General features: G+C 40.0%; 1 protein-coding gene across 1 annotated transcript; it reads right to left on the reverse strand.

Annotated features, from left to right (window-relative positions):
* Nucleotides 1-37,213: 37,213 nt before the first annotated feature.
* On the reverse strand, nucleotides 37,214-44,836 carry HAS1 (hyaluronan synthase 1). Its single transcript, XM_072425820.1, has 5 exons — nucleotides 44,784-44,836; nucleotides 42,563-43,501; nucleotides 40,806-41,031; nucleotides 39,358-39,490; nucleotides 37,214-38,762 (listed from the first exon to the last, which is right to left on the reverse strand). Exons 2-5 carry the CDS (start codon nucleotides 43,451-43,453, stop codon nucleotides 38,090-38,092), a joined length of 1,923 nt encoding a protein of 640 aa, XP_072281921.1. The 5' UTR covers nucleotides 43,454-43,501; nucleotides 44,784-44,836; the 3' UTR covers nucleotides 37,214-38,089.
* Between the last annotated feature and the right edge of the window lie 27,253 nt (nucleotides 44,837-72,089).

The following is a 72,089-nucleotide window of genomic DNA, read 5'->3' on the forward strand; positions in this document are numbered from 1 at the left end:
CACATCATTATGTATGGCATGAACACTTTCTATAAGTGGAACTAAACCTAACTAGTAAAAAACTGCAAGCAGGTAGGTTGTTTATTGCAACAAGGATATCCAATGCAAATGTCAACTTCTTCCCAAAATCAAGATTTGCATGGTGCAAAGCATGGTTCCTATCACCATGTGACAGCATTCAGGCATGGTGATTGGCTGACACATTAAGCCTTGAATTGTGGAAGAGTGTAAATGCTTCCAATGGCCAAAGACATCTGCTTGATTTCATTCTTGCACTTACCCTGGGTATAAGTGCACAATGTTGGGTGACTCCAATATGTTGGCATATAGCTGCTTAATAGGAGCTTTCCCAGATGGTTTCTTGTGCCCACATGTTTGCCTTACACATTTTTAAGTGCAAAAAAAAATAATACCCATTTCTCCTGCCTGAAATCTTGCATTCCAATAATTCCTGTGCTCTCAGCCTGTGCTGCACTCTTCCCAGTTTTTTCTGTGGTCTATGGAATACATCCCTCATGTTATAGAATATAGGAGAGAAGGGGAAGATATTGGTAGCCTGGTAGGCCATGGTAAAATGGGTGCCTATGGCCCGTGGAGAAGGCACCAACCTCCAAATTGCATAAATACAAATGGAGTAAAATGTCTAATCATGTTCGCATTTCAAAAATAAAGAATGCTGAAGGCAAAATGTGGGTGCTAGCTTTGTAACGGAAGCCAATAGTCCACCCAAAAAATAATGGAATTAAGTGATTCACCATTCATGTGTGACTTGGAAGCCATTTTTTTTTACACTTAAGTGATGTAAAAATGTAGAAAGTAAGGAACTGGGCAAGAATGATGGCTACAATGGTGACAGCTATTGAAAATTACGAGCACTTGAAAACACCCCAACCGCATGCCTTAGATTTTTGGTAAAGATACCAAGAAAATGGCTTTGGGCGTTCCATCGTCTGTCCCTGTAAACATAGCCTAAGGGCTCTTTCTCACTAGGGGGCTGTTTGTAAACTCCGCCATTGGTGGCAATGAACAAGCGTTGGTGTGCTGGAATGCCATTCATTCTTCATAGCACGCCAAGCGCATCTTACTACCACACTGCCATGCAACATCCACCAATGCACCGCTCTACATTTATGTGCCATATCATGTGTTCAATAAATGGGCTGCCAAATGAAACACGTACCAACAAGCATGGCATGCCGTAGTTGGGACGGGCCCTTACCACGGTCCCCATACACTATGGGTTGTTGTGACCCTAGAACAGGAAGTGTGATTGGCAAAATAAGCATATGAAAAAAAAAGGAAATACATACACAATATAACGACTGGCTATACACAATGAATGAAACATTTTTTTCAGATTTAAAAAAAGCATTGAAAATTAAGAAATCCTTATTAAATGAATCCAGAATTGAATATAATTCTGTAATCACCTATTGGGACACACATATATAGACCTGCCATATCATGCAGCTAATATACTTTTTTTTTTTTGCTGGATATCCCACCTCCTCTAAGATGTCGGTTTACTATTTTTTTCTCAAAAAAAGGTTCAAATGATTCCAAATTACAACATATATATATATTAAATGCGGAGGAGAGAAATTCCATAATTGTGGGAGTCAATGCAACAACGTGATCTGATACTTAACATGGCTTCAGTGCATGGAATGCGTCAATGTCATCTCCAGTCATTTATTTTTTTTTGATAAACATCACTGAAGGGATTAAGGTTGGGTGATGGTCATGGAAGGGTCCCTAGAGTATTAGAGGTTATGCGGGGACTTGGCAATGGGGAATTGGTTAAGGCGGCAGGATTCTGCAGTGCTCCTTTTTTTCATGTTTCAAAAATGTTTCAAATGGAAAGCAGGAAAAAATGCTGGTTATTTTGTATCATGCATTAGATTACAATATTATTTTTTATTTTGTTTTAGTGACATTGCTGGAGGATCATCTCACTAACTAGCCTGGCAAGGGGTTAATTCTGTACAGGTAATGTTCTTCAGTGCATGGAGGGTTCAGCAGGTAAAAGGTTAATTCTGCAGCGTCATGCAGCACACAACCTCCCCCTCCTGCTCAGGAGACCCAAAGGCATTCATGCTGCAGAATTGTGTGATCTTTTTACAGGATTGGCGACGAGGATAAATCCGCCGGGCTGCCGTATACTATTCTCTTTGCCTTCAGGTATCATTTGGGTTAATTCTGCAGGACTGTGCAGTGCTGGATGCTGGCCCTTGTAGTGAGCCATATGTTATTTCTGCAGGTTCTGTCCTAGTGTCTAAAAGAACCTGCCAGCAAGGAAAGGGTTATTGTCATAGTTATGCAGTGGCATAAAAGAGGCCTTTTTGCAGAAAAGAGGCCTTTTTTTATCAAGGGTCAAATCTTCTTTTTTATTTTAGGAAGAAGGTTTACAGTAGTGCAAGGGTTAACACCACAGCATTTGGTAAAGCTCAACAAGGCCCATTTGGCAACGAAGCGGTAAACTTGCTGCCTCTCAAGTGACGCGCTTATCCCCTTTTGACGCTACAAGAGCGTTCGGTTTATAAGCCATGGGAGGGGTTAGCTCAGCACAACGTTAATAGGCGTTAACGCTGCAAAAACGGCTTAGTGGCCTCATCAGCAACGAATAGGTTTGTTGCAGTGCCAGCAAGAAAAGAGGAATTGAAATGAACCCTTGAAATGACTTAAATCGGTGCAATTGGAAATAGGCTGTTGCCTCGCCCCTGGGCCTCTCCTGGAAGGGTAAGGGTTACAGTTATCCCAGTGCAGGCCTCACTCCTCTGTGTGATAGGAAGAAAGAATGCAATGCTTACCTCTGCCTGGGATATTCTTCCTCCTGGCTGCTGGGTCTGTGCAGGACTTCCTTTTCCTATTACTATTGAGAGCTTAGACCCCCCCTCCCTTCCCAAAATGGAAACCTTCCTCTACTTCTTCCCCTTACTGCCTACTTTCAGATCCTTGTCTTCTCCCACCCCGTCTGCTCACCACAACCTCCCTCCTCTTTCTTTTACTACCTCCTTCATCTCTTTCCCTTTTTTTTTCCGCCTTTCCTCTGTCTGCGTTCTCTTTCCTCCCCTCCCACCGCACTCCATACATTCCCCTCCCTGTTCCTCACTTCTCTCTCTTTTGGTCTTCCTTCCTTCTACCCTGGCCATGCACCTCTGTCCTCTCTTCAAAGCTCACCCCCTGTCCTTCCTTTCCTTCCATAACCCAGGGACAATCTCTCTGTCCTCCAGCTGTTGGGGGTCATGCCGGCGTTTGTAGTCCCCGAGAACGACTTTCCGCCTTCCCTCCTCACCGCCCCACCAACCCTGACCTCTTTTTCTCTGCTTGACCTGAAAACCCGAATAAAAGGATCATGTATAGTAACTTCGCCTTCTTTTTCTGCTTAAGCCAACTCCACCTCACCAGTAAATTTGATACCATAAAGCCGGGCGGCAAAATAATCCGCAAGCATTATATTCCTGTCTTGAATGGCGCACCCCTGAGAGGGGAAAATGGGGCAGCGTTTAGGCGGGGGGCTTTTGTTGGTAACACAATATGGCCGCTGGAATCCTGTGGGGTAACTTGCATTGCTTTTAAGGTGGGCAGCTACACAAGAAAATCGTAGTTGCACGGTCAATCGATTTTGCTACAATTGCGCAGGTATTGTGGAAAATATCAGAGGTGCGGAAAACAATTTGACGTAAATTATTCTAAAATTTACCGAGCTGTTATTTATTTACACTAAACCTGACCCCTAAATTTACCTCTTAACACTCCCTATCGTAACACTCAACACCTAAAACTAACCCTTAACTATTAAAAACCTTCACACCCCCCTTACAAATTATTCCAACCTTGAACCTTAAAAAGACCCTAAACTTCTGAAATTAACTCTAAACCCTTTTCCCACCCCTAGCCTTTAATATGAATTGTAAATTCCTAAGAATGGCTCCCCCAATCCTAAAAAATGAACCCTTTACTCAGTATGAATTCTCTCTCTAACACTTAACCTAACCCCTGAAGTTAACCCTTCCACCTGAACACACAAAGTCTTAAAATGAACCCAGCAGTTAAATGTAACCCAGAATTAACCCTTAATTCTGAAAGTCCTCCCCCAGGTCTACATCTTTTACCCAAAATGTCCCTTTCACCCTTTGATCTAACCCCTAAAATGGACCACAGACTTCTAACACTTCTCCAAGCAATTAACCTAGCCTCTAAAATTAACCCTCAATGCTTAAAGTATATTCTAAACCCATTTCCACACCCAATCTTTAATATAGACCCTGAACATTTAAGAAGCCCAACACCTCACCGATAAAATAAATCCCTGACTCATTAATAACCCTTTACTGAATGAATTGTAAAGCCATCAGCACCTGACTTTTAAATTAAACTCAGAACTTATTAACCCTTACTCTTATTCCCCCCAACAATTAAATATAACCCTAAAATTAACCCCACAGCCTTTCCCAAGCTCTAAACCTTACACTTAACAGGTCCCTATCACCCCTTGATCTATACCCTAAACTAAAGCCCTAACTCCTAATGCTCCCCTAGCCCCTAACCCAGCCTCTAAATTTGCCTTTTAACTCCTAAAGGTATATTTAAACCAATTTCTCTACATCCAGTCTCTAATATGAACTCTGAAGTTCTAAACTTAACTCTAATCTCCTTCTACCAACAAACACCTATAAAATCCCCCCCAAAATTAATGCTTAACTCATTAGGGCCTCCACCCAACCTTACACCCAAAAGGTCTTCTTCCCCTAACCCCCTAAATGAACCCTTGACTCTTTAAGCTAACTCTAAACCCATTTTCCCACACCCAAACTTTAATATGAACCCTAAATTTTTTAGGACATAAACCTTTCACATAGCCCCTAAATTTAACCCTTAACACTCAAATGTGACTTTAAATCTATCCCACACCTAACCTATAAAATGAACCCAATGAATGTTCTCACCAAACATAATCTAACCCCTATAATAAATCCTTAACTCGCCTTTTCAAACGAACCCTTACCTCAATATTCTGTAATTTCTACAATTAACCCTCAACTCCTAAAGCCCCCAACATTACGCTTTACACCTAAAAGATCTCTTTTACTCTTTGACCTAACCCTCTAAAAATGACCCCTAACTCCTAAAGTTACCTTTAAACCCCTCTTCCACAACTAACCTCTAATTTGAACCCTTAAATTCTTAAAACCCCTTAACCTAACACCCTAACACCTGATTCTTCAAATAAACCCTCTTCAACACCCTAAAATTACCTCTTAACTCTTAAAGTTAACTTTTAACGCCTCTTCCACACCTAACCTCTAATATGAACCCTAACATTTTGGGTCTCTTTTTTACCCTTTTGACCCTTCACTCCTAACATGAACTCTAGATTTCTCCCTCCAACACATGACTCTTCAAATGAACCCCTACCTCCTAAAATTCACAGAGCAAATAAATGTAACCCCTAAAATTAACCCTTAACTTCTAAAGCTACCCCCAACTTTAATCCTTACACCCAAAAGATGTCTTTCACTTTTTCACTTATTGACCTAATTCCCTAAAATGTAGCATTAACTCTTAAAGTTATTTTAAAACCCTTTCCCAACACCTTACCTCTAATATGAACCCTAAAATTCTTGCTCCCTTTCACCCTGATCTATCCCCTAAAAGGAACCCTTCTACACTTAACACTAAACCTCTCCCCCAATACATACCTCTTTAAAGGAACCATCACCTGCTAAATTCACTCAGCACAATTTAATGTAGCCCCTAAAATTACCTTTAACTCCCAAAGCCCCCCAACTTTTATCCTTACACCCAAAAGCTCTATTTCATTCTTTGGCCTAACCCTCTAAAATGAACCCCTAACTTTAAACCCCTCTTCCAAACCTAACCCTTAATATCTTTCACCCTTTGACCTAACCCCTAAAAGGAACCCTTCACTCTGAAAATGATCACTAGACCCCATTTCTCAACACCTGACTCTTCAAATGAATCATTAACATTTATCCCCCTCAATGTAACCCCTAAATTTACCTCTTAACTACACCCATCCTTCTACCTTACATCCAAAAGGTCTCTTTTACCTAAAATGAACCCTTTACTCCTAAAATGAACTCTGGACCCCTCCCACACCAACATTTGGCTCTTTAAATGAAATCATAACTCAATCCCAACGATTAAACAAAACCTCTGACATTGACCCCTAAAAACTAACCCCCCCCCCAAAAAAACTCTAAACCTTGGACCCTTTGACTGTTAAGTCCTAATAACCTTTACCACACCCCTAACCCCTACATTTACTCCTTGACTTTCTAAAATTCTATGAACACATAGTTTGACCCTGAAAGCCCCCTTTCCCAAAACATTGAATTTTAGGACCCTTTAACTGTTAAGACCCTCCAAAATTTAACCCATTGTTCTGTATTGGAGAAGCACAGGTCCTCTTTATATTTCCATTAGCCCCCCCCCCCCACCCTTTTTTTACTTTCACCTTTAAGTATGTATGAGAACCTTTAACTCATCTGAAGGGCAGGGAGTAGATAGCACCCTGTAAAGCATCGATCTCCATGGTTAATGCCGCAGTCAATACTCATTGACACCTCACTAACTCATGTCACTTTCCTGATTTCAGGAGCGTGAACTGGCAGCAAAGTGTCAATGCGTATTGACAGCTGCATTCCCTGTAAAAAAAAAGCCAGCCATCACATTGATACTATTGGTATGCTTTGGTTAAGCAGATGTGATTTTTTTGTTCCTATTCATTTTTTGATGGATTCTTGTCACTGTCGATCCTGCCAGAAATCTTGTAAGCCTATAACCCTCTGTCTGTGCTGCACTCCTAATTCCAGACGTCTGGAGATAATAATTCAGTATTCCCAATAGACTTCCTACGGTGACAACACGTCTTCCTAAATACAGTATGGCAAGAGGGAGTTGTCACCCTAAGACAGGAAGTGTGCTACTGGCAGGAGCATGAAGTGGAAATAAGGAAAAGGAATGCATGATAAAGGAAAAATGAAGCCAGCAGATGACCCTTGTGTGTTTTGGTGGATGGAGGGGACACGAGGGGGTCAGAGCAATCACTTTTTTTAATAAAAAGGCAAACAGAATTTTTATCAACTGAATGACATTCAGCTCCTTCTCACATGGCAGATGACTGACCCACCTGAAATACACCCAAACATTTAGGATTATACTAAATTTAATGTCTTACTTTACCCATTTTCTTAATGCATATCAACCCTGCTAATCCACTGCAGTCTCTTTGCAACCTCCCATCCACATGCATCTCAGAAACGGCTGTATGATATTTTTTAGCAGGTAATCTGATGGGGATAACAGAATTATAAAGCCCATGTGATTAGATGACAACTGATATAAATTGAGCTCTATGATGAAACAAAACAAAACAGAGCTTATTTACTTAGGTGTAGATACAGACCTATGGGCCCTAATGCAAATTTGGACCTGGGCTTCCTCTTCCTGCACCACCACTGATGGTCCTCTAGCTAGAGATCTACCATTAAGTAGAACTCCTGAACGTCAGGAGAACCCTTTCTTATCAGTAGTCTTTACATGAACCAACTTTTACATGAAGAATCACCCCTCAAATCTTGACCCCATCTTAATCAGACAACCACTTCTGCACATTAGAGTCCCCTACCTTTAAATCTGGCCCCCCCTTTACATCAGAGCCCCATTTAATGTTAGAGTTACCTACCTTCAAGTCTGAATCCCCCATTTACATCACACTCACCCCTTTACATCAAAGATCCCTTTCACTTTAAAATCCCTAAATTGTAAATATGGGCCCTCCTTACATCAGAGGCCCCTTTAGATCAGTGTCTCTTTTATGTTATAGTTCAATGCCTTTAAATCTGGACCCCCACTCCCAATAACATCAGACTCACACTCTTCCCTTTACATCATAGATGCCATTCTCATTAGAATCCCCTACCATCAAATATGGACCCCCATTCACATTAGACTTGCTCCTTTACATCTGAGCCATCTTTCCCATTACAGTCCCCATTCACATTAGACTCACTCCTTTACATCTGAGCCCCCATTCACAATAGAGACTTTCTCTTCAAATCTGGACTCCTACCCTTTACATCAGGTGCCCTCATTTATATTAGTCCTCCACCCTTTACATCAGGGTAACTCTCTTTAGATTAAATGTTCTACTTCTGCCTCCTTTGCCAGCATCTGACAGATGACATCATCTAGTGCAGAACTATGAAGAGAAGCCAACGCTAGAAGATCTCCTCTGCCGACTTGGTGTACAACGGTGAGCGGCCAGATGGTGATAGTGATGAGCCCCTATAGCCATCTCCAGAGTAAGGGGTCTCATCTCAATCGAGACCTCTGCAACCCCTTGTCCTACCCCACTGCCTGCAGCTTGTGAAGAAAGTAAATGCAGATGAATTCCATTTGTAGTTCCAGGTTCAAACTCTCATTGGCTAATATGTAATAACCTTAGACGAGTAGACAGGAACAACCATAAAATGTCTCCTTTGGGAACAAGTGATGAATCATTGATAAAATCAATGATAAGCAATTTGAAAATGGCAAATGTTTCTAAAGGGTTGGTGCCAGAAAAGGCTTCAGGATAACACTTGCCAACTTTTAAACATTACTGCAAACACGATTTCTGCTAGTAAAAGAACGAATGTTATGTGGCTTCTAAAGGGGAACTGATAATATGGGTCAAAAAGGGGGCAAATCTTTGCTGGAAAAATGGTGATCTGCAAACTGACCCTTCCCCATGTATAAATGTAAACCTATGGGTTAAAGAGTAGCTTTCCCTTTTTTTTTATTTTAGGTTTACACCTATGACCTTTTTAGGTTTACACCTCTGTGGGTGAGTCTGGGCTTTTTCTTTTGCTGTAGTTGGGTAAGCCTATTCCAAAGTAAGGTTATTCCAACTTCAGAAACATGAAATTAAAGCAATCCAAGCTCAAATTCTAAGTTTAGATATATCATGCACGTGAAAATCATCAATGACAGGCAGCCACATTGACATGCCTGTTTTTATCTTCTAAAGCGGCCTGGCAACACAAGATATGCAATGCACAACTAGGTGCCATTTTTTGCTACTGCTAGTCAGGGATAGAGATTGGAGATAGAGAGAGTTTTATGTTTAGAATTTAGGATTTTAATAAAATCTGCTCCTTTTCTCATATTGTGACTGTTAACCAAGTGAAATCACAACAAATATTTGTAGTTATACACAGCAGAATTTCTATCATTGTTGGTAATACATTTTGACGGATTCGTTTTTAAATGTCGTGATTGGGTTAAAATAAGACTGCCAAATGAAGTAGGCCTCGCAACAGACCAGCAGCCAGCAGTGGATCCTCAACTTAAAAATGTATTTACCAAAACTATGTGTAGGAGCAAGAGGGTGGGCACCAGAAGCACCACTGCAAAGAACACATATACCAGTGTTAACAGATTGAAAGAAGGTTGCAAAAGGCAGATTGCTCCCAGATAAGCCCCACACCTTGTGGACTGGCAGTCTCATTCATCACCTCACAGCAGGGAGATGAAGACCGCAATGGAGATATATTACCCTGGAGCCAGGGTAATTCTGCCTCCTCCAAGTCACTCATGACAACCAATTTCTCTGTAAACAATATTTCTGCCCCCTAAAATGGAAATTAAAAAAAAGAAAAATAGGGACAAGCAGTTTGTGTGAATCATAGGAAACAGGAATTAATGAGGTGGAAAAGTTGCATGTTGATGCACAACAGGCAATCAATCTAGTGGAGAAAAAAGTGTTGAGGAGGAGAGCATTGATAGTGGCACAATTTCTATTCACTATCTTGGTTCTACAGCTGCTTCTGGTGGTGGGGATGGTGAAACTGGTAGTGGTGGTGGTAGTGTTTTATGAATAATCAGGTATTGGAAAACAACACCAAGCAACACTTGGTGGCAAGTTTTTGGTATACTTTGGGTCAGGGTCAGACAACTATAATGATGTCCTGGATAACAGGTGAGGGTGACGGAGAGGACAGTGGTGAGGTTGAAGAGACTAGTTAGGCTTGTCCTTTTCATTCTCCATCCACTGCTCAAAAGCATAACAATCAAATGCTACTTGTTGCCCATGGGGCCAGTCATCATTAGGGCAAGAATTTGTACTATGAACCTACAGGGAGAGCCATCTTCTTTACTGTAGAGTCCCATGTAGTTATCAGTCTTCCAGCGGAGAAATTTTGACCAGGAAACAGTAGTACATTCCTACATTCCCACCCATCCTCTAATACGCCAAATGAACACTCTCTTAACCAAGCTACTGGTGGTAAAGTCACTGCTGTACAAGTTTAAGCTCCATGAAAGAGTGTGCTCAACCCTGTTGGAAAGTACCAAGCTGCCATTCTTTTTTAAACCTAGCCATCCAAGCACTCTAAGAACATGTAGCCCATAAGAGGACTGATTTAATAAAGCTCTCCAAGGCTCGAGAAGTTAGTCTACTTTGGGAGAATCGGGGTGATCTGGCAAACCTTGGAGAACTTTAATAAATCAGGACCAACATTACCACTTTTGCACTGTATAGCTAACTTTATATGATGGCAGATACCTAAGCAGTGACTATATGTAGCGGCAGTACATGTCCTTTGCAGACCATTGGGTCACTTTCTTTTGCAGCACTGACAGATCTGTACAATGGGATCTTTTATCACCAAGCAGTGTGGTCAGGAGGATGAGCTCCACAGGCTCCTCTTCAAAATTCTTTTCTTCTTCTTCATCACAAAATTACTACTCTCCACTAATAGCAACATGACAAAGCTGTTCCACTCCTCAAAAGGGAATGTGTACGCTCAGGTGCTAGCATGCAAACCTCCATCTCATCATCTTTGGTGAAAGAGCCACATGGACCACTTGCTTTTTCACATGCAGAAACAAATAACACAGCAGGACCAACATTGTGGCTGTGTTGCACCTAAGAAAATTCATTTACGCTCCATGATTTGTCTACATGCTGAATCTGGTGATGAACATATTTCTGATAAGCTACCCTGGCTTGCAAGATGTGTAGCCACTCTAGAATTGATACAGTATGGAAACAGGTGGAAGACTTTTATTCTTTGCCTCGCAACCATTGAAGTGTTAGTGGGGAGTGGACTTCTATGGGAAGCATGCACAACATCAGGAGATGAGCAGGCATTGGATAAGGAGGGGAGCAGAAGAGAGTTCCAGAAAAGAATATGTTAGGTATGATGCTAGGAGGTGACATAGATCATCAGACTAGTAGACATCTATGGGGTCACATTGAGGATAAGGAGGAGACTTAAGGTCCACAGTGGGGGCAACGGGAGCAAATTTGGCAACCACCTTGGAAAACATGGAAACTTGACAATCATATTGATGATGTCAAACAGAGAGATGACTACTTGATAGCTATACTCTAAGGCATTATTACAGCAAATTTGGGGATTTTTAAGCCTTCGTCCACTATTTTCAACAAACATTGTGCAGCCAATTCAGTACAGTATTTTTCTTTAAGGTGCATATCATTGCCTCATCTCATCACAGGCATCTCCCCATTCCCCATTGCAAATGCCAAATTCTGCAGCACCACCATCACCATGAGTAGTGTCAATTTTAGCTTCTTGAACTTTATGGTCAATTACGTCCAGCTTCACTGGCAGCATAAGAGAAAGACGTTAAAAGATTGGATAGGATAGATTGTATCATTTTATCTGGCATGCCCTGAAGTCCTAGACAATTTAACTATTAACCCAATAGAATACTGGGCCAAGAAACTGGATGTTTGGACAGAATTGTCCAAGTATGCTATCTTGGTATGGACTTGTCCGAACTCAAGTGTCATTGAGTACAGAAGGTGCGGCAGTACAGCACACTGTCCACCAATGTAGAGTAATTGATGTTCATTTAAATAAACCAACCCAGGATTGGGAAACTGTTCCAGACACTGTTTCCTCAAGTAATTGTACCACCGCCACCAACCACCATAGCGCGACCACTCACAGCACAAATAATAGTGAACCAATAATTTTGGAATGGCCTCATGTTGTCCTGGTTTCCTAAAATGGGTTGAGGAAACCATTCCTAGTTATTTTTTCACTCGCCTCTGTTGCTTTGTTTATCTTATTGGTCCCTTTCATTGGTTAGAGCAAGGCCAATATTACTGAAACACTTCCAGTGCAGCACGAAAGCTTAATCACTGCTTGAAACATATGCAACCAAGATGTTGGAAGCTTATTTCAATTAAGCTCACTTTGCGAAGTATTGCATACTTTTTGTTTATTGCACACTGATAGGTACCTCCTAGAGGTCATTTGCTACTATAAATTGATGAGCTGCATGCCCTTTTTTTCCAGGCACATTAGATCGTAAGCTTTCCTTGCAGTAGGGACTCCTAAGCTGGTTTAATTAAAGCGTATGTAAACCCCAAAAATGTTGCAGTTGACCAGTCTTTGGACTGGTGGTTGAATTTGAAGAAAGGAAGACATGATTGTTCTTCAATCCTATGGTGACAATCATGGCTTCTTCTGCAGTGGAGCGAGCAAGTGTAGCCACCCAACAACAGGAAGTGGGTAATAGTATGAGTACCAAAGGAAAAAAGGGAAAATTAGAAAAAGTTGCAATTGAAGTACTGATAGGATGCAATTTATTATATCTTTGCTCTTTGGTTTACTTTCCGCACCACATGGTCCCATAAACTGATGAGTTGCATGCCAATATCTTTCTAATTTATGACTGCAAAAGACTCGTTAGGTTGTAGAAATACAAGCTGTACATATAGACCCCACCTAATATTTTGTTCCCTATTAAGAATCAGTCTTTAGGGAATTTATTGAATGTTGTATTTTTTGGGGGTCACCATCTGCATGCCATACGGTTCCAGGCGGCAGCCCTAGAATTCTTGGATCAAACAGAACGCATATATGACTGACGCCCAATGCAGCAATCTTAATTGCCGTCAAGAAAGATGTTGGCTTGTTTTAGCTTTGGCGCCCAATGAATCTCACACGGATAATCAGGGTTGGGCAGCGCCACTTTCTGTCTCGTTGAAATGACCCCTCCTCCGCCATTTTGTTAGGGCCCACCCTTTTAAAAAATGCTCACAAAATCTCTACAATGTATTTAACGCTCACCGCACCTCGTCTGGCATCCATTCCCCTAATATGACTTATATGTCAGTCATTGTCATTTATACTGAAATGTACAAAAAAACCCTCGTAGACCACCAAGCGTCACGGTTATTGTGATCAATTCAAGTCCTCATTTCTGCATGCTGATTCTTTTTTTAATCACCCAATCTGGTTTGTTCTTTTTTTAGATGTTTCAGTTTCTTTCCTGCAAAATAATATATTTCCCCTTTTCAAGGCTATAGGAAGTAAAAAATATACGTACGGCGAGAGACAGATGTGCGCGCACCTTGTACCCTCTGGCAGGCTGGGAAAAAAAAGACCGCAGGGGGAGGGGAGCTGGTGCTGCAGTGGTTAAACTTCCATCTCGCGGGAGGTCACTTTGGGACGCTGAATATCTGTTTCATGCCCCCGCCCTGCTGCAAAATCTCGCCTCTGCCAGGCAGATTAGTTTATGCAGTTAACCCAGATGCTGCTGGAACTGTAAGCGTTTACCAGGAGCCGAAAAGAAAAGCGTAGATTGATAAAGATGTCTGTTTCGATAAAACGCATCTGCAGAAAAAAGGGAAATGTTTCATCCACAATGATCAAGGGTAGGGCGACAGTCCTTAATACGTTAACATGTGCTTGACGCATTCCCCAACCTCAAAGGCTTCTATCTTGCCTAATCTTGGTTATATTTGTCTCGCTGCGTCCATATTGCCATCATGGCTGCACGAAGGCTATGGCTTTTTTGACTCGCAACAATAATGCTTGATGTTGTTCAAATTCTTTCAACATTCTTCGTTATTCTTTTATTTTTTATTGCTCTTTCTTTTTACTGTACTTTTTATATTTTTATTAGTCTGCCCACTCAGATAGCTTGCACAGTAGCCATTGCGATGCCCACCATTGCACCCTCTCCTGACTTGGCTCAGAAACTGCAATGCATTGTGGTCTGAAGACTACTGGTCTCCTGCAGTTGGCTGCTGGATTCGCAGTGAACTCTGATTGGCTGCAGAGGCTCAAGACACCGGCAAGGGTGGGCCCGGTGTTTCTTGGTTACAGAATGGTCTATAGTGCAATTTTTTTTTAACTGGTTGCAGAATCCTTTTTTTGAAAAAAAATGAGTCGGGGCTTTTGTTAATTTTAAATAGAAGTAGCATAAAATGTATCAGTTTTAGGATCAATGGTTTCATCATGTGATATATTGCAATAACGTGTCTTGTTAGCTAGTTGCAGGATTCTTACGTTGCAAATTCCTGTGCAATTTATCTTACATTGATGGGGTGGGGATCTATTTATCCAACTAGAAATCAGGATTGAAGTTGTGCTTATGGGCTGATTAAGAGTCAGTGACTTTGGGACAAATGAGGAAGCATTTGGTTACTTACCTCAATTGCAGTTGAGGTGCTCAGTTGCAATTGACCAGGTTGCAATATTGCACCTGAACTAAAATGCATTAGAAGCACGTAGTAAAAATATGGTACTGTCTGGGTTCTCTGTCCCCATTCCACGCAATAAAATCGTGATAGAAGTCCCTGACCCAGACCATATATAGTGGTAGGTAACTGTTCCTATTCAACCATTCCATTAGGAACCATTTTTTGCACAAGGCTGCACACGGCTGCGATAGATCACTTTGTGGTTCCACAAATTGTTGCTCTTGAAGGAACCACACCCAGGATATAAAATTAGCCACATCTGCAGCAAGTTCATTGACAGCGTAACCTTTTTTGAATAGGTTGCCAAATGCAATGACGCATTTTGATGCACCCCAACTCTCAACTTTTCCTAATAGAAAGCCTTAACAAGGGCTGGTGGTTCAAAGTGAATAGTCCATTTTTTTCCAACGTGTGTGGGCAGGCATCCAAACTTCCAAAGACTTTATTAAGAAAGAAGAAAAAGAGGAAACAACTGCTGGTTAGCAAAAGGAAGCCTTTATTATAATAAATTTATAAAAATGCATGTCGAAATCCCCCATAAAATCCACATGCGTAAAACTGAAAAAAAGAGAATGGTGTAATCATTAGAGATCAATATTTAAATAGTCAAAAGTAAAATTTTAGGTAAATGCGGGGACTTCTGGTTAAGCAAGCTGTATCGTCACATTAGTTGGAACCAAATGGTCAGATGTATTCAGTGAAGAGTAGGTTTGTGTCACACCACCATCATCCATTGTTGCCATTTTTTTTCCTGCAGTGAGGTCTCGCATGCTGCAAGGAGTTGGTAAAGTTAAGCAGTGGAGCGGTGATCCAATGTTTGTATTTCTCCACACTAGTATTCGTTTGACAAGTGCCACTTGTATCTGCACTTGCCTACTCCACTTTGAAATCAATCCAACGACCTCCAAATTGCTCATTTACATTCTGTTCCGGGTGGTAAGGAATCAATTTTCTCCAACCTTGTGGAAACCATTTGGTGAAGGCCCTTTTATGATGGTGCCCTTGCGTACAAAGCCAGGTCCACAAACTCCATGGTTTGTCAAGTTGGCATGGAAGAACCAACTAATAGCTTCTCATATGCAATATGACCAAAATTATGTTGGCACTCCTTCAAATGTTTAGGTGCTTCCAGAGTACTTTGTCTTTCACGTCACAACCCCATCATTCATTTTCAGCACAACCAGTTTGCTGCAGTTAATTCCTGAATTCTTCAAGGAGCTGGTGGAGTTGAACAGTAGCGTAGGTGATCTTTTGTCTGTATCTCACCACATTGGCATTCCAAAGATTTTCTGACAAGTGGCACTTACATAAAATGTATCAACACCTGCCAACTCCAATTTGAAATTGATCCTTTTACAGTGATTTCCATGTAGCAAGAATTCTGTTATCTCCAAGTGAAGGGTTCTGTTAATGCTTCAGCATACAAAGACATTTTAGATAATTGTGCCCTCCAAGTTTGTAAAAGTATTCAAGGGAATATCTTTTCTGTTCTTGCATGACTATACCTCTGTATACAAAGCCAGCTCCTGTGGAAGATTCAGCCCATGGCTTCATATATGATATATAGCCAAACTTATTTTGACATTTCTTGGGTGTCTGGAATACCTCCTCTTTTGTGTCACACTACCATTATTTATTTTAAACACAACCAGTAAAAGTTTTCTGAAGTGAGGTCCTATATGGTGCAAAGATCTGATCAGTAAAGTGGATTACCCATTGGTTGTATCCCAAAGGATCTGCACTTGCAAACTCCAAAGACAATTCAGTGGTTTCCAACTTGTCTATTTACATTTTTGTCCATATGGTAAGGATTCTGTTTTTTCCTGTTTGGTAATGCTACAATATTAAAACACCTTTTAGACAATTGTGTGTGTCCTTCCTTGTGGAAACAGTTTAAGGTCATTCCTGGTCAAGCATGACAAGGCCATGGTTTGCCCAGTTTGGTGTGAAAGAACACTAAGGTCACAATGGCTTGTAGGCTAAATACCTAAAATGATATGGACAAGCCTCCAAATTTTCAGATATTTCCAATGTAGGGTACTTCTTTTATTTCACCCAACCATCATCCATATTTCAGAACCACCTTCAGAAAAGGGTATGTTCACACGGGAAATGGGGTTACAGTATGCTTACCACTTCTACATGGCAGGCTTCTGCTGTGAAGGAGACACTATATGTAACATTTACCTGTGGCAGCCACAAAGAGATTGATTGGGGCTGACATTCAGTGTTTCGGTATAAGAATCTGCAGATGAGAATCACCACTGTGAGTAGTTAAGCAGCTGGCAAGGTGCCAGCCACTGGGAGCCATATAGAATTACTTGATCCTGGTGCAGGTCTGAGCCGGTTTGTTTGCTGTTTCTGCATGCTGAAAGAAGTTGACTGAGTCTTCCATTGTCTATACTTCACCACACCAACCTAACCTAACGGTAACAATTAAGGAAAGCTCTGTTCTCTGTTGCTAAGCTGACTTCTCCTCTGTATCTATAGAGGGAGACATGGTTGCCACTCAGGTTGGACTTCAAACATGTCTGCCATTGTTAATATCCCTTATGTGGGGTATGGGACAGATTTCCATTATCCTACATATTGTTTGTATCCATTTTAGTTCACAAGAAGTGACAATGTGATTGTTGAACAATTTATAAATCGAAAGAAAGAGAAAAAGAATTGGTGAGCTATATGAGGGGGTGCTGAGAAGTTCCTTGCTGTACCCCCTTCCAGAAGAAATGGAAAAATGAGTGTGGGGGCATATGACAGGCTAATATCTTAGTATGTAACTGTGCAAATATTAGGTCTTTGTGATTCTTAAAAATGTTTTTTCTTTTAGTGAGAAGCTGTGATGGAAGAGGCACAAGCAAGTTTCACGTCGTTGGAGTTACGGGCCGTCATGAAGTTTTTGTTTCTCCAGGGAAAGTCGGCAAAGGACATTCACATTGAGATGTCACAAACACTGGGGGAGAAGTGTCCTTCCTACAGTACTGTCAAAACCTGGATATCTTGTTTTAAGACTGGACATTTTACTGTTGAAGATGAGCCCCGCAGTGGACGCCCCCCAACCTCAACTGACCCGGCAACCTACGATGCTGTCCATGAGCTGATTATTGAGAACCCGCGAATATCCACAAAAAAGATAGCCCAGATACTTGACATCTCACGGGAGTGTGTTGGGTTTGTTATCACCACTATCCTAGACATGCACAAGCTTTCAGCGAAGTGGGTGCCGAAATGTTTGAACAGTGATCAGAAGAAGGAACGAGTTGAAGCATCCAAAGCTGTTTTGGCCCATTTTGAAGCTGCACAGGACTTTTTAGGTAAGTGACTGAGCATGAAACCTGGCTGCATATCTATGATTCTGAAACCAAGGAACAGCCAAAGGAATGGCGCCACAGCGGGTCCCCACAGCTGAAGAAGTTCCAAACCCAGAAATCGGCCAAAAAAGTCATGGCGTCCGTCTTCTGGGACAAGGACAGTATTCTGTTTGTGGACTACCTACTTTAGAGCTCTAGAATCACCTGACAGTATTATGCTAACCTCCTGGACCAACTGAAGGAGGCAATTAAGACAAAAATTTGCAAAAAGGTGACCAAGGGGATCCTATTTTTGCAGGACAATGCACCTGCGCAACGTCCAACGTTGTGGCTGCCAAATTGAACAACCTAGGTTTCCAATTGGTCCACCATCCCCCCCTACTCACCTGACCTGTCCCCTTCAGACTATTATCTGTTCTCGAATTTGAAGAAACACCTGAAGGGGAAACGTTTTGAGGACATTTTTGACGTCAATGAGAGCTGCTTTGCGGTCCAACCAAAGCACTTTTATTTGAACGGTCTAGAAAAGCTGCAACTACGCTGTACCAAGTGTATCAGTCTCAGGGGGGAATATGTTGAATAAATGTGTTATTTCATAATTAGGGCTCTCTCCCCTCCTATTATTGTACATTTTTGGTTTTGGTTTTAGATACCAAAGAAAAACCTGCACCATAGACCATCATAAATGGCGATGGAATGTTCATACTGAAATTCCTGGTTCTCTGGCTGTTACATTGATCTAGTGGCTTCAGTAATTGTTTAGGTCACTGACCAGGAATAAATAAGTAGTTCAGGACATCTGGCATTACTTTGACTTTGCTTCATACTTGTTCCAGGCGAGTAACTCAGAAATTTTAAAACCCTGCAAATGTAATTTTTAAAAGGCAGCATCCCACTATGACTTTATTTTAACCCGTTAATATCCTAATGGTAAATGCTTATCTGTGCAAAAACTGGCTCCTTCTTAGTCCTTAGTGGCTGAATCTCACACTGCCAAGATCTTGGCATTGATATCAAATGTTTTGCAGATGCTCAGCAGGCACTCCGATTGAATGAAAGCCCAGCAAGGTCACAAAGTGCTTTTAGTCTAATTTGTTTTAATCAGAATCAATTGTCCTAGTTTAGTATAATGTCTCGGTGTCCAAAGGCGGAATAAGGAAGGATGATGGGATGTGGAATAAAACGTGGGGGCAGATGGACGACCTCTTGTCCCTGTCAGTGGGGGGTGAGGCCTCCACCTCCCATACCTGACCTTTGTATGCATTGTGGTATTCGTCTGCCATGACACTGCAGTGAAAACAAATGCCAGTGATATAGAGTAGATGGAAAGCCAATCTGTAAGCTCTCATGTTAAAAAAAATCATGTTCATGCATTTCCTTTTTTATCTAATAGTCATAATCAGGTAATTGATAACGCCACTTCTTTGTTTTCCAGTTGTTCAGATATGATTGCCACTTTTCTAGCATCAGATTTATCAAAGCAGAACATAGCTTTGATTGGTGCACAGTAATTACCAAAAAAGTGGTGATCAGAAACTCTAATTTCTTCAAAAACTTAACTGATTGCCATATTTAAAAATGGCGTAAGCATGAAAGGGATGTCATTTCATCCTGGCCAGTCAAGATGGCTGAAGACCCCAACCTGGAAGAGGACCAGCACCCAAAACAGAACGAGGAGAGGTGAGCGTCCTTGCAAAATGCAAACAAGCAGGTAAGTTAATTTTATTACAGGAGGGACACTGTCCGCCCCTTCTACAATAATCTGCTCACAATTTATAATTTTGGTTTAGGCTCCCCTCTCCCTTGGTATTTGGCTCCATTTATTTTAGGATGTGGTGGGGCAAGGGAACCTTTGAAAGGTAAAAAAGCACTGGCAGCCCTAATGGCAGTCACAGGCAACAAACTAACGGGCTCAAGTTATATAGTGGGGGTGGGTGATAGGTTGCTCATCCAAAGTGGTGAACCCCATATTCCCCTTAAGAACAAAATATTAGGGACTTTCAGTGCCCCTCCTTGTTGTTTCTCTCTATTTCCTTGCATATGGAGACAGGACTGGACCATTGGAGGGTAAAAAGACACTGACAGCCCCTTTGGCACTCACAGGCAAACATTAATGGACCCTGGGAAGTAGGGGAGGGGTTACCTATCCAAAGTTTTGGCTTATGAACCCCATTGATTCACTTTAGGAACAAAATAATAAGGTCTTCCCCCTCCCCTTGTTATGTATCTATATTTTTGTATGTGGCAAGTGAACTATTAGAGGGTAAAATACACTGGTAGCCCTTGGTGTTCACACACAAGCATTAATAGACCCAGGGAAAGTAGTGGGGACAGGTGGGGGGTTGAGCATCTAAAGTTTTGCTGTCAGAGCCCATAGTTTTACTTTAACTACAACATAATAAGGGCTCTCATGCCCCTCTGCCCCCCTATTAATAATATTAGTATTTAAGTACAGTATTTATATAGTGCCTGCAAAAAAGTCAGCCATAGACAGTGACACAGAAGAAGGAGAAGACCCTGCTCCGAAGAGCTTGCAATCCAAGAGGTGTGAAAGCAGCATAGAATAGGAGAGGGATATGGAATGGTGGGCAAGTAGTGAGGGTTTTAGGAGACAAAAGTAGATGGTAGGCAAGTTTGAAAATATGGGTTTTGAGGGCTCAGTTAAGGGAGCAGAAAGAGGGAGCAAGCACAGGAGCTTGAATTTGATTCTAAGGTGAAATGGAAGCCAATGGAGAGAACTACTAAGAGATGCAGCAGAAGAGGAGCGTTGGGAAGGATGGATGAGTCTGGCTGCAGCATTCATAATAGATTGTAGAGGAGAGAGTCGGGTTAGTGGAATACCAGAGAGGAGGAGGTTACAGTAGTCCAGACGAGAGATGATAAGAGCATGTAAAAGGAGTTTAGTGGTCTCAGGGGACAGGAAGGGGCGGATTTTGGAAATGTTGCATAGGTGAAATTGACCGGACCTGGAAATGGTCTGAATATGGGGGGTAAATGAGAGGGCAGAATCAAAGGTGACGCCAAGACAGCGTGCCTGAGGGGAGGGACGAATAACAGTGTTAGATATATATCAGGGGGGATTTGGAATTTGAGGGGCGGATGATGATGAGTTCTGTTTTATCCAGGTTGAGTTTCAGGAATCTGTCAGACATCCATGATGAGATGGCTGACAGACAGCATGAGACCTTATCCAGGACTGAGGGAGACAGGTCAGGGGTGGACAGATAAATTTGAGTGTCATCAGCATACAGATGGTACTGTAAGCCAAAGGAGGATATGAGACTACCGAGAGAGGAGGTGTACAGAGAAAAGAGAACCGGTCCAGGGACTGACCCTTGGGGAACACCCAGGGAGGAGAGTGGGTGAGGAGGAGGTACTATTGAAAGAAACTTGAAAAGAATAGTCAGACAGATAGGAAGCAAACCAAGGCAAATGTTTGGAATGTGAAGTGCCAAGAGAGCCATTGAAGGGTAAAAGACACTTGAAGGCCCTTTGGCAGTCATGGACGAGCACTTTTGGGAAAGGAGGGGGTTGTCTGTCAAACGTTTGGCTGGTGAACCCCATACGTCCACTTTAAGTACAACATATTAAAGGCTCCCCTACACCCCTTCCCCTTGTTACTTGTTTACATTTTTTAGGATGTGGTGCAGCACAAGAACCATTGAATGGGAAAAGACACTGGCGATCTGGTGCAGGTTTTCCAATCCGAAGATTTTCAACATATTAAGAGCACCCTCTCCTCTTTGATTTTTTCCTTCCATTTTTTTTTGGGATGTGGAAGAGAGAGGGAACTATTGAAGGATAAAATACAGTGGCAGCCGCCTTGACCATCACTAATGGGCAGGGGAAGTAAGAAGGGATGGGTGAGTGGTTGCCCATCCAAAGTTTTGCTGGCAGGTCCCATACTTTCACTTTGACTGCAACATTTTAGGGGTCCCATTTGCCCTCCCCCTTTCCATTCTTTGTCGACATTTTTTGGATGTGGATAGGCGATGGAACCAATAAAGGGGAAAAGACACTGGCATTCAAGGGCAGCCACCAATGGGCCCAGAGAAAATAGATTCCTTTCTTATTTTTTTCCATTTTTTTGGATGTGGGGGGACAAGTGAATCATTGGAAGGGTAAACATATTGGCTAATGGACCTAGTGGAGCAAAGGGGGTAGATTAGGAGTTTCCCATCCAAAGTTTTGCTTGGAGACCCCATTATTTTACATTAACTAAAACATAATAAGATCTCCCCTCCCTCATTATTTTATTTCGCCCCATTTTTTTGGAGAACTTATAGAACTTTTGTTCATTTTTCTGTCTATATAGTTTTCGCTGTGGTATTCTCTCGCACACGTGTTGAACATCACTCCCCCCAGGCAGACCGTTGCGTGCTCCGGATTAGAATCCTGCCAATCAGCCTTGCCCATATACATCATGCTGTCTTCTCCCACCACTTTACCTTGTCTGTATCATTACCTAATGTAAAGGCAAATGTTACGCCTGCTGTGAGCACACCGCCGCACTCCAGTCATTATGGCTATCACGGATGCGTAGACACAACACCGCTACACAGCCAGCCTGTGACATGCTGCGCCCACTTTGACGAGGCAATCTGCAGGAAATGACCCCAAATACACTCATGGGAATAGCCTTGTGTCATCATTGGAAATATTTTTATGCCAACATGTGTACACATTATACAATGCTTACTACATATAGACACAAGCTGTACATGGGGAGTTGAAGGTCTCTTTTTCGGTAATACTGGGCACATTTACCATTTTATGGGGCATTCAGAAGCATTTATAAAAGCACTCTCCATACAAAGTGAATGTTAACTGTATTTCCTTTAGTCGATCCCTTTTGGTTTGTTTCCATTAAAAATTATTTTTTTGCATCCAATAAGTGCAAAGAAAAACCAATTGATCCTTCCAGGAAATCTTGTGATCTGATAACTTTCTGTGCTCTTTGGTTCTGTTATCAGTTGCTTTACTCCCAGTTTGCTATGCGGACTACAGAGCACTTTCTTTCCAATGTTTTAGATAAGAGGGAAGGGGTTCTTTAAACCTGAAATACTAACTACCTACACATGCTACATTTTTGTGGTTAAGACGAACATTTGTGACCTTAGCCACTCTCTCTGCACCTCCACTGACCTACAAATGACTTCCTTACTCATAACCTCATCACACGCACAGCTCCAAGACTTTTCCAGAGCTGCGACTACTCTATGGAATGGTCTTCCTCGTCCTATTCAGCTCGCTCCTACTTTCTGCTTATTTAAAAGAGCACTCAAAACCCATTTTTTAAAACTTGCTTACCCATCATTTTCTGTCTCCTAAACCCTCACTACTCACCCTCCATTGTATATCCCCCCTCCTATTGTTTGCTGCTTCCCTCACCTCTTAGATTGAAAGCTCCTCAGGGCAGGGTCCTCTCCTCCTCCTGTGTCACTGTCTGTATTTGTCTGTCATTTGCAACCCCTATTTAATGTACAGTGCTGCGTCATATGTTGGCGCTATATAAATCCTGTTTATTAAAAATAATAGTAATATTATTGATAATAATCTTCTTCGCACAAATCTAGCATTTGTGCATGTTTTCTCCGACGCCGCACCGGAATACACCGGTAAAGCACCAGAATATTTCATTATAAAGTGGAAAAGCTTGTCCACAGTCAGCATGCTGCAGAGAAGGATTCTTGCTCTCAATATGCCTCCTTAGTGGGTTGGAGCTCCTCAATCAGCAGGGAGCTGAGTTCTGGTTGCCCAGGGTCCTCTCCTCCTCTGGTGAAATTTCTTGTACCTTGCTAACATGCAGGTTTACATACCATCAGCAGTGCTTTTTAATTGTACAACGGTATGTCATATGTTGGCGCTTTAAAAGGTAATAATTATAATAATAATGGGCACCATGGTGACCTTTGCAGCAATATGTCCCAGGTTATAATCTCAGCCAGGACTCTATCTGCATGGAGTTTGCAGGTTCTCCCTGTGTTTGTGTGGGTTTCCTCCGGGTACTCCCTTTCCTCCCACATTCCACAAACATGCAGTTAGGTTAATTGCCCCCCCCCCAAAAAAAAAAAAAAAAAAAAGAAGAAAAAAAAAAGAAAATGACCTTAGAACATATAAACTATGTGGAAAACATATGACTATGGTAGGGACATTAGATTGTGAGCTCCTTTGAGGGACAGCTAGTGACATGACTATAGACTTTGTACAGCGCTGCGTAATATCTCAGCACTATATAAATATTTGTAATATTAATAATATTGGCACCTATGCCAATATCAAGTGTTGTTGCACTTTGTTTTCATGTATTCTCAATGACAAGCCAATGCCTTGTCAGCCTACCTGTGGTGCATCACATCACTGTACCAAATATAGTAGGAATGGAAACAAAATGAAGGGCACACAATTTTTTTCTCACCATGATTCCAGTTTGATCACAGTGTTGTCAGCAGGACAGGAAGTGATTGAAAATGTCTCTGTCAAGGGTAGCAAAAATGCAGAAGTTAATAAGTCACAGGGTGGGGAGGACTTGCAAATGAAATAGAGGCAGATAAAGGTCAGGTCTCTTTCTTTGAATAGAGCTGTGTACATTTCAGACTTGCTAATGCAGAAATTTAGCTTCCCTTACTTTAAACTTACACCAATTTCTTGCCATGGGGTGAGAAGATATTTGTAAATGTAATGACCTTTTCTTTTTTACTTTATAGACAAATTGTAAGATATCTTGCTTTGTGTTTTGAATTCTGTAGATATGATATCCTAATTTTGTTTTTGGATTGATTTAGGAGTATGGTTATAATCTGCTATGACTCCGAATAACCACTAGATGGTGCCATTGTCATATTCTTAGAACTGGAATTTGGAACATTTATGCAGGCTTTCTAAACCTTTTTACCCCAAAGGAATCCTAGAAATTATTTTTAGAATACAGGGAACCCCTGCTAAAATAAATAAAAGATACTCATATGAAAGAATTGCCACTATACAGAGGTAGTCAGAATGCAACCCTTACATACAGCTAAAAAGACCATTGGTGTAATGATACTGGCTCTGCCATGTGACCTTGGACCTAGAACTTTGCAGGCACCATCAGATTGGAGGTCAGCAACAGCTCAAGGAACCTCTAGCAACCTGTGAAGGAACCCTGGCTGACAATGGCCTATTTAGAGACATCTGCAAGCTACAATGAATTATTTTTAAAAGAGTATTTGTCGCCCTCTAGTGGCTGACAACAAGATTTGCACGCTAAAAGTTTTGCTGTTCCCCTTACCAGCAAATAAACTTGGTAAGTCTGTAAAAACAAACAAAATATGTAAATGAAATAAAATAATTAAAAGGATAAAACACAAATTAAATCACAAATCCAGGGATTAAGGTATCACACATACACACTGCTTACCTATATCATCTGCCACCTTGACAGCTTTTCTTTATATTAATTGAAATATTACACCTTGCTTTAGGTTTATTTACAGCATAAAAGAATTTTGCTTGAACGTGTCTTTGGAGGGCTTCATGCTGCATGCTGTGAAGCACCCTAAAACTGCCGAAGGGAGCATTTGATCATAGAGTACCCCATATTAATTTAAAGGGGTGCTCTAAATCACAGGGGTAAAAAGTCAAAAAGCTTATGTACTGAGAGCTTAACTCCATCCCTTTGTTAAAAGCGCCTCCTGTTTTTCACATCACTATTACATAAGAAATTTTGAGAAGTTCTGTGCTCAAGAATGTACAAAGATACTTGTTTTCCGGTATTTTTATTTTCTGTATTTTGATAAAAAAACATACTTGGCCTTTAAAAAATGCAGCTAGCAAATCTATGCGCTGGTAATTTGCAATGTGTGACTTTAAACTCTATGGTCAGTTGAATGTAATACCAAATTTTACCACTAGGAGACATTATTCTGTTTCTAAGTAAATTCGGTTGTCTTTGAATCACAGATTGCCTGCAGCCCTGTTTATTTTAAAATATATGACTACTGCAATTAAAAAGGGTTTTCCCTAATAATTGTCAATTATCACAAGTTTATCTGCCATGATATTTTATACAGCGGCCGATCCTGCTATATTTAATTATCAACACTTGATTAGAGGTGCAGAAAATTCTTAGGAAACAAAATAACTCATTCAGAGAAGTCATGTTAAAAAACATTTCCAAGAAATAAAACTTAGTACCTTTTCCTTTGCAACCCCTCCCCTAACCCAATAACTTCTATTTTCTGATCATGAAATTAAATCGAAGCAGCTATACACAGGGGGAGAATAATATAAGGAAGCTGTGTTACCTGCCAAAGGGTTTGTAGTTCTATTCTTCTAGTCTTGGATTTGCAAAGCTTTGTCACTCTGCACAGCCCTGCATGGCAGGATTTCTTTATATTCATATTCATTAAATTATTCATTTTGTGGTGTTTCGAGGGACACAGAGTTGCATTGGTATCTAAATGTTTTATATAGATCTGGAATTCAGCTCAGGAACAATATTGGACTAAATGAGGCCCTGGGCAAATATGGAGAAAGAGGTCCCATATGCACAGCATTCCAGCCCCTTGCACCATGCCATTCTATCAGTCGGGGGCCTGGATAAGGTGAGGCCCTGGACAATTGCCCCTAAGTAGCCCCAGTTTTTTAAGTGATATACAATACTATTCATCATCATATCAAACATACAGAGGTCCCTAGAATATATATTATGTATATATTTTGTTTATCAAATGCTATTTGGAACTGCAAATCCCTGTGTGGCCTCTTTGGGTTTGGTCCCTGTAGAAGACAACTTCAAAATCATAAGTGTTTGTGTTTAAGAACCAATGATTAAGGTTGCCTAGGTGGGGGAGAAGAAGAAAAGGCAAGGAGAGGCATCTTTTCCCATTCTCCTTCTCCAGAGGAGGAAACATGGTCCACACATTTACCTTAGAGAAGACACTGTTGGTAATATTTGGTTTGGTTTCACTGGGAAGTCAATAGACCGTTCCACATCCTCCTGGGTCCACCTATGGAACCCCTAAAGAAGTCTGTGTCAATAAGTACAACAACAAAAAACTCCATGAATGTATGTGTTAGGAACCAATGGGTAGAATTTCCCAGGTGGGGGAAAAGTAGAAGAGACAAGGAAAGCCAACATCTTGCCTTCTCCTTCTCCACTGGAGGAAGTAATAATAAAAATCCCTTGAAGAAGAGACGGTGGGTAATATGTGCTACGGTCCCACTAGGAAGTTGATGGACATTTGGACATCCTCCTGGGATCATCTATAGAACACCTGAAGAATTGGATACCAGTGACTCCCAAAAGCTGGCTTTCATTTATAATTAATAAAGTAGACCTTTCAATTTGATTTCAGTAATTTTAATGTTTTTTCCCATTGATTCTTTGTAGACCCACAGATGTTATCTTCTTTCAGAACATCAATCTAGCCTCAGGCTGAGAAGAATCAACCAGAGAGTTGGCTTGTAGACTGGGGCTGGGTATAATAAGAACCCGTGAGGACTTTATCGGAGCCTGTGATGGTGGGAATATTACACTGCAGACCAGTGCCAGGTTGCTTGGCTGTGTCCCCAAATATACACCTGACAAGGAAGGAGCAGAAGGCAAGGCAGAAGAAGTGGTAATGGGTACTAATGACTCAGGCGGCTGTTCCATAGTCCGTGGGAGCATAGTCAGGATAAGGAAGCAGTGGAAGATCCATCAACCAGGTGAAGTACCAGAGATCAGGGAGAGTACCAATCAGGATGAGCAAAGTTCATCAGTAGAAGATCAGTAACAACAAGAGAAGTAAAAAGGAGCAGGTGGGACTTTAGTCAAGAGTGGACATTTAGCAGGGTGAAAAGGCACAGGAATGGGAGCTGGAAGACAGGAATTAGCTAATATCCAGCAAGAAGCAAAGACTGGATGATCCTTTAAATTGGCATGATGATTGGCATGCCACACAAAGTTGTGTTTGGGAAGGCGTACCATGTGAACACTTCCAGGTCTTGGGAGCTGCTGGCCATACAACCTCTCAAGAAGGTGATATATTCTGGGTCCCCACCGATTTCCAGCATTACCTTCAGTTGGGGAGCTGCCTCAGAACCCGCTCAACACCACCTACACAAGGTCAATCAATCTTTCAAGAACATTGTTACCAATATTCTTGTCCCGCGCTTACGCTCACACTTTGATTCTTTCATGCTAACCCAAATTTGGTAAATTTGGAAAAAAATTAACAGCCTATCTTTGCCATGTTGACTTATTTCATAATATCTGTTGCATGCTGTAATAGCCCGGACTGTGGACTTTCCATGGAAATTAGTTTTATGAATCTGAATCACTTTTCAGTCTCCTGCACAGACCTCAAAGGTTATTTCACCTTTTTGTTTGTTTGTATCCATGATGACAATACAACACCTATTTTTTCTACACCCTAGACATCTGCCCCTTACCAAAGGTCACATAGTTTTATTGTGTGTATTAGGATTTGTTTTACTTTATAGCTGGGATCCTCTTATCTTACTATAGACTGCTTGTTATGGTATAATGTCATTGCCAACGTATTCCTCTGTTATTCATACACCACTCCTAAGAATCTGCTTGGACTTTGTCACATAACATTTATTTATAAACCTTTTCTTGATGGTTTACCTTTGCTTTGTTTTACCTGTTTTTTGTGTGTAGCTGCTGCTCTAGAAACTATATTCACAAAGCTATTAAAAAGCTAATAAATGTGTAAGTGACACTTCTGCACTTCATAGTATGAGCTGTTAAAAAGTATACGTTATGTAAGAGCAGAACTAGTCTCCCCACCCCTACTCTTGCCCTCTTGCCACCTTGTCAAAATAATCATGTTAAAATAATTCCAATATAGCCACATTCCACCACTAAAATATATAATACAACTGAATATAACAGAATTTGATGAAATTGACACCTAATTTTCTATTCTGGTGGAATGCCCACATTATATAATTTGGAAGCAATCATTTTATATTCCTGTCGACATGCACTAACAAGTGAAATTGGAAAAAAATGTTCTACAAAAAGGAGAGTTTGTAAGCATGCTGTTTATACAGACATAGGGGCAGCAAACTTTCTGATATTGTACTATAATTTGTAGTTCTGCCAGTAGGTGGTGGTCTATTGTTCAATGCTTGTATGGAATTTAATTCTTTCCAGTGGAATCATATGATTTTGATGTAATTTCCTGCTTTTGTGTTCCTGTTGTCTCCAATAAAACAAGAAGGCTCTTCCATGTGTCCAGAGCCCTCTTGACCGGTAAGTAAGTCATATCTACAGCAGCTTTCCAACAAGTTTCTTCTCTGAGATTTTGACCACCTGTGTGGAAGCTATAACAGGTTTGTCACTGGTATGATGACCCTTTAGGGTCCATTTGTGAAGAGAGAGGTCTTTTTTAGTTTTCAGCTAGTGTTGACCTAACTGAGTGCCACATGCAGGAACCAAAACCCCCTTTAGGTAGCTCCTCCATTTGAGACCAGCTTACCATGTGAGTCGAATAGTGGTTTGGAAACGTATCCAACCCCAAGAACAAAGATCGAATACTTTTTAGCTTGCAAGTTCTTAGATGCGGGAGCTCCATTTGTTTTATCTTTGCGTGTTTTTCTCCCAGAGGTATGTATGCTGTCCCTTCCCTTGCAGGGACCTTTATTAATAAATGGGTGTCACTTATATCTTCATAAAGGCTATGTTTAGACTGGTAATGAAGTTGCAGTGTAGTTAGTGCTTCCTCATGCCACTAAACCGCTGCCTCGGGGAGATGCTACAAGTAGCTTCTACCCATGGTTGCCCCAAGGAGAATGCATGGGGGAGGCAGTGAGTAGTGCAGTACCACTCGCTGCCGCCTGCTGTCAAATATGTAGACGCCTGTTCTTTAATTGAAAAAGTAACCAAGGGGCTGGCAAGGTGCTAGCTGCTGGGAGCCATATGTGATCTCAAGACCGGTTTGAACCCAACCAAAGTTATGGACTGAAGGCTTTGATTCAACAGCTTGAAAGGGAGCCACCATTATCACATATTTACTCTGTAGAACTTGAAATCTTGGTATGTTGCTGTGGGAAAGGTACATCAATGTGATGCAACAAGTAGTGGGTTAGGTTTTGATTAATGGCTCTATCACATGTTCAGAAATGCAGAGAATGTTTGTATGTATTGTACATCCTCCTTACTCAACTATTACAAAGCACGGGTCTTTTCACTCTGCATTTGGCCAGCCCGTAACATTGTGTGCATGACGTACTGAGCAGAACGAAATTCTGCTGCCAAGGACTAGGGAGGGGTGACGATCACTTGGTGCAGTTTAGCCTTTCAGTGCAACACCCATTCCAATGTCAGAAGAGAATTTAGGGCAAAACATAAAATTCAGACATAGTACCCAGTGGAAACCAACTGACTAATTTTTGAATAAAGGTGCATTGTTCAGAACAAAATCCCTTTTAGGTTTTTTTGGCCCTATAACACGGAGAGTAGACTGTTTCTGATGCAGCCCTGTCTCTGTGACATGTGAAAAGAAAATGATGTTGGATAGCAAGCAGCTGCATACAACGCATTTGCACGGATGTCCCCCTAAGTAATCCCAGGGCAGGTGGGGTGTGAAGTGTTGATTAGTCTTCACCTGAGCACCCTTCAAGGGAGGATAAGCTAGTAACCCTAGTGGTCACCAGTCTACTTTGCTCAAGGGACATCACTAGGTTGCAGCTCTCAGGCTCTACCCACCCACAGCAGACTAGTGAGTACAGGACTAGTTGAGTCTCAGCAGAAGGTTTAGAGTTAGACAGGTCAAGGTCCAAGCTGGCAAGAGTCGAGGTTAAGACAGTCTAAGCTCAGGGCAGGCGGATAGTTAGGGTAATGACAATCTGGGGCCAGGAAAGGCGGCAGACAAAAAATCAAGGTTAGGACAATTTAAGGTCAGGGTAGGTGGCAGACTAAAATCAGGGTTAGGACAACCTGTGATCAGAGAAGGCTGAAGATGAAAATTAGGGTCAAGATAACCTGAAGTCAGGGCAAGCATTGAACAATAACAAGGGTCAGCACAATCCAAGCTTAGGGCAGGCAGAAAACAATCAACAGAGTCAGATTTGAGCCAAGGGGAAGTCCAAGAAGTCTATTAGGGCAAAATTATAATGGGTAAGCTAGAAACCTGCACCTAGAACTAGAGTGCTTAAATAGGACTAGCAGCCAATAGCAGAACATAATCCTGACCTGGAAACTAATGTGTTCATTGGCTGTAGGACATAATGTATGCTCAAGCTGCACACAGTGTGCTGGGGATGCCGATATGCCGAGTGGGAGGCTGGCTTGTTTAGGATAGCCTCTCTCATCCTTTTATACATGGGGGAACCCTTGAAAACCCATGATGGCCAATGGGAAAAAGATCACCTTTACAGACAGCCAAAAAAAGTCATTGGTGTCACTTAAACTGACAGGCACAAAGTACTGATTGCCTAAGGAACTTCTAGCAACCTTTGAAGGACCCCAGGGTTTAACGAAGCCCTGGTTCCAAAAGTTAGACAACAGTGAGGGTTAGTATGTGAATTATAATTTAGCTTAGTGTAAGGGATTAAATGAGGGCTCTATGAAACATAATTGATGTCTAAACCAAGGTGTCCTAAAGTTTGCAAAAAATTCCAATTCTGATGCACTACATGGGTCTTTCAAACATCTCGGGGGCCCCATTTAGGTTTCCAAGTTTTGGAGTGTCTATACAACTCACCACTAATGATAGTTCTGGTGGAAATATGGACAGAATGACTTAGACCTCATTGATGGACTGTCCTGCAGAGGGATAGTTGGGATCCATACAGTGCATGCAACTCCATATTGCTGAAGTTTATACTTCTTTCCTCCAAGTGTACTTTTTCTTTAACTGCGGAACCCACCCAGTGTTCAAAAACATACTTAGCCTGGCCAAAAGTGATTTCATGTCTGTGAAGGAAGTGATTCGGCCAATGAATTGTTGACCGGCCCATGGTTTTACTAGAAAACCCAACCCATGATCCATGTGCTGCCTTTTCCTCGTCACTGAGAAAGTGGTCCTCTTTATTGCAGGGGTGTTGGTGTGTGTTGGCTCCAATAATTGTCACTACTATAGAAATAAAGGAGTTCTCACTCTTTTTCCACATATATAGTTGTACGTCAATGTTCAGCCGTTGTCTAGAAATGAAGTGATTCATAGTTTGTCTGGGGCATTTAATGTTTACAGAGACAACTACATTTCTTAATCGCTGTGTCAGGATTTTTCTTGCTTGCTTGCTCTACCAACATCACATCTTTTAAGAATGTACCTGTCCCTAGGCAATGGACGAGGTTTCGAAGAGAGTTCCATGAACAGAATGTTCTGTTCACACAAACATTCTTGAAAAAGTGAAAATGCAGACAATCCTAAAAATCTCCCTGAAGAATACAGATATAGAACCTTGATTAGCATGTGTGCACTCAAATCGCCAGCAGTTGCAAGAAAGTCATATCTATGGATCTAGTGTGTTCCCAATGTATTCACAGGACCAATCAGACTTTCTTATTAAGTCTATGTACTGGTTCTGGTACCCGATAAGGAATTTACTAGGCCAAACAGACCTCCCTTATTAACACAATGGACCTGATTTATTATAGCTCTCCAAGGCTGGGGAGGATACACATTCATCAGTGAACTTGGGTGATCCATCAAACCTGGAATGGATCTGGGGCAGGATTCAAAGCATTTACATAGCAAACATCGCAAATGACTTTGAAGAAATCAAATCCAGGTTTGCTGGATCACCCAGCTTCACTGATGAAAGTGTATCCTCTCCAGCCTCGGAGAGCTTTAAATCAGGCCAAATGTATTGGTTCTAGTAGACGATAAGGCATTCACAAGGTAGACCCTATCACTGACCCCATGTATGCATATACAAGAAACGGCATTCACGGGGCCCAGAAGACTCCAACACTGACCTCATGCATTGGTTTTGGTACAAAGTAAAGCATTTACAGGGTCCAGTAGACTCCATCACTGACCCTATGCTTTGGTTTTGGTACAAGATATGTTATTCACAGGGCTCCATAGACTCTATCACTGACCCTATGTATTGTTCATTGATCATTGCACAATGTATTCTATATTATTGTACAGTCCCAAAATCTTAAAAAAACACCTAGGAACTCCAAACAAACCTTTTGCTAACATATGATCGGTGTTTCTGGGCAAAGGTTTTGTTTTAAATGATGAATAAATTGGCAAATATTTAATATTGTCTGGTTTCAGCTGCTATCCAGGTATCCAGAGATTTCCTCCATTTACTATCACAATGACCCCTTGTGCACTTTAATTTCACATGCATGTTGGAAGGTGTGCAATGAACCCTCCCTTTGATCCCCTTATACTTCCCTTTTCTGTGCTCCGACATTGCACTTTTCTCTTTTTACTAGAGTAATGATGTCACCGCTCCCCCACGTCACCAACACTCCTATTTTCAATGGCAGTTGCAAGGAGGGAGGAGGAAAGAGCACTGGCAAGATGGGTTTAGGGGAGCTGGGACCATTGCAATGACATTGGGATTAATTTACTCAAGAAAGTAGGCTTTTCACATAGCAAAGTGAATTATCCCCTTGCAAGAGATTTGTCGCCAAAGAGCCAGCCACCAAGAATAAAGTCCTGCCCAAACCCAGGGGTTGCATCATCCAATCAGTGAGGAGGATTTCCGGGTCCATGAAGGTCTGTTGGGGAGATGGCGAGTGACAGCACAAGGTAAGTATGTGCCATAATCGGCATGTATGCTGTGCTAGCCAACCACCCATCAATGAGTTTAGTTCTTAATTTTTTTTTATTTTTAGTTATCTAGGAAATTTTACATGAGCAGAACCCAGATGAAGAAGAAAAAAAATGGCCATGCCCGCTGTCTTGTCCACACTGGAAAGAAGAAAGAAGCTGGGACCTATGTGGATTGCAGGAGGATCAAGGGCTTTTAAAAGGAAAGATACATTTTTTTTAGTAAAAAATAGGCTTTAAGCATGCTCCTTTATTTCTGCCAATTCACATTTTTAGTATTTGCTGAATATTCTATCTTCACAATGACAACTGACATTTCGGACCTGCCCTCATCTAAACCAATATACAACTGCTCACATCACAAAATAATACATTCTATTTTTGTCTACCGTAAAACGCAAACCTGTAAACCTGATAAACATGTACTGATGACAAATATCATGGGCTTGGCAGAATCCTATTTAAAATGAAAGTTTGCTTATGCAAAAACTATTTTTATTTTTGCAAAAACAATCTGTCCTTTTATACAGTAATGTCAATGACAACCCCTTTTTTGAGTTTTGCTGACAAGAAGTGACAACTTTTCAGATATCAGTCTCACAACCACTAGATTCAGTAGTTTAAAATGATATTTAATTACATTGCCAAAGGATATAAATGGCATTCAGCCAGTAATTATATAGTAATAATATTACATAGTTACATAGTAGGTTAGGTTGAAAAAAACATAAGTCCATCAAGTTCAATCACTAGGGAAATAAATATATCCCAGATATAAAACCCTATAGACATAGTTGGTCAATAGGAAGGCAAAAAAAAACCCTGGTACAATTTGCTACAACAGGGCAAAAAAATTCCTTCTTGATTCCATGAGGCAATCGGATGTTCCCTGGATCAACAGTGTCTGTTATTTTTACTTTAAAGCCTTAATCCCCAGTTATATTCTGTGCTTCTAGAAATCATCCAGCTTTTTCCTAAACCAATCTATAGTAGTTGCTGAAACTACTTCCTGACGGAGCCGATTCCACATTTTCACAGACCTTACAGTGAAGAATCCCTTCCTTATCCAGAGCTTAAAGGCTTTACACCTACTATCAAAACATGGTACCAATCTTCTTGCTAATACATAGTGGTGCTAGCTTTTTTGAGTAGTAGATCCCAACATGGAATGGTGTCAAGATTTTCGTAAGATACTGTTTAAGAGTAACCTGTTGACTCTGGCCAATAGGCTTTCCAACAAGAATATTCTATTTGGTGGACAGACCAGTGAACTATCCAATATAGCCTTTCTCAATGTCTTCATGGAATGCTAGGGTTCCTCCAGAGGTTGCAAGGGGTTCCCTGAACCATGAGCAATTTGGACCTCTTAGGCCAACATTGACACCAATTATTTTTTTTGGCTGTTTGCAAGGGTGACATTCTTCCCATTGGCTAGCCATTATATTGGAGGCATTCTTCCCTCTAACCACCAGGCTAATATACAGTGAGCTGTGGATATAGTATTTATAGTAGGGGGTTCCCTAAGACTTGTAAAAAGATTGAAAAAGGCTGAGATAACCAGTTGACTCTGTCCAATAGACTTTCCAACAAGAATATCCATTTTTGATGGAAAGACATGTGAAAGGGAGCCTTCCTCAACCTTTTTAAGAGGAGGGGTTTAGATTTCAGGAAACCTCTGCCAATATTTATAATATGCCCAATTCATGGTACATTAGGCCAGCTGGTCAATGCCTCTTACATTGTTGGCCAGTGGGAAGTATGTCACCCATCAGATAAACAGATAATTGGTGTCAGTAGGACTTGAAGATGGACAAATTGTTCAAAGGAACCCCTAGCATCCTCTAGAGGAACCCTGGTTGAGAATCATTGGTCTAAGGTAAACATACCATACACAAGTAACGGTACAATACACATTAAAACCCAATTCAATAGGCATGATATATTACAATTTTACAACATTTTACAAATTTTGTAACAATTTTACTGCAGTCGTGCAAACCCTAAAGATTGGTATTAGGTGACTGTTTCGAAAAGGGTTATTTTACACAAGAATAAAGTTATAAAGAATAAAGCTTCAACTGCTTTAAGCTAAATCAACATGCTAAAATAATGTAATTTTTTATTGGGTGATATATATATATATATATATATATATATATATATATATATTAAAATATATATATATATATATATATATATATATATATATATTAGCAAATGTTAGATTTTTTCCTTTTTATTTTTATTTGGCTAACACTATGTTATTCTAAGCTATAGTTTCATTTATAGAAGGGCTGGGATGTTCCTAATTTTAATGTGTTAATTTGTCCAATCTGAAGTTAATTAGCTCTCGATTTCCTGGGGGAAAGATAGAGCAATGTGACAGAATAACATCTGACTTATGTCAAAATATTCTGTAAACAAATTAAAAATGTTGTTGATCTCCTTAATTAAATGTAATTATGCCACAGTTAAGTGGCTGGAGTTTTGCTGTTGTGGTGTGTTGGTTTGTTTCAGTTGTCAAGAAGGAAAACACACATAAACTGTGATCCTGAGGACGAGGCACCTGGTTGTAGATGTAACTGACAGCCGGAGTTTTTTTTTCCAACTGCAAACACATTTCTTATATGAAAACTACAGGCATGTTCGTGCCTATATGGAACGCCGTGCCTTAAAAATATCCCCTTGGGTACAGCAAGCTGAATTCTGATTTGTTTTACTAAAGTTTTTTTGATTTTCAAATTGTTAAAGCATGCAGGACATTTTCATGGACAATGATCTTCTAACTGGGATTGTCCATGGTCTTTTAGGTCCAAATCTAAGCCATGTCTCCCAATTCCAAACTGCCAATCTAAAATCACCGTCTACCTCCTGGTATACTTTGAATAGAGGATTCAGAGTTGATTCCCTTCAGGGACAGGTCTATGACGCTTTGATTTTACAAAAGACCTCCTTTGGGTCAAGTTGGGCATTCACCTGCTTAGCATTACATTTCTATCAGGAAAAAGGGGAGTTGGAATTGGTGCCTGTAAGTTTGCTTTGCTCTGCTTTCCTAAAATGGGTCTCATTAGCATTCTGAGCTCTCGTTACACTGGGAGTCCATTAAGAAGGTTATAGCCAAACTCCAGCAGTTTTTTGAATAACTGAGAAGGATTAGGAAATATGGCAGATTGATATTACTATTTGCGGCTTTCTGTCATAGTAACATCTGCTCGCTCCCAGTTTTTCTCCTGGTGTCACAAGTAAGTCTAAAATTGGCTTTATATCATTAGGTGGTCCTAAAAGTTCCAACACACCAGTCTGGGCCACCGTTGGGCAAAATCTCTTTTTTTTCACGCACAAAATATTTTAAAATTTTGAAATTATTAAATTATCTGAACTATTTATGCCTCTTCTCAATCTGAAGAGGCTCCAGTCCATCACTGAAGTCATATCCCAGCTCGGCCTGGTTACTTATCTGTTATTTTGGGGTTCCATCAGCACATCAATGACCAACTTTGGTTATCACACATTAGAACTTTGGCATACTTTTTAGAGTAACTGGCTAAAAACTGTAACAAATGCTACCTGCCTTGGCAAATTGCTCAAATGGCAATAACACATTAAAAAAAAGAGTAGAAAAACGCAGGACATGGAACTCAAAATAATGTTAAATATTTAATAGAAACACAAATAAATAATATAAAATTTGATAAAATCTATATAATAAACAATATATGCACACAAAATATTAACAATTTTTATAGATGCCCACAAACACAGTAACGGAGCACATATCTCCATATTGTTTCAAGCAGCATGACATCTTTGACATTCTTTGACATCCGTGCCCCATTTCCACCTACCCTTTCGGGGTAGTTGTAGACAGAAATTGAGAGGCTTACCAGATGTAACATTTTCTGAAGTCAAGGTTTTACAACCTTTTCCAAGTGCACACTAAGGGAATAATCAAAAGTGCAGCCACTGGGGCAGTTACATTATGCCACCAGCTGACGAAAGCCCCAGCAATGTGCCCTACATATATTCAAGTCAAAATTTCATATTTGCATTTCCTAGGCATTTAGACCCTGTAATCTCCTTAGTTTTCACGGTTGAAGTGGTCTTTGTTAAAGTTGGGCTCTAGAAATGGGAAGAGGTTTAGAGTCACTCAACCAGAGTTACTGAGGAGATTGAACATATTTGCCACGGGTATATATTTCATTGACTATCATTATAGTCTCTTTTGTTCCAGTTTATGAAAAAACTTTAAAAGTTAACCTAAAATATACACGGACTGAAGAAATTCAGAGAACGGGTGACAAAAAGAAACCAAATGGAAGCTATACTGTAACCTGAAGTTGTTTTTTTTTTACAGTCTGCTTTTACTTGTTCTCATCAACAGCCTGAAAGCTGATCAGGATTCTTCAGCGTATTGTGGCACTAACCTCCTATTACATGAACCACCACCGCTAATACTTTTGGTAGTATGTCTTTTATATGCTCGTGGACCCAATGCTTGCCACCTGCATGCATTTTCAGTTCTCAACATCATAGTAATCCTTCCTCTTTCTGCAAAGACGCTTGATCCAAAGCCAGTAGAGAGATACCATCAGAACCCAGTAGCTAATATAGGCAGCCGAGCCATAGATTAAATAAGTTTTCTCCATCTCAATTAGACGACAATCGGTGCACAGTGACATCATGATGATGGTGTAGAGCAAACCGGCAAAGAGGATCCCCCACCAGATGGACAAAGGCAGAAGAGGCATGTAATTACCTACCATCTTCTTTCGTCCTGATGTACCCCAGCTGCTCTTGTTCATTGTGAGAATGGCAAAGTACTTTGTTGGAAGAAGTCCAGCCATGTAGAGTACGGCATATAGAGACATGAATATCATGACCATGTTGCCTCGTAGGAAACAAGCATACAAGGCCTTGACAAAGGCAATTAGCTGGATGGTGAGAAGGACCCACATAATGTCCCAAAGATGGCAACTGAAGAACAACTTAATGACGGTGATTGTGACAAAGAATGGAAAGATGCCAGCTATGATTGATTCATAGGTCATCCAGAGGTGATGCTTGTGCCACCACAGGGCATTGTACAGCCACTCACGGAAATAGGATTTGGTCCAACGAGTCTGCTGGTTCAGCCAACGCAAGAACTGGGCAGGTGTTTCGGAATAACATTTTGAACGTGCAGTGTACCTAAAAAAAAATATTGTTGGAGATTAGTCACTCATCCTAAAATATTTATTTGAATTTTGTTCTTCAATTAATGCAGTCACTTTTTAATATTTTTATATTCTAAAGACAAAAACCCTAGCAACAAAATGGATAAACCAGATTTTGAAGTATATCTTTAGTAATTGGCTGTGGCCAAGGTTCAGAATTGGAGAAGCGTGAGCCATTTGGAACACTGAAAATAAGCTTACATGCTGCCCTTTTCTTATCCAATCAGCAGGCTTTGGAAGAAGCCCCATTGAAGGTACCAGAATTTCAAGTCATGTTTTTTTTTTAGAAATGTTTTTTTAGAGAGTTCAGGATCTATTAGTGTTTAAGTGAGGATACTTGAAGCTTCATGGAACCGTTTGTGCTACACAAAAGAACTATCAGGTCCCCCAACCTGCTAAACAGGGCTGTGACGTAAGGCAGAGTCGTGTAGATCTTAAAAATGGATTTACAGATCTACAATTCCTTTCGTAAGTAAAACAGCAGTCTTAATGCTATTTTATTGGTATATTTTCATTTTTCTCCTGGAGCTCGTAATTAATACAAATCACTCTTTTGGGAGTTTACTTACTTAGTTGCATAGCCAATACTAAGCATTCTGTTGGTCAGATGTCTGTCATCACCAAAAGTACAGTGTGTTCCCAGAAACTTCTGATTGTACCAAGATTCGAGGAAAGTCTGAAGGAGATCATTACGATAAAGCCCTGAAGAATAAAGATAACATATTAAGAATGTGTGCAAAAATTCAGGTGTGTTCAGCTGTGATATATTATATAGTGCTTCAGGTAGACATTTTTGCAGTGTCTTGCCTTGCAGTGTTTTGTCTGTGCAAGTTGTTGACTGTTTTAAATAATTGCACCCTAAAGCCTATTACCAGAAATGTTAGCAGCATTTCAGTACATAAATAGAAAACATTACATGCCTTCTTGTTTTGTGACCTATGTAAAGGAATTAAGTACAATTTTTTCACATTTTTATTTATGTTGTGTCTGTACCTTTCTTTCACTCACCTAGCAATTTTGTCAGGGTTTGGAGCTAAGTGTAGTACCCTGTGCTTCTAGGTATTGAGTAGCGTTTTATTATTATTATTATTATTATACTGTATTTATATAGTGCCGACATATTATGCAGGACTGTAAAAATCAATAGTCATGTCACTAGGTGTCTCTCAAAGTAGCTCACAATCTAATATCCTTAACCCATATGTCTCTAATAAGGTCAGTTTTGGGGGAACCAATTTACCTAACTGCATGTTTTTGGGTTGTGGGAGGAAAGCAGAGTACCCGGTGGAAACCCACACAAACACTGGGAGAACCAGCAAACTCCATGCAGACAGTGTCCTGGCCGTTATTTGAATCTGAGAACCAACTCTGCAAAGGCCAGAGTGCTAATCACTGAGCCACCATAGTAAGTAACTTAATGTGACAGCAATCCAGTAACTCCTACCTTATACAGGGCTTTCCTTTTACTAATGGCAGCTGTAAGGGGAGGTGGGGTAGCAGAAGTATATGGAGGCCTGGATTTAAGTACACCTCTTGCTTTGGTATACATGGGGAAAACATAGGTTCACTTTCAGGCCAAACCTCTTGCGTACAATATCTAAGATAAGATGAAAACTAATGACTTCACTTCACTGTATCAGTGATATTGAATGAATCCACTCCTTAAACAGGTAAACTCATTGCACATATGAAGTAGATCCCTACAGAACTGCATGCATCACTTGCATTAGACCCCAATATCAATTTGGCTAATGACCATTGTGAAACCAGGACCCGTACTGTCCAAACCCTAAACCAATGTGTGCGATCCATCAAAAATGTCCCACCAAAATTAGGACATCCAATGGAAAGCCAACATGTTGGTTTTAAACTCCTCTCTTTTGAATGCCGGCATCTGAGCTCACTTCCTGGCTAATGGCAGATTGGTAAAGGTCATGGTCAAACCATCTGGGCGTTTCAATTACTATACTAGTCAGCAGGACTATATGAGTGGTCTAAATTGCTCTTGATAACTTACCCAGAGGACCACTGATGCAGGAGACACAATCAAAATAGGACTGGCAGGCTCGTTCGACATTGAAGGCGATCCAGTATCTCAAACTGCTCATAAAGCTGATATAGGAGTCTGATAGGTTTAGAATTCGCACATCTCCTCCCACAGCGCCATAACGGTCATTGGACTCCAGTACTTTCACAAGCTCAACAGTGGCCAGCTGTTCCAGTTTGGTGTCTGAGTCACAAACCTATGGAGACATTTGAACATAAAGTTAATCAACAGTTTTTTAGAGGGTATTCAAGACATCTTGAACAACTTTTCAGCAGAAAAAATCTTATGGTGGTCCATGCAATATTCACCTTAATGTGCATCCTAGACCAAACTTTGTAAGGTTTAGAACTTTACCATGTATTCCTGTCTTTGGCCCTGCTGAAGCTTCACTTAGTTTTCCTGGGTTAACATTTTTTACTGGAACAAGTTGCTAAATTTTACAGCTATCGCCAGAAAACGAACTTGTTTAATGGTAACACCTATCCTGGGGCAACTATTTAAGTAAAGAGTTCCTGGTAACTTTTAATATGGCTAGATTTACGTAATTAAAAAACATCTCTTTATCTTAGTTAAGTCATTTGGATAACCATGGGTATTCATTTGGTACTCAAGGGTCACATACAGAATATACATCTCCTATCAACTCCCAGTGTAGTCGTGTGTCATAGTCAGACAATAACTCACTTTGTATGTCTGCTTCAAATACGGGGCTGTGCCCAACTCTTGCAGCAAAAATGCTGGTGGTGGCTACCACCTCAATCATGACAAATGCTGTGACCCCGGTCAGTTAAGTGAGGTGTATTGAACAGATTAGTGAATGCACCTGTAAAATGAGCCTCAGGGGCTCCTATGAACACAAACCAAGCATTCTGTTTTGACGCCTTGGTTTTAAATAAAGAGACCTAAGTCATCCAACTTGTCTGTAACTTGCCCTTCTAGCCCAACACCCAATATCTCTTAGCTTGTGGTTTTTGTCTAAATTCAACAAAGTTAGATCTGGTTATTTTACAATAAGGAAGTAACAATCTAGGCTCTTTTAAATAGGATCTATCAGCGTAATTGACATGTTTGAGATTAGATGTAATTTTCAAGTGTCACTGAGACCATGACAGCACTCCTTTTCCTGATGGCAAACTTCCAGGTCTGAATAGACATGTACTCTATTATAGACGAGGCTTTTTTTTTGGCTGTATTTTTCCACTACAACCAAAACAAGTTATTTAGTATGATTAGTGTATTTCATTTATGGCTAAATCACTTGCCTCCATGATTTCAATAGCCATAAGTCTTCCGTTTTCTTACCAATTAATGTTTAAGGGATCTACTTTTGCTCTAATGCCAAAATAAAGTCATCATGGAATGGATAAATAAACATCAATAGACTAAAAGTCCTAACCTTCCTGGTGGAAATGCTGTTAGAAAGGCTAGACTTTGGGTCATATGATCTGTTATGTTGAGGATTGTCAAATTAAATCCCTTCAATAACCTTATCAAGCACCATGGATTTAGGGGGTGCTTTAGAACTATAGACTACAGAACAACTCATCTTTCCCCTCTCCATTACCTTGTGTTCTGCACTCTACAGGTAACCTGGGCAAGCTGATAACTGCTTAAAATTTCTTTTGCTGCTTCCCTAACCTCCAGATTTAATGGGTTCCATACAACGTAAACCCTATGTGTTAAATTAGGCTAGTGAAGCGAGTGAAGGTTTGTAAGTTCTTGCTTACCTGGACGTAGTCCACGCTGTCTCCAAGAGCTTTGAAGGCCGTGTACATGACTTCTCTCTTTCCACCCCACTTTTGCATAATGCAGACACATCTGTGTTTCCTGATGACAGTCTCGATTTCTTGTCTAGTAGGGTCCTCCATTTCAATATCTGTATACACAGGCAATGGTTCCTCTTGCAGCTGGTCACCAGAGAGATGTCTTCTATGATCCATTTCCATCCCTTGAGCAACTTGCCTCTGGTTTATCATGTTGTCATAGTTCACATCTCCCTGGTAGCGCAAGTCATCAATTCCTTCATAAATGGTGCTCTGTCCTTGTTGCTGAGGATCAATCCATTGGATATCTGTGTTTAGTTGAGAGTCGTATGGATTTTCGTTGCTATAAAACTTCTCAGCCTTGTCTTTGTCCCAGTGGTGGTAGTTGTTTTGCCAAACATATGTTCCAACGTCCTCATTGGCAAAAACCTCTTTAAACATGTCCATCATGTATTGGTCATCTGGACTGTTGCCATCGATGACCATGATGACTCTTAGCTTATCCGGTGGGTATTGTGTGTTTTTGACAGACTCAAGGCATTCACGTAGGTAGACAGGGTCTTCTTGGTAAGCAGATATGGTCAAGGCCACACTTTTGGTGTAAGAACAAGGCAAGCCTCCTCTCCTCATGTTCCGATGTTCCAAGAAAGCAAAGAAACTTTGGATGACGAGGTGCACAGATAAAAAAGCCCCATAAATTCCAAAGGCCATGATTCTGTACTCATCGGTGGCCAAAGGGATACTATCAACAAATGCCCATATTACTGCTGACAGCACCAAAATGGCAAATGCAAAAGTCACTATCCTACGAAGTACACTGACACAGGCTCCTTCGTTTTTTTCTATGTCAGCCATTTTTGGTTTCAAAGGCCACCAGAGCTTAGGTAGCTTTGAGCAATGCAACTGAAAGACAAAATAAAAAATAACAATAGACTTGTAATAAAACAGTATGACGTAATAAAACATATGTAGTGTAACATTTGTTAAACATTCTCAATTTCTTATAGCGAAGAGCTGTGTAGAACCTTCCAAAATTTTTTGTTATTGCTGTCTTGTTCCTGTTCCCCTTCCACCTATGTATTTCTATGGCAGGTAAAAGATCTCCCTTTCAGGCACATAGACAGTAAAAAAAAGAAAAAAAAAGAAAAAATGGTTTATATGTACTGCTAAGAATTTGTAGCTGTGTAGCTATTTATTATATTTTATTATATTAATTTCCTTGATGAATGGCATTTACTGGACACAAGAGTGGCATTTTGCTAAGCATCACCTCTCCATAATACATTGCATTGTGATTTTAAAAAATAAGTCCAGCACAGTGGCGCAAACAAGTCTTATCTTATATGATATCATCATGCCCACATTGCGAAATGCAGCAAATTACATGGCAGTGCATTGAACTAGAATGAGCCCTAAGGGCATAAAATGTAGAATTATATCTGTAATTCTGTATTCAGTTAACAGCAGACAGTCTGTGTGATTTTTTTCTTTAATGGTCACCTGGTGTAAACCTTCATAAATCAAACCCATCTCAGTCATTTTTTATGCATAGTAATATACAAATCATTTTTGCTTTGCTTTTGATCAAAATCAAGCTATTGATCACAAATGTCCAACCTACAGCCAGTGCTTTCTTGGAAATGGAAAGAATTAAAAAAAATTAACAACATTTTCCAGCATGCTGCAAATGCTATCCAGCCAACCAACATTTTAACTTTAGTCCTGTCCCCATTATGTGCTTTTTCAAAGACCTAATTAATTACCTTTCAGAAATGTATGATGTATAATCTAAATACGGCCATATCATATACCGAATATTTGATAACCATTATTCCAGGATGATATGCAAAGGCTAAAAACATGTAGCAATGTTTTGGATAAATCTTAAATAATTGGGAAATTTGGGAAATGCGTATTTGTTCCTGATGGGCTCCCAGCATGTGTAAAGCAATTAAATTATTTTTTAACTTTTTTTTTTTACAGGCTGAAAAAGTTGATTGAAAAAAAAAATAATAATAATAATACATTTCCTAAAAATACCAAATAGTTCTGATCCAGTACAAAAAAAAGATTATCTATGCATTTATTTCTTATCTTTTTTCTTCTATCTGTTTGTCTCTAAATGTATTGTAAATGTTTCAGAATAGGGAAGCTCAGTGTGACAGACAGAGAAAGTGTGACTTACCAGATATGCTGGGTTTTTCTGCAGCTGAGATGTAATTCTGTGTCTGCAGTAATCTCTCCTTCTGACTAGTGAGGCATGGTGGTTGTTAATATACAGGACACACCTTAACTTGTAATGATGCTTACAGAAGGTTTAACGTCAGAAGAAATACTGCTCAATTTGTCCCTGATGTCCTCCCAAAAAAAAAAAACTATGACGAAGAAGAAAAAAAGTTTAGTAGTCTGCCTCTTTTTTATGGCACTATGTAGTGTACCTTGCTCTGCTGTTAGCTTTTACTTCTGAGATGCCAACTTAGAAAGAAGCATTTATGACTTGGCTTATTTAAAATTTCAGCCATGCCTTAGGAATTATTCTTAAAGCCCAACTCCAGACAAATAAAAAAACATGTAACAGTTTTTTCCACATTTTAAGCTTTGTGTGATTTTTTATAAAAATACTTTTGTAAGATCCCCATCTTAGGTGCCTCTAATGGTAGACAAGTATTCGCTGGCTACCCTCAGGTCTTTTTGCCACCTGTCATGTCATGATGCCAACACTTCAAATGAGGGCCCTTTTATGGACTTTTGTGCTTCTTCCTGTAATGGCACACCCATGATCACTAACGGCCTTTTGGTCCTTTTGCCACCCATTATTTTATGATTTCAACACTGTATGGGTAGAAAACACTTTAATGGACTATTCTGCCTTTTCCACTAGTAGTAAAGCAATAGTCACTAGCTGCCCTCCAGTCTTTTTGCCACCCGTCATGTCATGATGCCAACACTATAAATGCAGAGGACCTTTTGATTGACCATTCTGGTTCTTCCTCCATAAGTAAATCAGTGACCACTAGCTGCCCTCTGGTCTTTTACCACCCGTCATGTCATAATGCCAACACTGTATGAGTAAAGAACCCTTTAATGGACCATTCTGCTTCTTCCTCTAGTTGTAGACCAGCGATCACTAAATGCCCTTTGCTTTTTATGCCATTTGTCATGTCATGATGCCAACACTATAAAAGCAGAGGACACTTTGATGGACCATTCCACTTCTTCCCCTATTAATAAACCAGTGATGACTTGTTGCCCTCTGGTCTTTTTGCCACTTCTCATTTTATCATTAGAGAACCCTTTAATAGACCATCTTCTTCTTCCTCTATTGGCAGACTGGTGATGACTAGCTGCCTTCTTGTCATTTTATGATCTTGACATGGTAAGAGTAGATTACCCTTGGATAGACCATTCTGACTTTCAATGGGCAGTGTCTATATCTCCATGGAGAAACATGGGTGCTGCAAGTACTCTCCCAATTGGAATATGAACTTGGAAGAGATTGTTAATCCAGATGAGTCATTGATGTATTGAATAACATTTTTTTCCTACATTTTTTTGTATTCATTATTAATCATTTATGCCCAAACCTAAAAGGGCAAGTCCACCTGAAAGTAATGTTACGGTCAGGTAGTGAGAAGTTTCAGCCACTATTTCTTATGTTTCATTTATGTTCTTACCATCAGATCTCCCTGCCATTGTTCCAGATTTTGTTCCCGTCCGCCTGGGGTTGTGGGTGTTCAGACCCATCTTAGTGTATCTACTACTGCCCTTCAAATTATTTTTATGATATATGTATATATTCTATACTTCATTTCCATTACCCACTCTTGGGGAGTCAGGGGGCACTGGAAGCCTCCACAGCTGCTTGTCTTCATTGTCTTTCAGCTCCTGATTGTACATACCCATGTGGTCCTGATTGAGAGAAGGAACAGGACATAGGCTGGGAATGAAGGATTGGGGGTGGAGTAGCAGAAGGGGATTTTTTGTAAAACTGTCCCAAAGTTCCTAAAATTGCTTTAATGTATGTAAGACTTTTTTTGAATGTGGAAATGGGTAAAACCTCTTCAGGTTTTCTTTGCCGTCAGTGTACCCATCCTCTTGGACTGTACTGGTGGGCATTGTCAACAAGACAAGAATTTAAGGGAGGATTCAAAATGTAATGATGGTCACCATGATTTTTTGCTCTATATTTGGGGAATTTATTGCCCTAGGTCCTCATTTGGAAACTGGATTCTAGCTCTTCTTCACTACATCCAAAACTAAGAACCAAATTTTTGCCTGGGGTTGCGTTTAGTCCATTCACCTCCTGTGGTTAAAAGAAATCTTTAGTCAGTACAAAGGAGGCCACGGCCCAACTGGAGTGAGTCAAGCTGAAGTAAAGACTTAAAAGATTCTTAAAGTGAATGCAAATAGATACCTGTTGTTTCAACAGATTCAACTGGCTTTTAGAACAAGTCTTTTTGTGTCATAGCATTACAACATCTTTTGTTACTGTGACACAAAAGAGCTAATGTTTGCAACATGAATTTATATTGTATGGCCGCAAACTTGTGAACACCACTCTGAACTGTTGAACTCAAGCCCTGTAAAGTTTGGTGTAGAGGAACTCAAGCAGCCTTTACAGATCCCTAACTGAAACCCTTTTTGTCCAAATACCAATTTCAAGACAGGTCTTCTCATCCAACTTCAAAGTCTGATTTAAAAAATGCCCTTTTGGGGCTAAATATGCACAAATTCCCACATACACACTCCTCAATCTTGTGGAAAGCCCTGCCGGAAGAGTGGAGGATGTTACAGATCAAAAGAAAAATGGGTTAACTCCATATTGTTTCCCATATTTTGGAATGGGATGTCCAGCAAGCCTATATAGGTGTGATGGTCAATTGTTCTCAAACCTTACAAGTTCTCAATTACTAAAGTAAAGTTTTTGACAAGTTGTTTATGTGCTGGCAATTCATTCATCCAGACAGGAGCAAGGAAAGAAAACAGGGAAGACAAAGAAAAGTTTTATTTTTTCTAGTATCGGGTGAACCTTTATTAACAAAAACTTTCTCCTTCTGCTGGTGGTCTTCTGTAATCTTCTGTAATAGAGGGACATATGTTTAGTAGAGTGTTGTACGAATAATATAAAAGCACTGAATTGTAGCTTTTAGACATGCAGACAGACACAGACAAGAATCTTCCCTGAACCGATTAGCCCTTAGTGTCATCACATGAAGAATGTATGTGGGTGTGTGTTGGCTTTACATCAGAGCAATTTGTCATTGACACCATCACATAGCCACCATCAATACTGTTCAATGTACATTGTATTCCCCTTTAGACATAGGGAGGCTGTGACTGCACGGTGCAGTAATGACATCAGAGAAGAATGCCATAGACTAAAGATTCCCTGTTAGTGGTAGTAGATACAGGGGATGAATGAATTACAAAATCCCCAATTCCTCCAAACATCTATAAAAGTAGGGAGATTTGTTAAAATTGTATTATTTTGGGAAATGTTTTGAAATCAATGGGTAGAATGGAAATGAGGTACAGTACAGTTACAAAATGATTAAAACTGCAAGCCTTTCCACAGTTGACAAAAAGTGTAGAACTTATTTTTTTTAGGGAATGAGATGACACACACCAATACTTACCCCTATTTATGGACTGGCAGTCTTACTCCTTTCTGATTATATCAATAGGTTCTCTATAACTTTGAGAGATCAAAAAGAAGATAGACTTTCATCAGTGAACCTAGGAGATATAGAAAACTTGGAATGTCATTCTCTATCATGGAAGCGTTGGATATACCTACCACTCCAAGCTGCTTTCCTCACATCAACCCGTCAAGATATGCTCTACCCAACATTTTACTTAAAGCTCAGTTTTACACCCTTATCCCATTTATTTCAATAAATCTGGGGCCAAAAGCCTACCCAGCAATAGATAGGGGTACATCATGTTAAAACTATACTTATCCATTATGGTAAGTATGGACTATATCACCCCTTACAAGAAATAGTTATGACAACAGCAGAATTCATCCATGAGGGACCAATATTCTGATGACAACTACCCAAAGATTTCCTTTTTCCTTTATTGTGTCTCCAGGACTGGAACTGAAGAGAAAACTCCCCAATGGGACACAGCAAATAAAAGCTAATATCACTTTTATCAATTCCCTACTCCATTCAAAATGTTTTGCTTTTTTGCTTTAGTCAACTAATTCAGCCATCTTTCTATAGATCCATGTTATATTACCTTTATCCCTCCTCTGTGCTCGTATATGGCAGAATGTATTGAAATCATTGTGTTTTTGTGTTTTTTTTCAAGGTGTGGACCCAACTTTCTGTTATTTTCAGCATGTTATAAAATTGTCTGAATTTTTTTCATGTTGCTACAAGATGAGTATTTCACAGGTAACATACAATAGATGATCAGTGAGATAGGAAACTAATCCTGGATTTTAGTCTTCACACTATCACCCACGGTGGACACCTCCCGTAAAATTTGAAGATCTTTGGTCTACAAAGGGGCTATACACCGATCATCTATTACATAAAACCACCCAACAAGTGAAATTAATAACACTGATTATGTAGTTACATTGACTTATGTCAGGGGGTGGGGTATGTAATTTTGAAGGTCATGTGTTGGAAGCAGAAAAAATAGGCAAGTTTAAGGATCTGAGTGGTTTTGGCAAGGGTCAGATTGTGGAAAACTGCGTCAGAGCATCTCCGTAATGGTAGGACGTGTATGGTGTCTAAGCACATCGATACGTAGGGCCTGACTTAATAAAGTTTTCCAAGACTGCAGAAAATAGACTACCTGGGGGATCCAGCAAACCTAGAATAGATTTCTTAAAAATCATTGGTTATTTGTTGGTAAATGTTTTTAATCATTCACCAAGATTCTCCAATGAGTGTCCATCTTCTCCAGTCTTGGCGAGCTTTAACAAAGTTGGTCCGTAGAATGGAAGAAGGGCTGCCCATCTGGCCCAAGTCCATAGAAGAGATACTGTAGCACAAATTGTTAAAAAACTTAACACTGACCATAAAGAAAGAGGTTAAGACCTACATTGCTCATTATGCGCATAGCCAAAGAGCCATGGAAGTGGACCATGGGCCAAAGGAAGCAAATTGCCTGGTCTGATGAATCACAATTTCTTTTAGATAATGTGTATAGTCAGTTGCGTGTGCAACACTTACCTTGGCAAAAGATGGCAGTCGGCTGCAGTATGGGAAGAAAGCAGGCCGGTCAGTGGTCAGTGGAAGCAGTGTAACCAAAAGAATCCCTTGCTAATGTCTTGGTGCCAGATACCACAAGATGCCTTTGGAGGACTTGTAAAAGGTTGGGTTGTAAAGGGTTTGCTTAATGTTTTGGCTGAGTTGATATCCTAAAACAGGAAAAAAACAAGAAAAAAAACTAGCAGATTAAACAATGACATAACAAAAACAGCTTTTACTGCTTTATTAACTTTAACCCAAAGATTTACCCCCAGGGTACATTTTTTATTTAGATTTATTCTGATAGCCAACATTATTTAACCAACTTAATAAGCTCTTATCAGCATACTTCTTTGTTGGCCCATGGTGCTTCTTCCTCCCACTTTTCACTTGTCCTGCTGTACAGATCATACATACCAGGTCATATTCTGGTTGCATCTGTAAAAGTATATTTAATGTTGTGTTGATGATTACAGAGCTGGACTCAGCTGTAATCAGCTGTAAAGGGGCTCAACCCTGGTATTTAAATTTTCGGTCAATGCTGGAGATTTACACCTCCCTATCTATCTCCTGGAGACTATATTCTGTGCCTATTACGAGGGTTCTTACAATCACTTTTGGTTTTTGTATTTATTACATATTATGAATAGGCTTGGTGTTGAAGTTGGAGTCAATCCCAAATTCAGGTCTTCCAGATTCTTAATAAGCCCCCCACCGCCGACCCTTATAGCATCCGGCTGTATTGTGAGGAAGAGGCCCTCTCCTCCAGAGATGGTCCATTGCCATTTATGTCCCTTTTCATTTTGAAAAAATCAGATTCCATTTTTAGATTATGTTTACCTTAAAAAAATAGTTGACCTGCCGATATGTTTCTAGATCATTGGTGGAAATAGGAACTCCCTCCGGGAATCTCTACAGCTCCAGCATACAAATTCCATGACGGTATGCTGGGTGGGGAGAGAACTCCAGTGATGCAAATTGAGTGTATTAACAACTTACTCAGCAGGCATGAACTTTCCTTATCTCACAAAGTAGAAATTCTGAAAAAGCCATCGAGAACTCACTTCCTTCACGGCAACTGAAAATATTTTCTCTGAATATTTTTTTTTTTTAGAGAAATTTCTAAGCATTTTTTTATTAGCATACATACTTGACTATGTACAAATCAGTTTATTCTGTAAACTGATTCAAATGTAATCCAGGGTACTTTTGTAACTGTAATCAGTAATCAAAAGAAATAGCAAAAAAAAAAAAGTAAATTGTGAATAGATACATCCAAGGTTTGTGATTTTTAAACATATTTAAACATATTATTAAAAATAAAATTACATGCTTACTCAGTTTATCTTTTTTTTCACTTTTTACAGGTTAATATTTTTTTAATTGATTATGATAGGTCACTTAAATGATCTTCCGTGCATTAATGCTGACCACAGTAGACAGTACTGTAATGTTTATAATGAACCCAAACTTCTTGTCTCACTTGGCAAAAGTTTGTTACACACTTCACACAAGGGGACACACCACCATCAACTGGTGTGACCTGAGTATAAATTGAGATTCTTTTTCAATGACTGTAAAGGTTATACTTCAGTATATATGATATAACCCACTTCATTATACAGGTGATTAGAGGAAACTAAAACCATCAGTAGATAGCGTTGTGTCCTGATATAAAGTATGCAACAAACTCATGTCTGATGTCTCAGATGGCAAGAGTTTGTTACACACTTTAAATTAAGACACAGCACCATTTATTGGTGTAACACAAGTATAAACCAAGATTCTCTTTCTATGACCTTTTGGGAGAAAAAAAATCTTGAGTCATTCTTGAGTATATACAATCCAATTCAAATCATGATACCTTATTTAATGATGATTAAGCTCAGTGGGTGATTACAGTTTTTATTAGTAAAAAAAAAATTCAACTGAGCTGCAAGGAAGAGAGAGAGAGAGAGACATACTAACAGAAGTGGCATTTCAAACAAAAACCACTGACTTCCTTTGTGGCCAATGGGGCGCTGATCGCCAATTTTTGGATGTAGCAGTGGTACATCCAAGTGGAATTGGAAATTCTTTAAAAAAGGACATAATGTCAGCTTATCGCCACTTTTGTGAATAGGACATTGTCAATAGTGCCTTTCATACCTGTAGAACAATTGGCACTGGCTAATCTCCAGCTTTATACATCAATGCCATTCGGTTCGATTGTCACAGGCATATACATAGTTGACTTTTAGAGTTAAATGTTTTAGTTGTCATTGTAGAATGTGGATTCTCTTACCCAACCAATGTTTTCACAGTGTTTCCATTGAAGTATATCGCTGCTAGCTCCTCCATATTTTTCAGTAAACTGTTGTAGTACAGTAGAACATTACTCAGATTCTGTACTTTGAGAACTAGATTTTTGTGAATTTGCAAAGTTTTGCAACATACATAAAATATTTAAAGCTATCTAGACATATAAAAAAATATGCACATTATTCTGTTTAGTAATAATTTGTAATCCTCAGATAGTCTCTTTAATGCAATCAGTGTACAGTGTTCGTACACAAGTGATGCCATGCTCAGGGCTAGGGGTCAATGACACCTAGAAGGACACTTTTGACCATGTGTAAGCTCTGACACCAAGCTTACATAGAGAATGTTGCAGTGAGTTAAATGGAAAAAGGAACTACAATAATATGGTGGGTAGACAAATGGGAGGGGGGAAATCTATATTCTGCGAAGAGGACCTGTCAATTAGACCAATGCTTCTCTTTGGAAAGAATTCAGTGATAAGAGTATTACCGTACTGGTAAACCTCTAGTTATGCCAAGTTAGTAGGTATTTTTGGGTGTTGGTCATGAATGCCATCTATGGTACATTGGTATAATCATTTTGCAATCAATTTCTGATATCTCTCTCACCTGACTCGCCCCAGTTATTCAGTAGGCTTAGTACAATCCACAGCACTGATTCACGCTGAGCAGTCTGCATGGATTTAGAAGCAAAAGCCTGAAATTCAAGCACCTGCGGTGCAAAATGTGCCTGGAGATTCCTGGAGGAAGAGTAATAATTTAACAGTTTGTTTAAGCCTTCAGCTTACTTTCCCAGCTGGGCTGCTGCTATGTGCATTGTAGCTATGGCACCAAAACTTTTTATAGTAACTATATTTATAAAATATTGGAGACAGAAGATAGATGGAAAATTAATAATGTCTAATGATTGTGGGTGCAATTTAGCATGTCCCGGCTGACATCTTTGCACACAGAATGACTGGTATGGGCAAAACCTAAAGACAAGCGATATCTCTGTGAGTGTACACAGTGTGTGTGGGGGGGGGGGGGGGGGGGGGGGTTACTTACCAGTCCTTGAAGATGGGGCCCTTTTTATTGTCCCGTTCTAGGTCAAAAGTGACTTAACTACTTTTGCAACAGTCAGGTTGCACAGGTTTGAGTATGCTTACTTGCTTCTTTTTTATCTGGTTCTGCATTTTCCTATACAGGTCTACAGGAATGCAAAATCTGCTTAAATGCATTTCAGAAGGAACTCAGCTGCAGGTCAGTTAATTTGAATGATCTCAGAAGTGCCTCCAGTTGATGGTATTGAATCAAGCCTTTTGGCGCTCACTTAACCAAGTTTTCCAGAAGTTCTCAAATTGCATTGGAGATGCAACCACTGACCGGGTTCCATTGTACCCACCAGTATGCGTCTAGAGGAAAAGAAAAGACTTGGAGGAATGGGTAGGCAAAAGAGGTGGCTACCTTGGATGCTGTAAAAGAAGGAAAGAGCAAAATGTGCAGGACTATAAAACTCATGAAGAGTTTACTAAAAGACCTTGTCCCAGCATTGATTGTTCCCATTGTCGGGATTGAACCCAAGACCAAAACCACTCAAGCTAAATGTGCAAAAACACTACAACTACAATCCCAGTACATATTATATAAATGACAGAGCTGCTATACTATACATTTTAATTCAATCTGTCAACTTTAAATATCTTACACTTTGTTTCTTAAATCATGCCTTCTCTGCAGACAAGCTCAACCACATTCTCTGTAAAGATATACTAACTTTATTTTTGAAAGAGATGTGGGAAAATTTCTGAAGCTATTCACCTGTCAATAAATAATCCATAAAGACAGCGATTCTGCTAACCTGTCTGTACTTGTTGTTATTCATGGTTCCCACTTCCACTCCTATCACTTTTACAACCAAAGCCGTGTAATGCTGTGCTGGCAGTCTTGTAATCCAGGCAACCTTTCCATTCCACTTGGTGACCTCACTATAGTCCACTTAAGTTAAGCAACACAGCTTGGTCAAGCACTCTCCCTCCGATTGCTGACCACACATGGAAATAGAATATTAACACTGCTAAGATTGTCTCTGCAATCTTCTATCAGTATGTATGTTATATCCATGGAACTGAACAAAGCAACAGACCCCAAACTGTCTTATAATTCTACCCACCCAGTCAAAGTGAGTGCTTCTGTGCAGGACCTAACATAGGCAGCAGATAAGCAAAAATGGGAAGAAAAACTAAGTCTAGTTGAAGCATTCATGATAGATTGTAGAGGTGAAAGTCAAATAGAAATCTTGACTAAAACATGTAGCAGTAGTCCAAGCAAGAGGTTATGAGAGCATGTATCTGGAGTTTAGTGGTCTCAGGACAGGAATGGACATATCTTGGAAACGTTACATAGTTACATAGTAGGTTAGGTTGAAAAAGACATAAGTCCATAAAGTTCAACCACTAGGGAAATAAACATATATCAAGATATAAAACCCTATAGACATAGTTGGTCCAGAGGAAGGCTAAAAAAATCCCTGGTACAATTTGCTTCAACAGGGGAAAAAAATTCTTCCTGATTCCATGAGGCAATCAGATGTTCCCTGGATCAAGTCTCTATTATTTTTACTTTAAAGCCTTATTCACCAGTTATATTCTGTGTTTCTAGAAATCATTCAGCTTTTTTGTAAAGCAATCTATAGTAGTTGCTGAAAATACTTCTTAGGAAGCCGATTCCACATTTTCACGAACCTTACAGTGAAGAATCCCTTCCTTAACCGGAGCTTAAACTTCTTTTCCTCCAGACGCAACAAGTGCCCTCTTGTTCTTTGTAATGATCTCAAAGTAAATATTGGGGAAGAGAGTTCTGTATATGGACCATTTTTATATGTATACAGGGTAATCATATCCCCCCTTATACGTCTCTTCTCAAGGGAGAATAGATTCAGTTCAGCTAATCTCTCCTCATAGTTGAGCTCCTCCATTCCTTTTATTAGTTTCTTTAGATATTGCAGCTTGGCATTGCATGCTGTTATTAAGTCTATGATCTACCAGAACCCCCAGATCCTTTTCCATTTCTGACTCCCCCAAATGTATTCCCCCTAGACAGTATACGGCATGCATGTTGTTAGCCCCCAAGTGCATAATTTTACATTTATTCATATTAAATGTCATTTGCCACTTGGCTGCTCAATCAAACAGTACATTCAGGTCTGCTTGTAGATTATAGACATCCTGTATGGACCAAATTCCATTACATAGTTTGGTGTCATCTGCAAACACAGAAATGGTACTTTAAATCCCAAACTCTTTATCATTTATAAAGATGTTAAACAGTAAAGGTCCCAACACTGAACCCTGGGGTATACCACTAATAGACCATTCAGAGTATGAATCAATAATTACAAGTCTCTGGATGCTATTTTTAAGCCAGTTCTCTATCCATTTACAGATTTACTTTTTTTTACCTGTTTACTCATACCTCATAAAAAAGGGTACATTTGTTTGACAACTTCTGTCTTTCTTGAAGCCATGCTGACTATCACTTAGTATTTTCTAGCAGAAACTCCTCTATGTGGTTCTTTATCAAACTCTCTAAGATCCTTTCAACTATGGATGTTAAACCAACGGGTCTATAGTTACCTGTTAATGATTTTGCTCCCTTTTTGAAGATAGGAACCACATTGGCCTTACGCCAATCCATTGGTATCTTGCCAGTGACTAAAGAGTCTCTAAAAATTAGAAATAATGGCTTTGAAATAACTGAGCTCAGCTCTTTGAGGACACGTGGATGTAATCCATCAGGTCCTGGTGCTTTGTCAACCTTAATTTTTCCCAGCTGTTTCTCAATCATATCAATTCTGAGCCATTTTGACATTTTCCTTCATGTACACAGATATAGGTTATAGGTTTCAAATGATGAAGTTGATCCTTCATTTTTATATTTTTGGAAAGCCCTTCCTTATGGCTTTTTTAACATCAGCTTTGAGCCACATAGGTTTCAGTTGTAGCCTCCTAAATGTATTACCCATTGGAATATATTTTTCAGTTTGAAGAACAGACATTGAAATATTACCATTTCTATTCTGTGTTCTTTGAGGACAATATTGTTCCCCAGTCCAAGTCACAGAGAGCCGCCCTTAATAATGGAAACATTGCTTTCTTAAAATTCACTGTTTTATCTTTCCTGTTTTTGCTTCCTGTTTACAACTTACATTAAATGAAATCATATTATGGTCACTGCTACCCAGATTCTCTTTTATTTGCACATTTGTTATAAGCTCTGCATTGTTAGAAAGAACTAGGTCCAGCAGAGTATCATTTCTAGTTGGGGCTTCTATAAACTGTGCCATAAAATTATCTTGTAATAAATTCACAAATGTCCTCCCATTTGCTGTTCCTGTAGTGCCATTACTCCAGTCAATGTCAGGGTAGTTAAAATCTCCCATGATTAAACCACTTCCACTTGTTGCTGCTTCCTATCTGTGCTAGTAGTTGATTTTCTATTTCTTCCTTAGCACTGGGGGGCCTATAGCAGTCTCCAATAATTATGTGTTATTTAACCCCACATTCAATTTCACCCATAATGCCTCAACCTCATCGCTTGTTCCCTCCGCATTTTCTTCTTTCACATTCACTTTCAGATCACTTCTCACAAACAGACAGACACCACCATCCTTTTGTTTGACTCTGTCTTTACCAAAGAGAGTATACACAGGAATTTTGACAGCCCAGTCATGCGAAGAACAAAGCCAGGATGCAGCAATAATAAGTCCTAATTCCCCTCACTCATTAAGGTTTCCAACTCCCCTATCTTGTTTGCTAGACTTCTAGCATTGGTGAACAGGCTCTTTAAACCCTTGTTGCGTTTACCATCATTGTTTGCCAAATCATTTTGTTTTTCAGTACAACTAGTACTGCACAATCCAATGTTTGTTTGTAACATTGGAAGTTCCATACATTTTCCACAACCCTCCCCTCAACTATACCCAATCCAACCTCCACTAGTGTCTGACCCCTGACTAACCTTTCTGCCACCTTTCATGACTGTCCCACCCCCCTCTGTCAGCTAACTATACCTTGATGTCCAGATGCCCGAAGACAGATGGAGAGTTTTTAAAACTATTACTAGCCAACATGTTCCTGGCTCCACTTTTATCAAGGCTGTCCCAGTAGACTGGTCAAAAGGCCAAAGGTGTGTAAAGTCTATGGCAGTGTTTCTCAACCATTGTCCTATGGAATTGGAAGAGGTTGGAAGGGGATGAGAAATTTGTACCTCTCAGGTCGGTTTAACTGACACCAGTGGCCTCTTTGGCTATCTAGGGTGGCATTCTTTCCACTGGCCAGCAACATAAATGTTCTCCATCACACTAATGTACTGAAAGCTGTAGATATAGTATTTATAGCTGGGGATCGACAAGACCTAAAAAACTCTTTCATTGGTTCACCCATGGTAAAAACGTTGAGAAAGTTTACTCTATGGCACCAGTGATCTCTCTGTCATCAGTGGTCTATCTGTTATCAGTGGTCTAAAGGGCATCAGTGTTCAAAGTGTCTTTTACTTTGTTATAAGCAGCACTGCTCCTTGGGTAGTTATGGGGAAGGACGAGCCCATCCTCAAGGACTAAGTTAGAGATTTCAACACAGGTTTGAAGTACTCCTCATCTGAACCATCTATGTCTGTGCCTACGGAGTTCAACTTTGTGTAAAACGGTAAAAACAACAAAGGAGGGTTAGCGAAGGAGGCACTGGTTGCAGGACTAATAATGGCAATGACTAACCACTGATCTGTGGGTCATTTTGCTGTGAAACTTGTTAAAGGTAAAAGACAAAAATGTACTGGGTGGGACAGACAAGACACACATATTCAGTTTCACAAAGGTCAAGTTTCAAGTTTACAAAATTACATCAGAAGATGGGCTGGTGCCAGTGATGTAATAGGATGTGGACGCTGGTCTACAGGATCACAAAGACAACTTGTCTGGGTGAAAAAAGTTTGCCCAAGCTGAGATCTGGCTCAGCTTTGAGAGATTCAATGAATTTTTGGGAGATTAGATCCGGTAATCACTAGTGTACTGTGTTATAACTTTTAGTAAAATGTGGATACCAGGATAAACTTTTTCCACTATATAAAAGGTTTAGGTAAGGCACACATTTTCCTGGAAAAATCCCTTCAGTACTGGCAGGCTGAGTTGCCCGTTAGTCATGAAAGCTAAGGAATGCCAATTCACTGATTTGGATAGACCTGTGCAGTGTATTATGAATTTAAGCCAGAACTATTAGTAAAAAAAAAAAAAAAAATACCCACTTACCTTTATAGGTGGAAAGCTGTCAATCCCTCGAAGATCCTGGTCTAGTCGGTTCCACACCATTCCTTTTTCATTCTGGTGGGGATTGGACACGGGGCACCACCATCTTCTTCCTCCTCTTCCAGGTTCTTTTTTCTACATCTTACACGTGGAGATTGGCCCTTTATTTTTATATTAGAAGAAAGCTTCTTCTGCACATGCCTGAGATCAAGAAGGAGCAGCCCGTATCCTCCTGGGATATGTGTTGTATGTAGCTCAGGAGGTTGAGGAAAGGAACACAGTATTTAAAAAGTAACTATATATATATATATATATATATATATGTGTGTGTGTACAAAATGTGTTGATAGGCTTACTTTATTAGTGTGATTGCAAATACTGGTACAAAGCTTGCCTAAATTCAGAATTGATGAGTAGAGTTGAGAATTGCCAAAATGCCATTAAAACATTTTGGGGAAAGTCAATGGGCAAGGTTTTTCAGGGTACAATGGGCTTAGCATGGCCCCAGGATGCTCATTCTAACTATCATTTACCAAAAGCAGGTTAATGAAGGTATTTTGAATACAGAAAAATCAAAACAGCATCAACACATCGAGCAGTACCCACAATATTGATTGAATTCTGATGATACCTGTAGGATGCAGCTGACGGTTAGGTGGTGGCTTGAAGGTGTGTTCTGGAAAAATATGATTTTACCCTCTATGGGATTTCCAAAACCTAAACACAGGTAGGGCGTTGTAAAAGGTCAGGTGTCTAATAACTGCTTCCTAACTGACAAATTAATTCCAATATGACATTTTCTGCAATGTGGTTACATTCCTTTACTATTGTGATATTTTAGGGGTTTTTGCATCCCTATCTACATCAGCATCTACTTTGTTTATTTTCTGAATAATTTATCTTCTGTTGTTCTTTATTTCAGCTTGGGATAAATAAGGTTGTCAAGTCTGCTAAATCGTCAATTCACTCTTGTAATAATCTTACTTATTTTGAATAAATCAGAAAGCCATGACCTTCAGTGCGTTTCATTTGCTTAACTTGAGATAGAAAAGGCTGGTGTGCGCGTCAATCAGATTCCACCAAAATGCACTTCTTGGCTTCGACTATGCAAAGAAATCTTATGCCTGATTCTGCAGTTCTTAATTATCAATAATGAAGAATTATGGATGATGATGGGCTTTTATGATGCTATGTATGGAACTCTAGACTAAAAAAGCCTATTTATTTATTAGGAGCTTCATATCTAGTAATACCCTGTTTCCCCAAAAAAACACAGTGTCTTATATTAATTTTGCTCCAAAAATGCACTTAGGCTTATTTTCAGGGGATGCCTTTTTTTCATGAACAACAATTGACATTTATTATTGATTAAAAAAATCAACATTTATTCAAATACAGTTGTGTCATCACATTCTGGAACATTATCATAACTCTCCAAATCCTGAAATCCATCATGAATTTCTTGTGATATTCAGGAACAAAAATCAACACTTATTCAAATACAGTCATGTCGTCATCTTCTGGAACATCATCATAACTCTTCAAACCCTGAATTCCATCCTGAATTTATTTTGACTCCATTTTCTTTAGAACCATTGGCCCCAATTTCTCATTTCTAGCAATAGCGCTTTACCTAAATGAGCACCTCTTGTCCATGTATTTATATATATTGAAGCCTATTTTTGGGGTAGAGCCTATTTTCAAGGTAGGGCTTATATTTCGAGCATCCTCAAAAATACGGAAAAATCTTGATAGGGTTTATATTCGGGGTAGGTCCTATTTTCGGGGAAACAGGTAATTAATGACATTTATGTGGACTTGTTTTTCTAATGTTAAGCTGCTTCATTAGTTCCAGGTTCCCCTTCACAGGATTGAACAGTGGTCATTCCCAAATGTCACGGAACAACTGTACATATGCCATATTTTTGCCCTAAACAAGCATGGCCATTCTAGTTGGGGTGACCATTATCTAACATAATGCTTTATTTTCTTGGCCAGCAATATCCAGAGATGCTCACATGTAATTGACAGTGTGCCCACCTATAGCAGCCATTCCTAACCCCTACATAGCTAAAAGTAGGTGCATACATCCAGGTTAGTGGACGTGCCAGGTTTGCTGATAATCAATAGGCACAAATGGCATCTGTTGGCCAAATTATCAGTGTCAATTGTCCTGCGGCAATGTTATGTGACAGCACAAGGTGCATCATAAAACTATCAGCACCATATGTCACAATATAGTTTTAGCTCAGCTGTGTAAGGTGATTGTTCTCAACAACGAAGGCTAAAATAAGACACAGCAAGCTGTCAAAACCAAAAATAGTATATAAGACTCTTACGGAGACATAAAGCCTTCATATGCAGTGTAGTAGTTTGGGACATTTTAGGAGAAATCTGTTCTTTTTGGAAACTAATAGCTATCTTGTATTAAAAGAGGAATAGATTGCAGAGATGGAGACATAATCCTGTCCCTGTACAAAGAAATGGTCAGACCACATCTGGTCAACTATATATAGTTTTGGGCACCAGTTCACAAAAAGGACATTGTGGAATTGGATCACCCAGCTTTACTAATGAAAGTGTATTCTCTCCAGCCTTGGAGAGCTTTAATAAATCAGGCCCTTTGTGTCTGGAGGAAAAGAGGTTTAAGCTCCAGATAAGGAAGGGATTCTTTACTGTAAGATCTGTGAAAATGTGGAATCGGCTCCCTCAGGAAGTCATTTCAGCAACTACTATGGATTGCTTTAAGAAAAGCTGGATGATTTCCATAAGCACAGAATATAACTGGGGATTAGGGCTTTAAAGTAAAGATAACAGAGACTGTTGATCCAGGGAACATACAATTGCATCATGGAATTAGAAAGGAATTTTTTCCCCTGTTGAAGCAAATTGTACCCGGGGTTTTTTTGCCTTCCACTAGTCCAACTATGTCCATAAGGTTTTATATCTGGGATATGTTTACCTTCCTAGTGGTTAAACTTGATGGACTTATATCTTTTTTCAACCTGACCTACCATATACTATAGCTGAAAATCTGCCTTGGGAATTCCACAAGTCGTCCGCTGCCCGAAATATTGTTGGTTTTATTCTCTTGCATGTTGGAGAAGTCTTTTGTATCTCATTGACCCTCATTTCTGGGCTGCTGGGCCACCAGCATCATCAAGCCCTATCCTCCACCTTCAGCCTCCCCTGGTCCTCCCTTATCATCTATTAGGTGGCATTCACTCTAAGGCAGTTGGGTCTGGCCATTACATAGGGCGGTCTGTATTCTATTGTAGTAATAGCTGGATAGGCTGTAAGTGACATATGGTGTCTTGTCTTCTCCACCTGCAGGGGCAGGAGAGGTGAATGGAATAGAGAGCCATTGTTGACGTTGGGGATGGCGTTGGGGACAGTTTTACCTGTCTAATGACTTTCAGTTCTGTTAAACCACTCCTTTACTTCGCAGATTCTATACATTTTGCATAGCAAGCCAGGTGAAACCACTCTTACAGCTTTCTCTGTTGTACAGTACAGCTTGTTGATGTCCATTTACTTTCCAATAGACAGAAATGTGACACAGAAAGATGAAAAACTTAAAGAGAAAATATAGGAGACACCATGAAGTGCCGGAGATGTGTTTATCAAAGGACTAGCTGAACAAATCTACAGTATATGCATATCTGAATGGATCTGAGTTGGGGCTGAGCTACTCTGAGCCAGTATTGTATGCCTAATGAGTGCACAGAATCAAACAGGTTTTAAATCCCTTTACAAACCAATAGTATCCAAATAAAGAATGCTGCAAAACCAAATGGCAAATCTACTTGGAGGGGCTGATTTGAAGACATATAGACTGTTCACTTAGTAAAGTGAATTGTTTCCTTGCAAAGGATACAGCCCTAAGCTTAGTGAAAGAGAGACGTTAGACGAAGATCCACTGATTTCAGTCATCCAACTATGATCAAGCTTTGTTTTGGTTTCTTTCTTCTTCCTAGTCCTGCAGCTTCCGGTTCTGAACTCACTCCCATGATTGAAAAGTAGGGGGAGTATAGTTGGTGATTAAATTTTATATATATATATATATATATATATATATATTATTTTAGCCCTGTCAGACACAGATGAAGATCACCAAATAAAAGTGCAACAGCAAAGCCAGTGGGCCCAAACTCCATCATAACGACCCTTCTCCCGTATGAGTCAGCTCAATAAAAAGGGTGTGCTCAATATTTTGGGTGTGCTTAAATGCCACTCTTCCAGGGAAATCTTTCTGGGAGTCATGCCTGCCTGATGCAGCCAAAAACAAACAGCCTGATAATCAGCAAGTGTTTGCTATGTTTAATAGCATGATTAAAGAATCATTGATGTAGGTGTGATGGCCTTCCACTTCCAACGAATGCAGCAGGGCTGAGGCTATACCTATGCCTTATGAATAGTGTTCCAAGCAGTAGTCTCCAGAATGGTCAGAAGGCTTATTCAGTAACATAGAGGCACCAGTAGCCAAATTCTGCTCAAATAAGTGAAGCCACTGATGGCCCTAGCCCATGCCAAACTCCAGGATCTTTCAGCATTATATCTTTCAGGTATGCAAAACCTGCAGACAGACTACCTGTCTCACCACCAGTTAGACAACAACAAGTGTTCTCTGTCTTTTCCTTCCTCATGCAAGGGTTTATTCTGCAAGAAGTTGACCTCTTTGCATTCCTCCACAACAAAAAGTTGGACATTTTGTATTCCAGATTCTCCCGATCTGAAAGGGCAGCAGTAGATGCTTTGACAGCCACGTGGGACTTCAGGACAGCTTCCCTCCTTCCCTCCAACACTAATTTTTCAGAAGAATTCTGATGGAGGAGTTATTGCTAATAGCGGTTCTACTATTTTGGCCATGGTTGCCTTGTTTACATTAGTGAAGACCTACCTCCCATTCCCTCGCAATAATTTGGAACATGCTCACTCAAGGCTTAATAAGACCCAGAATCTTTAAAACAATGGCCTTGATACTAAAAAAGGTATCTGGTGACCTTAGGCTGTTGAGACAAAGTCATTAATAATATCTTGTCCACACAGAAACAATTCACTATTATGGTTTACAACAAGATCTGGGAAAAATTCAGACAATTTGTTATTACCCTGGTATGTGTCTCCATCAACTCAAGATATCTTGGAGTTTCTTTAATCAGGACTAGACCAAGACCTAGCTTGGAGAACATTAAAATTACGGGTCTCAGTGGTTTTGATCTTCATAAGGAAGCAGTTGGCATTGGACCTTTCAGTAAGGCAGTTTTTAAGGGCAGTATGTAAAAGAAAACCTTCAAGTAGTAGAACCTTTCCAAAATTGAACTTACCAATGGTGCTTCATTTTCTTACATTACAGAAAGATGTGAAAACTCCAGTCTTTGACCAGCAGACAAACTTTTTAATAACTATATTAGGCACTAAAAGAGTCTCCGAACTGGGAGCAATAAATTTCAAAGAACCTTTTATCACCTTTCACCAAGATAGAGGGGTTTTAAGGCCAGTCTACCTGTTCTTACCCAAAGTGGCCCCAGTATACCACCTTAATCAATAGATTGTGTTACCTATATACACAGAAACAGATTCAGATCAACCACATTCCTTCAATGTGGGACACAATTTATGAGAATACATCCAGGCAATAGGGAGATCAGATAGACTGTTCTTACAGATCCCAGAGAGAGTGACAGCTCATCCAACCACATGTATGTCTACTTTCTAGGCTTCAAGTTCTTCTTACTTGTTGGACGAAGTTTGCAGAGCAGCTTTCTGGTCGACAATACACACTTTTTTGACCACAATAATACAATATAATGTATTAATACAATAATGTCCTACACATGGCTACCATTAAGTGGTCAAGAAAATGGAAAAATTGTGTTTCCCACCTTGTTTCTTCCTTTTCTAACTAACTCTATGACAGCAAAAAAAAAAACAAAAAAAATTTTTTTGACACTACACACAGAATGGGGGTGCCATCAGAGGGAGATTTTTTATTTGGATTCTGATAGTCATAGTCCTTAAAGGGAAATTGCAATGCATTAAACACAAATTTTTTCCTTTTTCGTCACTATTCGAAACATCTAAAATGTTGACCAGATATAATTTAATAGGCTTTCAATCTTCCTTAGTGACAGTTTTATCCTTGTTCACCTGGGATAGTCCAACCTCTAATCTTAATAGTAATGTGGTTGAATATAATTTATTAATATCAGCTACGGGAGAGAAATCTCCAAATTTTTGCAATGTATGAAGTAATGAGCATAAACTGGGCTATTTTTTTAACCAAATAAAACATGAAAGATCTCACTGCTTAAACAAACATTGACTTTTCAGTATAACCAAAAAATCTCCGGACTTTGTCATGAATACCGCACACTCCTCCTGGGGGATTCTACATCGGAAGTTCTTGAGAGTTTAACTTATTAGTCATACATTTTCATCAATGAGTTTCTAAATGTCTGGGACAGGGCTGGTATCAGATTCTCTTTTTTCCGTCAAAAGACAAATATGTGATGTGTCTTCCACTAAGCCTTCTTGCATCACATGTAAGAGAATTTTTCAAACACAAGTGAAGATGAAGGAGGGCAGAAAACAGATCAGGTAGTGCAGTGCTAGACTCCAAGCCCATTAGACATTACCAATCATTGCTCCAATATGTGGCAGCTCTCTGATGACTAATGGAACTCCAGTAGATTCCTTGGGAAAGTTAGGATCACAAAGCTAAGATAAATTTGAACAGATGGTGGAATGTTGGACTCCAAGCTTAGTGGAGGTTGTTCGATTATGTTGCAGCTCTCTGCTGACTGAAGAAACTCTGGTAGGGTTGTTGGGAGAATTAGGATGATGGAGCTGAGAGAAAACTGATGACAGATGAAACTGATTAGGTGATTAGGTGGTGGACTTCAAGTTTAGTGGAATGGTTGTTTTAATATTAGGCAGTTCTCCGATGACTAATGGAACTCTGGTAGGGTCGATGGGAAATTTAGGATGATGGAGCTGAGAGAAAACTGATGACAGATGAAACTCCAGCGTCCTTAAGTCGAAGGGGGCAGACTCCAAGCTTAGTGGATGTTGCCAATTGTTGCTATTATATGTAGCAGCTCTCTGATGACTAATGGAACTCTAGTAGGGTCCATGGGAAAATTAAGATGATGGAGCTGAGCGAAAACTAATTAGGTGGTGGAATGCTGGACTCCAAGCTTAGTGGATATTTCAAAATGGCTGCTCCAATATTTGGAATTTCTCTGATGACTGATGATACTCCAGTAGGGTCTATAGAAAAGTTAAGGTTATGGATCTAAGAGAAATCTAATCAGATGGTGGAATGTTGGAATCCAAGTTTTATGGAGTTTCCCAATGGTTGTTCGAAGATATGTTGGCTTTGAGGACCGATTAAACTCTTTTAGGGTCCTTGGGAAAGTCATATGTTTTGAGGGAGGGTTAAATGAGATGGGAACACCATCTTATAGGTATTGGTCCAAAATATAACTTTGTATTGCCACAATTGGAGTCAGAAAATTACATCCAACACATTTCAGTGGGTAAGTCTCTCTTCAACAGGGCTGAGTTTTTTTTTCGCAGTAAGAATGTGGGCTCTTTATAGGGGTTTTCCGGTTTATTAGGCTGTAGTTAGAAACATGTGCAGTCAGATTGCTTCTTCTAAATGATTTGGAACCTTTAATGTCAGCTGCAACATAACACAGGTATGCATTTATGATTTTATGATTATTCTCTGTGTACCCAGGGTGATGACAATTCTGGCTTCCTATGTCATCTAATTATATAATATAGGGGTATCATCACATTGCTATGGTCCTACCTGTGCTCTCCTCCCACCCATAAACATCCAAAGCCCTTCCTCCTCCTCCCCATGACATGCTAAAATGGCAGCACCATAGAAGTAGCACACTCATTTCTAATCAATAACATTCCATCAATGACCACCTAGAGATTTTCCACTGGAAGCCATCATCACATTGTGAGATAATATCTCTGGGTGGAGATGCTGAGTGTAAATATGCTGAGATGTACAGAACACACAAAGTACATGAAAAAAACATGATGTATGAAAATGTGGAAAAACTGGTTCGTATATAAACTCCTTTTTTTTATAATCTTCATACGTGGGAAAGATATGGATGCTTAGTGTGTCAAAATACACAAAGTTATGGAGAAATCTAAAGGAAATCTAAAATCATAGTGCTCACAAGCACACTATTATATAAAAGTATATACTGAATTATATATGTTTTCTTCATGTGTTAATCGCTTTGATGATTTTTACTATTTTTGAACAAGTGTTTGTTTGTGCAGTTAATATGCAGTGTAGAGATTGCTGGTGGTTTTCACTATTTCTGGTTGAACCCTATAGGACTGCAAAGTTAGCCACCTGCCTATAGGAAAACTTTATGTCTAGTGTTGAGCGAACCTGAACTGTAAAGTTCGGGTCTGTAGCTAACTTTACAATTTTGGGTACCCGGACTTGAACCCGAACTTTGAGCCAAAGTTAGGCTGAACCCGGCAAACCCGAACTTCCAGGTGTATGCTCATCCCTACCCACTAACCGATAATATTAGTGTTGAGCGAACCCGAACTGTAAAGTTCGGGTCCATACCGAACTTTACAATTTTGGGTACCCAGACCCTAACCCAAACTTTGATCCGAAGTTCGGCCAAACCCGGTGAACTCGAACTTCCAGGTGTTCGCTCATCCCTATTTATGTCCCATGATTCCTTGCATTGTGTATCCTGGATGGGGGTGTTACATTGTGGTAGATTTAGCAGAATGGAGTGGCTACAAAGAGGATATTCTGAATGCAGCGTGAATTGTAGCCACAATATATATATACTATATATACAGTTATACAGTTCTTTGCAGAGAATAGTAGGGATTTGTTGGAACTAAATGAATATTTATTTTAAAACTATGGGAGGTAAGAATGTTTTATTAAGATACAAACAAAACAATAAGATTGTATTTTGTCTTCAAAGAAAGTTAAAAAAAACTGTATTGCCAAGTATAAAACAACCACCATTGTTTTCATGAAATGTTTGTGCTAATAATACTGTTTCTTTTCAAGAGTAACTGAAATGCATTGTAAATTATAGCTGAATTCTATTTAAAAAACATACTTTTGCAGGGAGTCCCACCTTGGCTATACAATCCAATAATTCTTGCAGTGTACAGAAGGATCCACTGCACTTGGATTTTTTTTTTCAGTTCAGCATTAAGTTAGCCAGTAAATCCAGTACCAAGCTATTTCCAGTTCAGATTTTCACTGCAACACATATAAGGGTATAAAAGAAAATGTTTATTCCAATGGGAATGCCTTTATTGACTATTGAAGGTAGAAGATCACACTTTGGGGAGACTTATTTAAACTTTCTGTGGTGTCTCTGGGGACTGGAATGGAAGGGTAATCCCAGTGATGAAGAAACATTCAGCAGTACAAAGCTGGAAGCTTACGCTTCGTTCCCAACCCTTTATCTAAGCTTAGTGATGCCTAAATTACTGCCTACAAGTAGATTTACAAGATTTGACTTTTTACCTACTACAAATAAACATTTTTTTTAATGTTCTTTTCAAAATGTAGTTTTACAAGTGTGGGGTTGCATTATTTGATTTGAACCTTGTTTGTCCTTATGCTGTAGATAAAGCTAGTGTACTAATTCACCTCCTATTAACATCTGATGTGCTGCATACCCTTAAAAATATGTAGCTACAAGTTAAAAGACTAAGAAAGAGTAGGCTATTTTTGATTCAGCAGTGTATTAAACAACATAAATTTAGACAAGGTAAGACAAACCCACATGGACTTAAAGAGTCAACACAGCTTGGCTCTTTTCATTGCTATATTGCAACCACTAGCACCACCATCAGGCACCTTGATCCTTAGGGATTACAATACATACATCTACTTGCTACCAGACTCCATTAACTACTTGAATGGATGTGACCCATCAATCACCTGTGATTCTGACTCTGAATAATCTCTAATATATTTCTAACTTCATCGCTGGACATCCCAAAGTCCTCTGAAGAAGTCTCTATAGGCGAAACGCATCAGGACACGACATCTATCTTTTCTCCAACTCCCATACGCCTAATTCTGCGTCCAAACGTGACCCATCAATCACCTGTGATTCTGACTCTGAATAATCTCTAATATAGTTCTAACTTCATAGCTGGACCTCCCAAAGTACTCGGAAGAAGTCTCTATAGGCGAAACGTCTCAGGACACAACATCTATCTTTTCTCCAACTCCCATACGCCTAATTCTGCGTCCAAACGTGACCCATCAATCACCTGTGATTCTGACTCTGAATAATCTCTAATATACTTCTAACTTCTTTGCTGGACGTCCCAAAGTCCTCTGAAGAAGCCTCTATAGGTGAAACCCATCAGGACACAACATCTTTCTTTTCTCCAACTCCCATACGCCTAATTCTGTGTCCAAACGTAGGAGTCAATGTCTAGCCTTTGGCACCCCCCCTATGGCAGTTAGCCTGGGGATTTAATGGGAGTCTGTAATTAAAATTGTATAACCTTGTCTAAATTTATGTTCTTTAATACACTGCTGCATCAGAAATACCCGACTCTTTCTCAGTCTTTTCATTTGTAACTTATGCTGTAGGGCTAACATTACATGACACCTTGTAACTTGGTAATGCGAGGGCCCACGTGAGCAGTAATTGGTGAAATGGAAAAACTGATCCAAGGAGATGTGCAAAAATTGCCAGGAGAAAGTCTTGCCTACTTAGAAATAATTTTGGTGACGTCTTCTCCCACGCCTAGACAGTTTCAGGATCTGCAGCTGGCATAACAGAGGTCATGGGCACCCTGGAGCTGCTTTAACTCTCACTGTTATGGTCAGTTAAAGATATGAACTTAAAGTGCATATGTTTCTTTTTTTTTCCTTTATGATGGTTGATCTGACGGTTGCATTCTTCCCAGGGTGACAACACACACTCGCTGTACTGATTCTATAGAGAAACAACAATGTTTGAGATTTCAGTTCAGTACACAGAATGGTACAAGGACACAAGAATCCTGGCAGGATTAATTTTTTCTCTCTACCTATAGAAGAAGCCAAACAAAAGAAAACAATGCTGCTACCTTTGCTGGAGAGATGCAATGTATAACAATTTTGTTTTGTTCTAGGATTTAGATCTGCTTTAGGCTTACCTTCAATGCTAACCCGTGCTATACCCACTCAGTCCTACTGGCCCGCCCGTGAAAAATCCAAAGGCAAAGCAATACATTTGATTTAAAGCTGTACTACAGCATGGGGCATACATCCTCCCTGTTCTGCATGATGGAAGTATGTCTTTCTATATAAAGCAGTGCAGCATTGAGAAGCCTCCATCCAGTCCAATATTATCGCCATTTTTTGGGTTTGGTGTACTAATAGCACCATTCAGCCTTTTCCTCCCTATCTATGCTGTCCTCTTTCCTCCCCTTTTCTTTACTTGTTGCCTTTCATGTCATTCAACATAAGGCAGAGACATGTGTATATTGCATTGAGGGATCTGCATCATGTGGTGTGGATTATGGGAAGACAAGTGGCACATTTATGCATCAGTGGAGGCTAGTGGTGGTCAGATAGTTACATTCGGACTAAGATCAGATCTATTCTGACTTCAGATTGGACATGGAATTTGGAGTTCTGATCTGACATAAATATACCTGTCCATGGCAGGTATTGTAGGCCACCGGACAATGGTAGCTGGCATTATCCAGCAGCCATATAGGCTGAGCCCTAACTTTGCCTGTCATTGTCTGGCAGTGGGATTGGCTGTGCGTGTCAATGACGGTGGCGGAAGATTTGGAGTTTGAGCAATCCACGTCCCACTCTGACATTACTATACTTGTCATTGACAAGTATAGTGGGCAACCAGAAAAGGGCAGTTGCTATTGTCCAGTGGCCAAACTGGCTAAGCCGTACTATACATGTCATTGGCTCATTAAAAATCAATATTAATTCTGATTCAGAACTTCTAAATCAATTTGATCCAAGTTACAATGTTTGTGTTCCAAGCACTTCTAGCAGTGATGTGTGGTGCCAGTTGTGCTCCTCTTCAGTGGACTTCCCATGGCATCTAGCAGATGTAAAAAACCTTACGTAGAAATACTGCAGGGATATGTTAGTGGTTTGGAAATGTTCAGCAAGTTTTGGCTTTAACTGATTATCAGTTATAGTGAGATCTGTTATCCATATATCAATATTTAACCCCAAGGAAAATTTCATGATATTACAGCCATTACAATCTTTTTTTTATAGCATTAGCAGGAAGTGGAGGTCTTCTTTAACAGCCTGCTGCATAACCTTTGCATGAACTGTCTGTGCTTGCACACTAATACCTTGCAGAGGGATGAGTGATCGGCTGTAATATACTGTACCCACACTATACCGCACCCCGCCCCAGGGTTACGACTGCTGGGGAAGCCTTGTGCCAGGAAACTCTGATAGAGAACAGGCGTAGGAGACGTCCAGTGACTTCATATTTAGGCCTACATAAACTATATGCAATGGCCTGTATCTGAGCATTCCTATATGTATTACATCAAGAGCAGCTTGGTATTACTCTGTATGTCTGAGACATCAAAGATTAAAGCTAGCCACAGACATAGGGGACACAATAGAAAATGTTTGTGGGATAATCCTAGCCCTGCTGGCTCACCTCTTGTCTGGAAAACTCAATATCTATTGATTGTTTGCCAACACAGCTCATCTTCGTACAACAATCTACCTCCACCAACCTGAGCTGTTATTATATGCCCAATCCTATTACATGAGGATTGTGAGCACATGTCCTACCACCCATGTAAGTCCTCTGACAACCTTAGCCCACCCATAAAGTAACAGATATCCTATCAATATTAACAATATCTTGTTGGTCGTAATTTGCATTACTCCACTACTATGAGATTTGAAGATTGATTTCTGGATAGCAGAGCCATTTGAGGGGCTCATTGTTGGTACTGCAGTTTAGTAATATATCTTTACAACCTTCCTGCCCCCGAGGAGCTCGTAGACAGAGAGTAAGCAGAAGTGGACTGGTGAACGTATCCTTTTGCTCACTCTATTCTCCCCTCCTATCAGCCTGTTATAGATTGTTCTGTATACTTTTTCTCAGTTCTTGCATTGGTAACAGCGATTCCCATACAGGTCTCGGCAGCTGGCACCTTGCCAGACAATTGGACACCCACACCGCTGAACTCGTTTTTAAAGTAATGTTTGCATGTTTTACTGGGCATTATTAAAACATCTCACTGACACCCCCATTATTTCTATATCAGCTGCCACTCACCCGGGGAGCATTTCAGGGGTGCGAGGAAATGGTAATGCTACCACAACCTCACTGCCAGTCTGTACATAGGTCTAAAAAAATTCACAATCAGGCAGGTGACTATTGCAGAAAGGGACAGGTGATGTCCCTTCTGCAATAATCCCCTCTATCTGATCTATCTGGGCAGAGGTCCCCAACCTTTTGCAGCTCGCAAGCCACTAAATCGATGGACTCCTATGGAGTCCTGTGTCCCTCAAATAGGAAGAAACTTCCCCCTTAGTGACATCATAATGCCAGAACCCGCCCACTCTCCTGCGAAGACCTGTGACCTGGGATGGTGAAGACCTGGGATGGGAGAGTGGGCGGGTTGTGTCCAGAGACCCACCCATCGCCTTGAGCCTGCGATCAATACGG

Source organism: Pyxicephalus adspersus, chromosome 11, assembly GCF_032062135.1.
Source record: "Pyxicephalus adspersus chromosome 11, UCB_Pads_2.0, whole genome shotgun sequence".
Classification (NCBI taxonomy): domain Eukaryota; kingdom Metazoa; phylum Chordata; class Amphibia; order Anura; family Pyxicephalidae; genus Pyxicephalus; species Pyxicephalus adspersus.

Coding starts and splice junctions, on each gene's coding strand:
- HAS1 (XM_072425820.1), bottom strand. CDS start 43,453: ATGGCTGACATAGAAAAAAACGAAGGAGCCTGTGTCAGTGTACTTCGT. Junction 41,032..42,562: donor ACAGCGTGGACTACGTCCAG/GTAAGCAAGAAC, acceptor ATGTCTCCATAG/GTTTGTGACTCAGACACCAA. Junction 39,491..40,805: donor CTGCATCAGTGGTCCTCTGG/GTAAGTTATCAA, acceptor TTTATTCTTCAG/GGCTTTATCGTAATGATCTC.